The sequence below is a fragment of the Asterias rubens genome, chromosome 5 (genome assembly GCF_902459465.1).
Source record: "Asterias rubens chromosome 5, eAstRub1.3, whole genome shotgun sequence".
In the NCBI taxonomy this organism is placed as follows: domain Eukaryota; kingdom Metazoa; phylum Echinodermata; class Asteroidea; order Forcipulatida; family Asteriidae; genus Asterias; species Asterias rubens.
Window position 1 is genome coordinate 3,669,835 of NC_047066.1, and position 72,089 is coordinate 3,741,923.

Consider the following 72,089-nt stretch of genomic DNA (forward strand, 5'->3'; position numbering starts at 1 on the left):
ACAGAAACCAGGAAAGGAAACAAATATACAGTCATGCAAACAAAAGGACAGACGAACATAATACATGAATAAGCTACTTTGACACAAGATAGATCAGTGATTACAACGAGTTCATAATTAGCGAAAAGATGGCAGAACAAGTTAAGCAGAAGCCAGATAAAACAAAATATGTAACAAGGATTGAGTAGTGGATGTGATTGAATTGTATGATCTTTTGCGTGGGGCCAGTGTTTAGTAAAGATATAAATTTCAGAGAACGTGGTACCGTGTTAATTCTCAGATTGTTTGCATGGACTTTGGTTAGAAAAAAATAAACGCGTCCAGGTCTGATAATTTACGGAGGCAACGGATTGCCCCCTGGTCATTGCCTTGGTGCCCTTCGAATTCTACAGTAGAAATTTACCATTTCCTCATAGGGTGCCCTTTACCAAGGAGAAAATGTCTTGTTAAAAAACGATGCATACAGGCCTGCGTGTCCTTTTGGGTTCCACATTTTAGGTATGTAAAAAAAGAGAATTAAATTACTCGTCAAACAAAATGCACCCATCCTATACCCACTCCATCTCAAGACTGCCCCATGGGCGTTTGTACATGATCTTGGATTTCACATGTTGCAACAGTATCCTTACAAACGTCATCGAGGTGATTTTTCTTCAAACATTTTCCACGAAATATTGTAACCGAGTCGCCTCAAGTCGTTTTTCGATGAGTTATGTACAATGACCCGCTAGAGACACAGTTTCTCTCTTCGCCATGACTGTGTGGCATTAATAACATGCACTCACACGTATAATGTTCAACCATGACTGGGACCTTGCAGTCAACGGTGGACACATTAAGAGGTAAGGCACTGTACACGTTTGGTAACAATGTCAAAGACCAGTATTCTCACTTGGTGTATCCCAACACATGCATTGAATGATAAACCTGTGAAAATTTGGGCTTAATTGGTCATCGAAGTTGCAAGAAAATAATGAAAGAATAACACCTTTGTTGCACAATTATTGTGTGTGCTTTCAGATGCAAAAAAAAAAAAAACTACATCCGAAGTATTTTATTATTTGAGTGAGAAATTACCTCTTTCTTAAAAACTACATTGTTGTACGTCACTTCAGAGGGAGCCAACAATAATTATGTTATACTATAAATAGCTCTCCATTGCTCGTTACCAAGTAAGTTTTTATGCTAACATTTATTTTGAGTAATTACCAGTAGTGTCCGCTGCCTTTAATTACACGTATAACGTTCAACCATGACTGCGACATGACAGTCAATGGTCAAACACATCAGCCTGCAAGAAGAAACAAAACCCATGTGGCATTTTGCTTCACACTTTCCGTCGTTTTCATAGAAGTCTGCGTGTTATTTTCGCGCCAGAATGCTTTCTTTAACTCTCTTCCGTGGTAGTCACAATTATAAAAGATGATGCAATAAAAACTTGTCTGCCGTGACGTCGTGGCGTCTGGCAGGTTTCGGCTGGTCCAGTTTCCGGACGCATAACTCGCCCTTGAACTGGTGAATAATTTTGAAGGTTTAATAGATGGAAATTTGCATCGGGGATAAAGAATATTAGATTTAGATTTATCCATATACACCGATGTGTGTTAGCACTGTATTATACTCGCTACTCTCTAAATGTAAAAGAGTGAAAAACACCACTCTTTACATTTCGAGTTGTCCCTCATTTGGCTCTTTAAAAAAAGTGGTGGTCATTTCACTCTTTTAGAGGGGTTTAACTCCATGACAGAGTGAAAAATCACTCAAAAAGATGCAAACTTCAATCTAAAAGAGTGGAAGCCCACTCGAAAAAGAGTTGTCCTTCATATGGCTCTTCAAAGAGTGCTTTTTCACTCTTTTACATTAAGAGAGTACTTTCTGAACTATGTGAAACAAATCACAGGCACCTCCCTTGGGTGGGATTCGAACCCACGACCTCTCTTATTCTATGAGCAGTGCCTTTCCAATAGGTGTCCTACCAATCTTAAAGGTGTCATCCCGTATGGATATCTCCAGACAATATGCGCATCGATTATTGAACCGCACGCCGCTGGAATAGTTGCAGCCAAAACTTGTCACGGGCCTGCATTTTCTATAAGCGCAAATGAAATAGTAACTTTACCATTCACGATAATTTTGTTTGGAAAAAATAGTTAATGGCGTGACGTTTCGACCCTAGCAGAGACGTTCGCAAAGGCTAAGAGCAAGTTCGAGCGAGGGACTTTAGTTGACTATTGTCGACCTTTGGGGGATTAGGCCTGGTGAGCCAGGGTGTGTAACCATTGAACATTGACTAGTGGTCAACAAATGGTCGCTGCTAGAACTTGCCCAAGAATGATAACACACAACCTCGCTACCATGGGCAGCGCGCCGTATCACCCGCTAGCTCTGACCGAGCAAGGCATGTTGGGAAAGAAATGGCGCGGCGAGATCGATCACCCCTGGGAACGAGCATACATGCATACACGTTAAAGGCAGTGTACACTATTGGTAATTACTTACTTGGTAACGAGTAATGGGGAGCTGTTGATAGTATAACACATTGTGAGAAACGGCTCACTCTGAAGTGACGTAGTTTTCGAGAAAGAAGTAATTTTCCACGAATTTGATTTCGAGACATCATAATTAGATTTTGAGTACTCGAAATCAAGCATCTGAAAGCACACAACTTCGTGTGACACGGGCGTTTTTTCTTTCATTATTATCTCCGACTTCGACGACCAATTGTGTTCAAATTTCCACAAATTTTTAAATGTTAAATTTTAACAACAATAATAATAATGGCCATTAGTAACGCGCCATATCTGTCCAACTTGACACTCCTGGCGCAGGTTATGAGAAAATGATGTTGTTACTACAGAAAAGTCATGACATAAATAAAACAAGATGCAAATTAGAGTTATCTAAACAGAGTTAATCGTGGACAAAAAGACAAGTCTTTAGTTATAATTTGAAGTTGGTGAGGGAGCTTTCCGCATGGAATACGTCCAGAAAATCGGGGACGCGACTGCACCTTTAACATGGACTTTAGCTTCATCATAGTTCCTATTTGATGTAACCGGCTTCTTTTTGCAGAAAATGTAGCTACACTTCTTTTGAAAATGGCAGATAGGGACGTTTTTCAAAGTGCAGCCATCATGTCTCCTTTTCAAACCAATCCAGCTGAGTTGTGAATGGATAGGAAAATAATATAGTCTGGCTCCGTGTTTGGTATAATTCGAATCAGTGTTTGTTATAACTGTAGCCCAAAGGGTACACGACAGAGGTGGTGACACTAAGTCCAGCGTACGATTTTGAAATGTTGTGATAAGGATATATTTGTTACAGATATACGGACAATAAAATGAATTTGCTTTTAAAAATGTCCAGGTCATCAAAAACTTTAAAAAATCCTGGAATTATCTTTCTTCCTTCAGCCACGTAGAAACAATTCTGGATGTAACAGTGCATTTTCCGTAATGCAAAGTTGTGTCTGCCATGCGTTTGGAAACAGCACCATCTGTCAGAACTCGTTCAGAGAGAAAAAAGAGAGAAAAAACCCCCAATCCGTGCAAGTTGGGCTGTGCAACTTTTTCGAGTTCCTTTATCATGCCCTCCCTTTAAAGCACAAAATGTGTAATTTCAAAGATCAGTTAGTAACTGTACTATATATCACATAACATGTAGGCCTATTTTAAATAACAGACCTCTGAAAGTTTAAGCTTAATAGGTCATCGGAGTCATGAGAAAACATTAAAAATCCACATTAAGTGTTGGCACTGTTTTCAAACATCGGGTTTTGTCCGTACGCGCGCGATAAAGAACAACTGTTTTACTCATTTTCCTAAAAACTTAAGCATTTTAAACAAAACTATTTCAATGAAGGTTTCCCACTATGACCATCTCTGTTCATGTCCAAATCTGTGATCATTTATATGCTCAATCTTACCAATGTTGTACACACCCTTTAACACCCAGTGTACATTCATCCACTCTCTCTCCATCCTCTTCATTCTCATCTTTCCAAGGCAATTTTTTTTTCCATCAACACACACCCTCCTCCTGCAGCCCTCTCATGTATCCTTCCAACTTCTCTCCTTTCCACCCCTCTGGGTTCCCTCCGAATGCCCACAACCATCACCTCTGTCTGACCCCAACTGGCTGTCAGAAACATCGACTCTTTCTTCTCCTAACTCTATAACTTCACTTCTTCCCCTCCATCTTCCCCTTCTTTGTAATTTATTAAGGCGCAGCCAATTTGGTTCCTTTCCATTTAAATCAATGTTACACCCTAAAGGCTGGAAGATGAAACAGTATGGACCCTCTTTTTAGGTGGACAATTAGTATTCATTTACTGTGATTAGATAGAGGGGATGTGACGAAGATGCATGGAGACTGCGTTTGTGAATGTTCTCTTGACATTCCTCGCAGACCTTTCTAATAGCCGTTTTGAGGTAATGGCGGACACTATAGGAGCGCACTGTTTGGTTTGGGTGTATAGACCTTTCTTTTGTTGATAAACAAACCGCCTTGGTTGGCATGGTCGGCCGAATTTTAGTAAAACACTTAATCGTAAAAACAGATGTTTTAAACAAAATTCAACATTTTCTGCAAATTTTCAATAAAATAAAATACCTCTCATAATTGGTTGTTTTGTTTTAAACAAAATGAACAAATTGGGATGCATTGTTACCAAAAATAGCGATCTTTTCTTGTTTTGCACTTATATCTAGGTTGGCAAAACTCGGGCTGTGACGTTGCAAAAGAAATGTCTATACAGGAAAATTTACCAAAAACCGAATAAAGACTGTTGCCATGTCTAGTACCCCGGCTTAATTCATAGTTAATGTTATATACCTTTCGATTGCAACGTCACAGCCCGAGTTTATGCCAACCGAGATTTGAAAACTATGGAAAGCCATAAATGCAAAACAAAAGCTTCCGTTTATAACAATGTTACACATTTACATTCAAAACTTAGTGTTGAATTTGTTGGCAACAAAACAACAATTCTTGAGAGGTATTTTATTTAATTGTCAGTTTGCAGAAAATGTTGAATTTGGTTGAAACATCTGTTAAAACGATTGAGTGCTTTACTAAAATTCGTCCATGCCAACAAGCTCGGTTGTTTAGTCAATACAGACAGTGAACCAAATTAATGGTTTCAGCATCTGGAGATACCCCCAAAAAAGACCGGTGTTAGATGTGTTGTCAAAAGGAAGAGATGTTTTAATGAGTTTGTTTTACTAAATTGTTTTTAATCGTTGTGTATTTTTAAAACCATATTGCTATTTTTGCTCATGTTTTTTATCCTCCATTTTAATGTTTTTCTTGACTGTACAGCGCTTTGAAACAGTGTTAAAGTGCTTTATAAATGCATTTAAGTTAGGTTAAGTTAAGTTATGATTTGTTTGTCTTATAACTATCCGGAAATTAACCGATCCCATTAAAATATTAATTAACATCGTTAGTTTATTTCAATTGTTAAAATGTTGATGCTTTTGCAAGAAAGCCAAACCTCCAAGTTTTAATTATTATATGCAATACATTAACTCTAACTAAACGGGAACTAACCTTTCCCAATGATGTAATGTACATTGTTTGTTTATTTCAATTATAAAGATGTTGATGTTTTGCCTAAAAACAAAACCCTCAAAGTTTGAAGTGTTAAATACAATACATTAACTCGAAAAGAAGATTGACAGAAATAATATGTCTGTAGGAGTCGAAACTTTGCATGGTGGAAGAAAGGTTTGCGGTATAACACCATATGAATATATCTTTTTTCTATTAAAACAGAGATATTCTTATGGTGTTACCGCGAACCCTTAGAAATAAGTTAGCTCCATCCCAAAAATAACATTGACTCATACGACATCTTTTCAAACATTTGCACCATCTTCTCAAGTATACAACAGCGGCACTAATTCTCAATTTTCATAGAAGGGAAATTGAGTTTGAGTGTTTAACCTTCGCCATTCATTCCTCTACCGACCCAGCCTCTTCTGTTTGCGGCGGTCTTTAATTTGTAAGGATGTGTGCCCTCGCATTCACCGTCTGTCCGAACTTGTATCTCTACTACCTCAAACAACTGTTAAATAAATAGCTGGAGTTTGTAATCAAACCCCGAGATGAGATGGTTTGTCCCTGGCAGACACGTCTGAGCTTTCAACAAAATGTTAGAATGTCAGGGACGAATGTTTGAAAGTGTTCTTTGTTATTTGAGATATGTACTTGTGTTTGGATTTAGCAGCTGGTTGGACGTGGATGTATAACTTGGAGATATCATTATAGTGTTTGCGCTCCTAACTTTGCTACGATCACTGTCTTTGTTTAGCGTTTCATTTTGTTGAAGTTAACCTCGTTCTTGATGGTGTTTTATTCATGACGCATCCAAATCAAAGCAGCGTCAATGAAAGGGTGGTATTTTAGGAAATGAGTAAAGGAGATAATGTTCGGTTTTGTAGGCGAGAGGAAATTCACAAAGGTAGGGGGAAACCCCATGGATGGGCGTGTCTCCCAAAGATCCTTGGCAGTTTTAGAACAAGGTTATGTTATGTTATTCGCAGTTTTACTCGTTTAAAGGTGTGTCTCCCGAAGGGTCGTTGTAGTTTGTGCGGGTGTGTTTTCCAAAAGGTCTGTCGATAGTGTTTGAACAAGTTTATAGTTTGTGAACAAGTTTAAGGGTGTGTCCCGGGGGCCCCTTCAGTTTGTGAACTCATTTATGGGTGTGTCTCAAAAAAGCCCCCGGCAGTTTGTAAACTCGTTTAAGGGCGTGAACTCATTTATGGGTGTGTCTCCTAAAGGAACATTGTAGTTTGTGAACTCATTATGGGCGTGTCTCCCAAAGATTATTGGCAGTTGGTGCACAAGTTTATGGGTGTGTCTCCTAAAGGCCCCTTGCAGTTTGTGAGCTCATTTATGGGTGTGTCTCCCAAAGATCATTGGCAGTTTGTGCACAAGTTTATGGGTGTGTCTCTAATAATATGGCAGTTTGATCATTGCTTATTGATGTGTCTGCAAAAGATCTCGTTGTGAACAACTTTATGGGTGTGTCACCCAAATTTCACAGACAGTGCGGCCCTTGTAATCCCCCGTTCTCAAATAATTATATTTCGCAAACTTTCAAATAATGGTGATAAAGAGAAACCTCACCATGCAATGCCTCAAAACCCACATAATTATGTTTCTGATTGTTGTCATTTAAAATGTGGCCACGCAAATTTGGTGAAAATTTTACAGCTTGATTAGACATTGTGTTCAAAACAGAAGCCTGCAGGATGGGACTGATTTACTGCTCCAAAACTAAATGATGTATCAATTAGTTACTATTTTAGGAAGGGTCACAACTTGAGAGTGATAAAGCATTGGCTGCTCTCTTAATATAAAAGAGTGAAAAAGCACTCCTTCAAGAACCATGTTATGAAGGACAACTCTTTTTCTAGTTTAGATTGAAGTTTTGCATCTTTTTGAGTGATTTTTCACTCTGTCCTGGAGTGAAACCCCTCTAAAAGAGTGAAATAACCACCACTCTTTTTGAAGAGCCATATGAAGGACAGCTCGAAATGTAAAGAGTGGTGTTTTTTCACGTTTAGAGAGTGGGTACCATGCCTTGTGTCTGCTAAGCGAGACTTTACATGTGCTAAGCGTTTTCTTGTGATTGCCTCTTTTATAAAAAAAAATACGAAAACCTCCCCCTTCATTACTCTCTACAAAAGCTATTGCACAACTGTCAGCTATAAATCTTTCACTGGTCGACTGGAAAATCAGAATCCATCCGCACCTCCATACACCGAGGAGATTTTCCCATGCGAAATCTATTTCCTCATTTTGCCAAATCTACGTCTCAATTCCCTCGCTGGATGTCATCACCATCTTATTGATGAACACACCCCAACGTCTCAAGACTTAAAGGCAGTGGACACTATTGGTAATTACTCCAAATAATTGTTAGCATCAAAACATACTTGGTAACGAGCAATGGAGAGTTGTTGATAGTATAAAATATTGTGAGAAACGGTTCCCTTTAGAAGTAATGTAGTTTTTGAGAAAGAGGTTATTTCTCACTCAAATAATAAAAGGCTTCAGCTGAAGCATTTTGTTATTCATCTGAAAGCACACATAGTTGATAACAAGGGTGTTTTTTCTTTCTTTATTCTCATGGAACTTCGATGACCAATTGAGCCCAAATTTTCAAAGGTTTTATATTTTATGCTTATGTTGAGATACACCAAGTGAGAATACATGGTCTTTGACAATATTACCAAAGGTGTCCAGTGCCTTTAAAACAGAGCATCCTTCATTCTAGGATGAGTGACTGTTTGTGTTTCAAGCTTATCGGTTCTGCCCTCTACTCATCTCGCCTCTTCGAAAATCACTTGGCTTTTGGGAAGCCGGTCGGCGCCAGGATTTTCATTGGTTCTTTCAATGCATCCGCAGTAACTCCTAATCCATGGAATAATTTGCAATCGCATAATTATTCGTAAACTGAACTCACAAAGTCTTTTTAAATCACAGTTCAAAACTGTCATTTTTTTATGAGAGCATTTGGTGATGTGCAGTGAGTTTTGTATCTGTCAGTTTTTATGGCTTATATTTTGTTGTGACCTTTGTAAGTGCTTTGCTGTACCGAAGTTGCATTGTTTTACAGTTTTATGGTGTTCATGCACCTTTTTTGTCAATAAGGCTTTAAATTATATTTTGCTTATTTTTACTGGTGTACTTTTTTGTAAACTGTTTCTGTGTTATTTTTGTATGGCATATGTTAATGTTTATGCGCCCTCGAACAGGCTGGTCATGAAGAGAGCGCAATATAAATTAAATAAATTATTATTACTATTTTTAACTCCGAAAAAAATAATCCCGGAAAGGTTTTAGCTATTCCTTTTTTCTTGCGAAAGAAAAAAGGGAAATTTCCACTGGCATATTTTGACTGTGTGTCACTGACGGTCCTTCCAACAACGCTCCGAGCATCAGACTGAGATAGGGGAAAACCATACGAAGATTGGAATAAAACACCTTAATTACATTATTAAATTATCAGCAAGCGGAGTGAAGGGGGCTTTTTTGAAGCATTAATGTTTTTTTTAACCTTCTTTCATTCGCCGACAAGGGGAGGATTTTTTGTATGGTTATTGAGTTACATGAATAACGAGCATTGCTGAGGCTTTAGTGGTAATTCAATACACAGACTCGCGGAGTCGGCTTCATTTAGAGCTAATTTGGTTGATATTGGCTCTCCTTTCAGAGTAATTACATTTCGGAGTTTTTAAATGTCTTTTCTTTTGTTTCTTTTCGTTTTTGACATAATTAGTGAATGTTTTACGATTCTGAAGATCACCTTCGTTGAAATAGTGTGTAATTCCAGGTAATATCTAAACGCCATGATAAAGTTTTAATATAATTTATCTGTTTTAAAAGCGCATTCCTTTTTTTCAAGAGAGATTGTATAGTTGACTTATTTTGACTGACTGCAATAAACACTCATCATAGATTGCCGTGTAATGTGCGGACAAGACTCTAAAATGTATCAGAGAGCGTTCTTTTCACAAATCACATGCCGTTCATAGAACAATTCATAAATTAAAATAAAATCACTTAAAGGCAGTGGACACTATTGGTTATTGTCAAAGACTAGCCTTCACAGTTGGTGTATCTCAACATATGCATAAAATAACAAACATGAGAACATTTGAGCTCAATCGGTCATCGAATTTGCGAGATAATAATGAAAAAAAACACACCCTTGTCACACGAAGTTGTGTGTGTTTAGATGGTTGATTTCGAGACCTCAAGTTCTAAACTTGAGGTCTCGAAATCAAATTCGTGGAAAATTACTTCTTTCTCAAAAACTATGGCACTTCAGAGGGAGCCGTTTCTCACAATGTTTTATACCATCAACCTCTCCCCATTACTCGTCACCAAGAAAGGTTTTATGCTAATAATTATTTTGAGTAATTACCAATAGTGTCCACTGCCTTTAAATCACATACCCACCAATTCCACTGTCCAAATAAGCCTGTATAATAAAATAAGACTACAGCATAACGGACAAGTATTAATCAAAAACTCAAGAAATTAATACCCAAATCCGTTAAGCATGCTTGAGGGAGACACGAACAAAAAAACAATTTCCTATACATTAATTCGTTGATCCGCGGCACCTTGTAAGTGGCAACTCCGACCGGTGAAATCCGATGTATACCCGCGGTACGATATTTTCCTCGGTGGACTGGTCTACCACTAATTCCATGTCCAAAACTCGGGCGGTACACATTCGCTTTAAAGGCACTGGACACTATTGGTATTTACTGAAAATATTTGTTAGCATAACAAAAACTGACTTGGTAACGAGCCATGAAGAGCTGTTGATAGTATAAAATATTGTGAGAAACGACTCCCTCTGAAGTAACGTAGTTTTTGAGAAAGAGGTAATTGCTCACTCAAACAATAAAATACTTCAGCTGAAAATCATACAATATGCGTCTGAAAACACACACAGTAGTGCAACAAGGGTGTTTTTATAATGATTATAAGGGTGTTTTTCTTTCTTTCATTATTCTCTTGCAACTTCGATGACCAATCGAGCACAAATTTCCAAAGGTTGGTTATTTTATGCATACGTTGAGATACACCAAGTGAGAACACGGTCTTTGACAGTTACCAAAGGTGTCCAGTGCCTTTAACTTTCAGGACCGTAGTTTGTGGCTCGCAATCAAGACGGTGTAGGATTAGGGGACTATCGGGAGAGGAGTAGAGGAGGCCGCTGGGGGCCCGGGGAAAGGAAGACCATCTTAGGGAGAGGAGGCGAGGGGGGTTAGTGGAGAGAAGATGAAGATGTATGAAATCAGGTTGTATTTTTACCTCAAGGCGAAAGCGAGATTGAACATAAATACCCGCAACGGGGCGGCGAGATAAATATCAATAGTTTGGGAAGAAAATTTAATGTCGACAGAAATGTAGACTTATACGATTTGTATGGTGGGAAGAGATAGGCCTATATTATAGTTCTTGCTTTGTATGATGGAAAGAGAAATGCCTACCTATAGCTGTTGTGTTTCCCCGAGCCGCTCAAGAGCGTTGTGGCGCAACGAGAGGTATGTCAAAGCTTTCACCAACTTCTCCTTGTCAGAAACAGCAATAGACAACAACAACATTAACAACAACAAACATTTTTGGGTGGGGCCTGCCCCTTAACTATGAATAGCTAGGCTTACTCATGATAAGATTGAAGACCCGGTCTTATTTCAAACAGCAAATAGCCGTCGCTTCTTTCATTCGACCATTAAACTTACAACAAATACATAGCCCCGCCCGCCCCCAGAATAACAACAATATAACAGCAACAACGACAACAATAACAACAACAAATATAAACAGTTTAGGAACTATGAGACACATTTTACAGGAACAGTCATTGCAATATGATTAATTTAATTCGATCATTAGCGAGTTTTCCAACATCCGCCCCACAAATAATAACAAAATAGTAATAACAATAACAAAATAATAATAGAATAGTAATTATATAAAACTTGAACCATGAGACACATTTCAGGACAATCTCTCATTTTCCACAATGAATTTGTAAAACCCTAGAATAAATCTTGTAAAACTCTAGCAGTCATTGCAATATAATGTAATCACAGGCATTTTGACTCATCGACATGATACATGTACATATCCTGATTTGCATGCACGATACATTTACACACGACCCAACTGGGAAATAAACTTGTAAAGTACACTTAATAACAATTGCTCAGTGTTGCGTGGTTATACAACCTACATCCCAAATGGAGATATTGGTTATAATGCATAATCCAATAAGGCAGTTAGCATAAACCTCCAGCACGACTCGTTACAAGAAGCTACAATGTAGTTTACTAGTCTGAAGTCTGAGAAGAGTCATTATCCCATTATAACTAAGGATGTGGATGTGAGCTACTACTTGTTAAAGGGCAAGGGAGCTTAGGGATTGTGGTTATTATTTATTTATCAGCAACCTTTAAAGCACGCCTAAATGTAGCCTGATATCTAATGCAGCCTGGCCTTAAAAGAAGTCGCAAATGCTCAGACCATCTAACGGTGTCCGGAACTTTACCTAAAACGTGTATAGCCCGTACCCCACGTGGTCAGAATTTTCTGCCTTAAGGTAGAGCACGGTCCTACATGTAGCCAAATACACTGAACCTAAATGTTGCTCAGACCTAATTGTTTTCCCAATGTTGTACATATGTAGCAAGGCCTCGCAATGTGACCCAAATGTTGTCCATTAATGTAACTCTAATCATGTGCCTAAATATTTCGATTAAGGGATACATTTAGTTCAGGGCTACATTAAAGGGACACGTTGCCTTGGATCGGACGAGTTGGCAGATATAACAAGCATTTTGTAACCGTTGTTTATAAAATGCATATGGTTGGAAAGATGTTTTAAAAGTAGAATAAAATGATCCACACAAATTTGCCTCGGAATTGCGTGATTTTCCTTTTGCTTTGCGAACTAACACGTTTTGAGCTATGTCTGTCCATGTCATATGTCTGTCCATGTCCTATGGTCAGGCTGACCTGGAATCTGTGTCAAACTTACACAGAAATCTGGTTTAAACAACTAGTTTTCTTATTATAGGATTTGAGGTATTGCATGGTGGGGAATTGCCAGGTAGAGTTTTTTCTTAGAGAACTGTCTTTCTTTATTCTACTACCGCGGAGTAGATTGTTCGGGTGTTCGGGAGACTTCTCAGCTCTGAAAAGAACTGTCCTGCTTTTTAACTATTACCCGGGCGGATGATAAAGAAATAGGCTGGGACTACTACTTTAGCTTAAAGGATCGTAATTACATTACCGCGGAGTCAGTTCTTAAATTGGTCTCAACGTTTCGACTAGCTTACTCTATAGTCATCGTCAGGAGACTTTTTTGAAATCTAAACTAGTTTCCAGTTGAGCCTCCCTTAGGGTCTGGTATCCCGGTCATTCCTGACATGTCATTACGCTCGTTGAGGTGTTGCTTTATGGGGCAAATCGCTGTCGGATTCTCCGCCACACACTGACGGACAAGATTATTACAAAGATTTGATAAACTCAATAAAACATCTGCTTTTGACGTTGAGTCCGACTCACACGAGTACATGTCCTTATAACAACCGTTATGCATTCTGAATCATTTCATAAACAGTTATAAATCATAATAAGGTAATTCAGGCATTGCATTTTGTTGGAGCAACGATGCATATTCGGTTTGCTTTAAAGGCGCTGGACACTATTGGTAATTACTCAAAATAGTTTTTTAGCATCAAAACTTACTTGGTAACAAGCAATGGAGAGCTTTTTGAATAATAAAATACTTCATGCCTGACGCCTTATTTAGGCATCTGAAAGCACACAAAATAATGTAGTTTTCTTTTGCAACTTCGATGACTAATTGAGTCCAAATTTTCACAGATTTGTTATTAATATGTTTGGATATACCAAGTGAGAATACTGGTCTTTAACAATTACCAAATGTGTCCAGTGCCTTTAAAGACCCTGGACACTATCAAAGACCAGTCTACCCACTTGGTGTATCTCAACATCATGCATAAAATAACAAACCTGTGTAAATTTTAGCTCAATTGGTCGTCGAAGTAGCGAGTAAATAATGAAATAAAAAACACCGTGTCACACGAAGTTGTGTGCTTTCAGATGCTTGATTTCGATACCTCAAATTCTAAGTCTGAGGTCTCGAAATCAAATTCGCGGAAAGTTACTTCTTTCTCGAAAACTACGTCACTTCAGAGGGAGCCGTTTTTTACAATATTTTTTACTATCAACCTCTCCCCATTACTCGTTACCAAGTAAAGTTTGTGCTACTAATTATTTGAGTAATTACCAATAGTGTCCAGTGCCTTTATTAAGCAACATCACGAGATGCTATCTTCTTTGCTGTGTAGAAGTAAGAGCTTGTCCTACTCCTTATGTGTTGCTACGGAGTTCAGACATGCGTCGGTAGATACCAATTTCAAATAAAAAGCTTGTCCAGCTGTAGACTGAATACCAGGGCGAGTTATTTTATAATCAGAAGAGCCTGTAAAGTCTTTAGATATATCATCGCATGATGCTATTTTTTTTTCTATTTTTTATTCAGCAGTAAAAATACACAGAAACAGCATACATTCACAGAGAATTTGTACTAAAAACAAATATTATTTCAAAAAGCCAGATGCATATGCTCGGAGCTGAAACATCCCTGGTTTCGAGAAGGCAATTGTGCTTAAAAGCTGGAGCAAAAAACCCCAAGCCATGTTTTCGAAAACGCCTTGTGTGTCTTTCAAGATTCAATGATGGCATACCATTCCTTTAAGTCGAACCCGGGTTAAATTACCGCATTCAGCACAGCTTCGAATCCATACTTAGGCCCCAGTGTCATAATATGATTAATGTTGAACGTATCTGGTTTTATAACGTCGATGTGAATCTGTCTGCACTAATAGCCAATCTAGGCAGTGACGAATTGCACTCGTGGCCTACTATATACTCTGGTCTGGAGTCACGACGTTAGAGTTGTAATACACTCATAGCTTTTGGAAGAGTAAAGCAATTCATGAAATAACAAATCTGTTAAAAGTTTTACTTATAAATAATTTTGTTTTTGGTCATCGAAGTTGCAAAAGAATAATGACAGAAAAACACCATTGTTGCCTAGTAAAAGGCTTCAGGCCTGAAGTATTTTAATTTTTGAGTGAGAATTACCCTTGAATAGAAACTACCATACAACAAACCTTCGCAAAATTAGTAATAAAGTTTTAGTGAATTAGTGATAAAAAACTACCTTTTTTTAACAGCGGTAAATTTGCTTATGTTTCGACAGTGATTTTGTGCAGATTCTTATAATACTTCTTTATTCTCAGTGAGATAGGTATTCATGTCATGGCCAAAAACTTGATCTACAAACCTGACTTGGTGAATTTAAATTTATTTTAAAGACAGTGGACACTATTGGTAATTGTCAAAGACCAGTCTTCTCACTTGGTGTTATGCACAACATAACAAACCTGTGAAAATTTGAACTCAATATTGGTCGTCGAAGTTGCGAGATAATAATGCAAGAAAAAACACCCTTGTCACACGAAGTTGTGTGCTCTCAAAATCTAATTCTGAGGTCTCGAAATAAGATTCGTGGAAAATTATTTATTTATTATTAAAGTTCCTCTAATACACTCACTTTTTTAAGACTCTTTTTATATTTGTTATTCTGTTATTCTTCGTTTTTTTTATTTTATTGTTCTATGATTTTTAAATGATCATTGTGGTTTTTTTTGTCTATGCCCGTCTTGCCTTAATCCTATAGATCTTCTGGGTTCTCGGAGACATACGCCTTTTGGCAACAGTTAAATTGATAACCTTTACGCTCTTCTAAATATATTTTGAAAAGTCGTACAATTACTTGTGGATTCTTTGCCCGAATAAATATAATTATTATAGCTTTTGGAAGAGTAAATCAATTTGAATCCTCTTTCCAATAGAAACACCATCATATAGTACAAAAAAAGCTTCGACAAGTTATTTCATAAAGTTTTAGTATAATGGGCGAGTTTCGAGATTGTAACTTGTCATTTTTATGCGGTGACTAATTTCGGAATCTACCTTTAAAGTGAAACACAGTGTTTGAAGTACCGATGTGGAATGTTATTAAATCAGTATTCAAAATATCCGTTGATATTAGTACATGTACGGGTCACCCTATGTAATGCTTCTGCTTGAAGTGAATCCCATCTAGGCAGTGGACACTCTTGGTAATTACTCAAAATAATTATTAGCATAAAAAATTACTTGGTAACGAGTGGGGGAGAGGTTGATAGTATAAAACATTGTGAGAAACGGCTCCCTCTGAAGTGACATAGTTTGCGATAAAAAGAATTTGAATTTGATTTCAGAATTAGATTTTTGAGGTCTAGAAATCAAGCTTCTGAAAGCACACAACTTCGTGTAACAAGGGTGTTTTTTCTTTCATAGTTATCTCGCAACTTCGACGACAAATTGAGCTAAACTTTTCACAGGTTTGTTATTTTATGCATATGTTGAGATACACCAAGTGAGAAGACTGGTCTTTGACAATTACCAATAATGTCCAGGGTCTTTAATGACTGTCCACTAAGTCTAATCTTCCAATAGTATCAATACCTTTCCCAGTCTCCCAATTCAAACTATTCTACACATTAATTGATCCTTTTTCTGAAACTTAAGTTTCCTTTTTCAAAAACTATTCCTAGAAATCGAGTGTGACGTAATCATGACGTCATGCTTACCAAGTAAGTTCCACAAAAGTTAGACACATTTCTCCCATTGCCTTACATATCCTTATAAGGAGTTGTCATTGATGGTTATTAACGCAGTAATCGTTTCAATCGTCGCGCCGTCATAAAAAAAACACTATATTTGGGGAGTATTCAATTACCACCGTTTTCCTTAAGGTTTGCTTCGGGTATCTCTGTGTATATTTAACGAGGACAGATAAAGATCTGTGGGCGAAGAAATTGACGATGGTTGATTTAATTACAACTGAAAGATAATACTTTCACGATCAAGTATATTGGTCGTTAAGTCTGGACAGGAGAGACGAAGCTTGCATCATGATGTGGAGTTCTTTCTATTTATAGCTTGATGGTTTTACTTTGTGGGTATAAGGAAGCGTTACATACGAAGTGTGGACAAAAGAGGTTCACATGGTTTTAAAACACTATGTGGACTTATACACGTCCACACAGTGTTTTTACAAGTGTTGAAGAATGGCATGTAATGTCCACAGAGTGGCTGAAACACAATGCTGATTTCATATTCACTACCTGCTCGAGGCCGAGAACAAAACAGAAAAGGAACACAAAGGAGAATTCTAAAAACTGTGGGTGCTCCACTTTACATAAATCTGATTATAACTACTCTTCCCTTATTGTAGTCCATTGCTCCACAAACCGGCCCCATGTAGCAAATGATCTTCCACCCTTTTCCCTAAAACGAATCTGATTATTTCTCTTCCCTTATTGCATTCCATTAATCCACAAACTGAACTCAGTGCAAATGTTCTTCCACCCTTTCCTTTACCTGAATCTGATTATATATACTCTTCCCTTATTGCAGTCCATTGCTCCACAAACCAGCCTTGGCTATAATAATCTTCCATCCTTTTCTTTTAACACGAATCTTATATCTACTCTTCCTAAATGTCCATTGCTCCACAAACTGACCTCAGTAGATTGTTCTTCCACCGTTTCCTTTACACGAATCTGATTATCTACTCTTCCCTTTTGCGGTCCATTGCTCCAGAAACTGGCCCTGGTTTCAATGACCTTTCGTCCTCTTTGGTCTTGACTTTCTCTTCTCTTCTCTTATTGCAGCCCATTGCTACATAAACTGGCCTCATCTAGACATCTACCCTTTCCTATACACGAATCTGATTATATCTACTCTTCCCTTATTGCTCCAGAATTCGGCCTTTGGTTTCAGTGATCTGCCCACCCTTGCCCTCTTTGGTCTTGACTGTCTCTTTACTCTTCCCTATAGTGCAGTCCATTGCTACACAAACTGACCTCAGTAGATTGTTCTCACACCCCTTTCCTGTACACGAATTTGATAATCTCTACTCTCCCTTCTCAAGAATTCGGCCCTGGTTTCAATGATCTTTCCCCCATGTACTCTATGGTCTTGACTGTCCTTGCTCTTCTCTAATATTGTAGTCCTCAATAGCTCCACAAATTTACCTCAGTAGATTGTTCTTCCACCCTTTCATTTACACGAATCTGATTAATTATCTACTCTTCCCTTATTGCAGCCCGTTGCTACATAAACTGGCCTCATCTAGACATCTACCCTTTCCTATACACGAATCTGATTATATCTACTCTTCTTATTGCTCCAGAATTCGGCCCTGGTTTCAGTGATCTGTCCACCCTTGCCCTCTTTTGGTCTTGGCTGTCTCTTTATACCCTACCCTATAGTGCCGTCCATCTACACACACACTGACCTCAGTAGATTGTTCTCACACCTCTTTCCTGTACACGAATTTGATTATCTCTATATACTCTCCCTTCTCAAGAATTCGGCCTTTGGTTTCAATGGTCTGTCCACCCTTGCCCTCTTTGGTCTTGACTGTCTCTTTACTCTTCCCTATATAGTGCAGTCCATTGCTACACAAACTGACCCCAGTAGATTGTTCTCACACCCCTTTCCTCCACACGAATTTGATTATCTCTACGTTCCCTTCTTCGGCCCTTTGTTTCAATGATCTTTCCACCCTTGTCCTCTATGGTCTTGAGACTGTCTCTGCTCATTCCCTTATTGCAGTCCTCCATTGCTCCACAAACAGACGACCCAGAGGTCCAGGCTTCTCTTATTGTAGTCCATTGCTCCAGAAACCGACACTGGTTGCAAATGATCTTCCATTATATCTACTACTCCCTTCTTGCAGTCCATTGCTCCACAAACTGACCTCAGTAGAAATGATCTTCCACCCTTTTTTTTTTTACCTCAATTTGATTATCTTCCCTTATTCCTACATAAACTGGCCCTGATTGCAAGCTTCCACCCTCGTTATAATTGACTGCTCTTTTCTTATTGCCGTCCTCCATTTGCTCTACAACCTGACCCTGGTTGCAAATAAACGTCCACCCTTTTCCTTTACACGAATCTTATTACAATATTTTTTCCCCTTATTGCTCCAGAATTCGGCCATGGTTTCAATTTTCAATGATCTTTCCACCCTTGTCCTCTATGGCCCTGACTGCCAAGCTCTTCTCTTCTCTTCTTATTGCAGTCCTCAACTGCTCCACAAACAGATGACCCCAAGGTCCATGCAGCCTGTTTTCACCACCTGCGTGATACGTATTGAACGCTCACGCCTGTGTGTAATACACAGTGTGTGAACCTGCCCCCCACTGTGACAGCACTCAAGTACACAATAGAACTGAGCAAAACTGTACACATAGAAGTTGTGACGTCACACGTGGTAAAAATATATCCAACTGTTCCCAATTGGTTAAAGGTTACAAGGCACAAAGACACTAGTAAAAAAAACGCGTTAGTCTGATAAAACAAGGAAGGCTGGGACAGCACTTAAAGGAACACGTTGCCTTGGATCGGTCGAGTTGGTCTTTGAAAAGCGTTTGTAACCGTTTGTTATAAAATGCATATTATGGTTAGAAAGATACTTTAAAAGTATAACATAATAATCCACACAAGTATCACTCGAAATTGCGTGGTTTACCTTTTACCTCGTCGACTAATACGGTCGGCCATTTATGGGAGTCAGATTTTTGACTCCCATAAATGGCCGACCGTGTACTGTTAGTTCGCAAAGTAAAAGGAAAACCACGCAATTTCGAGGCAAATTAATTGTGTGGATCATTGTATCCTACTTTTAAATCATCTTTCTAACATATGCATTTTATAACTAACGGTAACAAACGCTTTTCAAAAACCAACTCGTCCGATCCAAGGCAACGTGTTCCTTTAAGACTAAAGTCTGGTTCATACTTCCTGCGAAAGCGAATGCGATAAGAATTTTGACGTCACATGGCCGTTTTCGCAGCTCGTGTTTCGCAGGAGTAGAACACATGTGAACGGATGCGAATTATTTGTTGCAAATTTTGTGACGTCAACATTTGTATCGCGTTCGTATTCGCAGGAAGTAGAACCGGGTTTTAGACGACGACAATGGTATACATGTTGTGTCGTCACTCGTGTGTGCGGCACCATACATTTAGGTCCGGGCTTCATTTAGGGCATGTTTGGGGCTACATTTAGGTCCGGGCTACATTTAGGGCTCGGGCTACATTATGGTGCCACACACTCGTGTATAAAATAATATATCAAACTGGTTAAAGGTTACAATGCACACAGTATACAATAATACAAACGCAGTCGCGTTAGTCTGATAGATATTACAACGAAGGCAGTGATAGCACATTAAAGACTAACTTATTACACAAACAACTGCATAAGCTTGCGTAGCAACAATAACTTCATCAGATGCAATGTGAATGGGACAAGCCAAGAACCATTTACAAGGTACAAAAGTATACACAATTCTAATGGAGAACGTTGGAATAGATGTTAAATTTGCATCGGCGATAACACGTAAATATTTCGGTTTTTACTTTTAGTGTTTGTTGGCACTGTATACTCAGTACTTTCCCGAGGGTTTGTGAAAAAAACAAAGACATATTATTCTGGTGGGATTAGAACCCCCGACCTTGGCAATTATAGAGCAGATTCTACGGCATTGGGGAACGTGATATACAAAAGCCGTTTACGATGTTGCCACACGTTTGTGTCTTTAACAAGATTAATAAGACTATGAAATAAGAACCTTGCTTCGTGAATAGACATTACCGTACTACATCAAATTGCACTGCCTAAAATGCCAACATGGTATTATTAGGTCAGATGGCACAAAGTGGGCACGACAATTTTGGAAAGCCAAGCAATCGCGCGCTTAAAGGCACTGGACATCTTTGATATTTATCAAAGATCAGTGTTCCCACTAGGTGTATCCAAACATAATTCATAGCATAACACACCTGTGAAACTGTTTACTCAATGTCATCGAAATTGCAAGAGAATATAAAAAACAAACAAAAAAACACCCTTGTTGCATTACTTTGTGTGCTTTGATAAAAGGCTTCATCAGGCCTGAAGTTTTTTATTATTTGAGTGAGAAACTTCCTCTTTCTCGAAAACTATGTTACTTCAGAGGGAGTCGTTTCTTACAATGTTGTATACTATCAACAGCTCCCCATTGCTAATTACCAGGTAAGATTTTGTGCTAACAATTATTTTGAGTAATTACCAATAGTGTCCAGTGCCTTTAAAATTGAAATAGTTGCGTCTCTTGGAGATGAACCAAGACAACAAAGACTGATAGTGATCGATTGAACATAAACAGCTGCTTATTATGTCCTTTGTGTAGAAGTGCAACAGATTTAATTAGAGATGTAATTACTGAGCTTACAATTCAATAAACGCAATAGGCTTAAAGAGCGTCTGTTAATTGGTCATTAGTGGAGAGATAATGTAATGTTGATATAACGATAATTCAGCGTAGAGGGCGAGAGAGAGAGAGCTCAGCTGTGTATCCATGTATTTTGCATGCAAGTGTTGACAACAGAACAAAAGATCCACACAGTGTCAATGTGTGGACTTGTTCATGTCCTCACATGGTTTTCACAAGATAATTATATTATTTCGGGGTTGAATAAAGAAAAACATATTATAAAGTGGAACTCGAACCAACGACCTCCGGAGTAAATGGGGCGGCGCCCTACCAACTGAGCTATCTAGCCCTATGTTTGCGGTCTCCCTATTTTGCCAATATCTTTGTTTAAGTATTTTTTTCTTTGTTCAACCCCAAATTAGTTTTTCTTGTGGTTTATAAAGATATAACATAACGAAAATGCGCACTGCACTGTGTAATACACGGGGACATTGACACCCTAAAGGCGGCGCACAACACACGGAGTCACGCATTCTCAAAATTAATGCATTATTGTGGAGCATTCCATGGTTGTTTCCTTTTTCCCAACAGTTGTCCATAGACGTTGTACACAACTTTCCTTGTGGAGCACCCGGGGCCCAATTTCATAGAGCTGCTTAGCACAAAAATTTGCTTAGCATGAAATTGTTGCCTTGATAAAAACAGGATTACCAAACAAGTTTCCACATGATTTTCAGGATAAGCAAACAATAGCTGAACACTAATAATGAGCAATATGCAAGAAATGGAAATTTGGTTGGTAATCCTGTTTTTTTCAAGGAACAAATTTCGTGCTAAGCAAATTTTCGTGCTTAGCAGCACTATGAAATTGGGCCCTGGTCTTTCGAATTCTCCTATTGTCTCAAATTGTTTTCCCTTTTTCTTTTGTCCGAAAGTACGCTCAAAGTGGCGCAACTAAGATTTGCAACTAAGATTTTTGTGACGTCACCATCATGTGTTGCGTTTTGCTGCGATCCAAAATAATTATTTGCTGAAATCTTCCCTCGCTTCAAAACCACGCTACCAACAAAAACAATCACCACAGTCAGTCTTTCCTTGAATACAGTTAAGTTGAACACGCGATTTCAATAATGCTTTTCGAACTAAACATTCTTGTCCATCGCCAAATTTTGCTGTTAGAATTATTTGCGAGTCTCGCGGTTATAGCATGCCAGATGTGTCTCTCTGTGAACTGACGGAGAAACTTGTCAGAAAATTGCTAAGGGTCTCTCATCATAGAGGAAGGAGGTTTCATCTTCCCTTGTGTCTGACAACAGATTGTGAATTCATTAGCCCCGATCTGGTATTATTGGTGATTGTTGGATGTGGGGATAAATAGAGCAGTTGTATCGTAGGGGTAATGTCCTACAGTTAATCAGTATTAATCATGCGCGCCACAATGCACAATTTCATGTACATGTGAAGAACTTGGTATTTAAACAATCATCATACAATCAGTTTAAACTGTGCTGGAATGTATAATAAGCCTTCATTGAATATGGTGAATAAGTTGTTGCTATCGAAAGCATGTGGATAATTTCCCCAGATAGTCACCAAAGTTTGTACATTTCTGTCACCAAATAGTAACCAAAGTGTTAGATAGTCACCAAAGTGTGTACATTTCTGTCCTTTTAATCTGTGTATTGTTGTAATTGTTTTCAACTAACAATCGTTTTATTCTTGTATTTGCCAATGGAAACCAAATTTCTGTGTATTTATTATGCGGAAAAATATTATAAATCAAGGAGTGCGGTTAGCCTTTTTGAGGTATGACGGCCATATGAGTGCACTGTGTTGTTTGGATATACAGACAGATTTACCAAAACCTTACAGTGTTTTATAGTATTGTGTCCACCATATCTCAAAATGGTTTATTAATTTCCCTTTAAAGCAATATCAGCGCAATTTATCAATCGTACAATATTATCAGTTTAGACCGGGCTGGACTGTATTTCTAAACCTTGTTGAAGTTGTGTTTTTCCCATTGCATTTAATGAAGTATAGTTGTTGCAACGAAAGCTTATACGCAGATATCCTACCTTGTTTGTGCTGCAGTTTATTTGCATGCACAGCAATATCAGCTCAATTTGTGAGCACTGGTGAAGTTTAATTTAGCTGTGTTAATTAAATGTTTGTTTTAGGGGAATGTCATTATGTGACTGTTTGCATATACTGTTGTCCATAAGTATGTGGCTGCCATGGTGTCATGTGACATGTAAGCAATTTATAACACCAATTTATCATGATACCAAACAAATTTGGAGTGGATGACTATTGGGATTGGGGGTGGGGCGGTATTAATAGTCCACAAATGAACTGGTCTAAAACGGAAAAACTTAAACGGTAAACTCCAAGGCACATTTGAATATCTCACAACAACCTCTACCCCAGGGGCAACACCACACAAGGTCATCCAACACTTGTACTCGATCTAGATGGATCCGAGGGAGGAGAGTTGAAGGGAAAGGCAGTCATTGACCACTTTCACACGTCGACACATGTATGAGAATGGCTATTTATGCATGAGAGATTGTAACGCACTATGTAAGACATGATGTAACACACATGTCTTTCGCAGGCAATGACCTCGCTCCCAACGTTAATGCATCGCCAAGGAGGAGGCGATGTGGGAAAATGTTATTAAATTTTCCAGTACATTTCTTGTTCGAGGTCTTGGGGAGGTTATGAAGGTGCCAATATGACGCACGTTTATTGACGATTGTGAGCAGCGTTTGTTTCTGATGGAATATCCATCAGTTTGTTGCTGCTGCTTGGCTCACTTCATTATTAATAAAAGAATATTTTTACAGGATATACCTACATATAGCTTAAAAACATTTAAACATGTTCAGACAAAAGTTTTTACAAAACTAGCAAATAAAGCAAGTTATACACGGGAAACGTCTACACAATGCATAGAAGAACATGTCACAATTTCACAAAGCTACTTAACCACAAAAAATTGATGTAAGCATAACAAAATTACGCCTACCCAAATAAGGGGTGTCTCTAGGCAAACTACCATGCCACAAGTTCTATTTTTTGTTTAGTATCCTGGTAATTTCTGCTTAGCTGAAAAATGTTAAACACTATTCTGTGCTTGACCAACCTTAGTGTCCCCCTTTTTTAACCAGTGTATTCGGGCTAATGCCCCTTTAAAGACACTGGACACTATTGGTAATTGTCAAAGACCAGTCTTCTCACTTGGTGTATCTCAACATATACATAAAATAACAAACCTGTGAAAATTTCATCTCAATTGGTCGGTGAAGTTGCGAGATAACTATGAAGAAAAAAACACCCTTGTCACACGAAGTTGTGTGCTTTTAGATGCTTGATTTCGAGACCTCAGATTCTAAATCTGAGGTCTCGAAATCCAATTCGTGGAAAATTACTTCTTTCTCGAAAACTACGTCATTTCAGAGGGAGCTGTTTCTCACAATGTTTTATACTATCAACCTCTCCCCATTACTCGTCACCAAGAAAGGTTTTATGATAATAATTATTTTGAGTAATTACCAATAGTGTCCACTGCCTTTAATGTGTATCTGGGTCGAGTTGGATTTAATTGAATTGAATTTTCCACGAGACTCAATTGTGATGCTTTCATTCGAACGAAGACAGAAGAAACCCAAGACATTTGGTTTTGCTTTTCCCAAATTGTACATCTGAATTATCTATAAGTGATTCTAAATCAACGGCATGTGTGCAAATAGTCCCACGCTTCGGAACGAGATGTTTTTACAAAATATACATCTTGCAAATTCTTGCCAGTCACTTTCCTTCAAACTCACAATTTAAAGTTACTTGACACAATTGGTTTTTACTCAAAATAATTGTTAGCACGAAAACTTACTTGGTAATGAGCAATGGAGAGATGTTGATAGTATAAAACCTAGTGAGAAACGGCAACCTCTGAAGTAACTTTTTTTTTTTTAGAAAGAGTTAATTTCCTCCTCAATCAAATAATAACAATCTTCAGCTGCAGCCTTTATAATGTATCTGAAAACAGTCAAAGTATTATGCAACAATGGTGTTTTTCTGGCAATATTCTCTTGCAACTTCGATGACCAATTGAGTAAAAATGTTCACAGACTTCTTATTTTATGCATATGTTGGAATGCACCAAGTGAGAATACTGGTAATAGACAATTTCCAAAGGTGCCCAGTGCCTTTAATGCCAAACCAATTACGAGGACTTCCTCCCACACCCAGAAGACGTTGTCATTTCAGTATTTTTAATTTGTGTACCGTGATCTTACCCCTGCTTCATGTTTGTGTCCTGCCGTCGATTCACAAAACTCTTCCTAACTTAAGACTAATCTTAGGACTTAGGACGAGTCCCAACCCCTGAACTGTAGTATGCAGACCTCAAGAGTAATCCTAAGTTAGGACGAGTTACTCGTCGTAACTCAAGATAAGACGAGTCCTAACTCTTTGTGAAATCGTGGCCAGTGCTATTAAGAAAGCCCCCCCCCAAAAAAAAAAACTTTCATCTTGCCTTTCTTCTGGAGTGAGACCAGCCAACTTCTTCCCCAGCTCTCCATACACGCAGATGGTTTCCATCTCGTAGAGCTTCAACCCCCCTCCCTCCCAATGAGGGTGTCTATGTCTGTTAGGATCATAATATTTTGCCTCCCGCTCCGGGACAAACAATAATTTCGGTCTGTAACAAGATAATGACGTCTCGGTTGCCATCAACCATTGGTATTTTTGGGGAGAGTTTTTTTTCTGACCGCGATTCGCTGTTGCTCTCAGAAGGATAATATTTTGACAACATACATGATAGGGGGGGGGGGGAATTATGTCACTTTTTGTTTTACTGTAGATAGAGCCTTACCATTATTCAGTGTTGGTAAACCAATTTGAGACACGGGTGGGTTGAGGGACCCCTTTATGGTTTAATCGGAATCGTATCGCACTAATGTGACTGAAGACAGGGAACAGGACCAAGATTGTGGCAGCATTATATATAGGTCATAAGTATTAAGTAAGGTTTGCAGTGACACTATGTCAAAATCAAAGATTATAGAGCGCCGCAAGGCCCAAGATGCGGAACTCAGGCTGAAATGTGAAATCCCACTGGATGCCATTTCGGCAAGTAACTCTTTCGATACAACAGTAGATCAGTGCAGATCAGTGCAGACAATGACCATTCCTCTTAATGGGAAACAAAACATCCACTTGCTTAAATGGCGCCCATGCGTATTTCACGTTCCAACAATAGATAAAGCTTCAGTTCCGCATCTTGCGGCGCTCTATAATCTTTGGTCAAAATCTCTTTAGTGTTGGCTTCGAGAAGAGCCGGTTTTTACCTGCTATAGGTTACTTGTTTGAAGCTTTGCATGGTGTGGATATATAAGAAGAAACTATAAATAAATAATAAACTTGCGGGTACAACCATGTGTAAATCTCGAATAGGGTGAGTGTTGGCTCTGCTGAAAAGAGCCGGTTGGGTCTCGACGTTTCGAACAGTATACTATGCTCGTCTGTTCGAAACGTCGAGACCAAACCGGTTCTTTTCAGAGCCAACACTCACCCTAAGAGGTGTACACATGGTTGTACCCGCAGGTTTACTATGTATATATAGTTTCCCCTTAAATGTTTTCTTTGTCAGTCTTTTGGTGCATGCTCAATAATGGTGCATGGTGACCCAATTCACTGTGTACTTGGAATCTCAAGAATTCTTGGCAGAATTATAGGAGTATTTTGTTTGTACAACAAGAAACCAGTTTGTGGAGGTATGTGAGCATTTGGGTGGGGCACCTTCTGCCCCTCCCCCATAGCGGGCATGGTATTCGACTGTAGGCTTAGTGCTGAGAAACACCACTTCATCAAAGCAACCGCGGAAAGAATAGCGGAAGAGTTACCAAATTAACAACAGCTCCATCCACATTTCAAAATCCTAATCATCATTCTAGCTCACACACTTAGTTCAGAAACCCTAGTGGATGAATGGGGGGGGGGGGATAAACCACACTGCTGTTCAAATGAGCAGTTCGGATGAGCCGGTCTTTTGCTGTTTGTGTAATTTGCGCATCTCTTGAAGGATTTACGCTTTTATAGGCTTTTACACGCAGGTGATGTGACATTGCTTTTCATTGTCAAATTGCCCACGGGCATTCTTAGAAACATGACGAAGACCCACCATGCACAAAACAATGCTCCTAGCAAAGTCATTTACTTTGTGCAAATTTGCAGACAAGCCCCCCCCCCCCCCCCCACCCCCCCCAAAAAAAAAAAGCTGGTATAACCTGGTTCACTGCAAGCAGATACCAAGCAGAAAATACTGATTTAATAGTAAATTTCTTTGCTAAGCAAGGGCACAAGTTGCATAAATGTAAATTTTATTTAGTTTTGGCTGTTAACCAGTTTCTGGTAAGCAATTTTCGTTTTCTGTGCTTAGCAAATTTTTATGCCTACAGGCTCTTTGACATTGGGCCCCGGGGCCAATTTCATAGAGCTGCTTAATCACAAAAACTATAGGTAAGCACAACAAAATTTTGCTTACCCGAAAAAGTTACCCGCTAAAATTTCATTTCACATGTACAAAATATGGCTGGTATCCTGCTTATTGTTGCTTAGCAGATATTTTTTGAGCAACATTTTCTACTTAAACATCTCTATAGAGTTGAGGCCAGTTGCCTCTATGAGCTGTTTATGGAAACATGCCTCGGGGTAGAACCCATTAGACTAGCTGGAATGAGTGTATACTAAATAGTATACGCCTCATCAACAAAAAACTGACTATCGAAAGGGACAGGTTGAGGAAACGGGGCGCGGGGGGGGGGTTGCTCTTGCTTCTAGTACGACCTCAAGACAAAACCCTGGGGGAAGATACACTTCGGGATGAAATCTTACCAAGGGAAAACCATTGTCCTTCGTTGAATAGAGTACATACAATTTCTTTACACCTATGCAAGTGTGGTTGTGTTAATGGACTCTGGGAGTCACGTGGCACGAGTTGGTCATCATGCACGTACTACAGTTGTTTAAAGGCACTGGCCACATTTTTTTTTTTTTTTCCCAAAAAAACAGTTTTCTATCCCAACATTATGCCTATAATAACAAACCTGTAAAAACTTGGACTCAAATTGGTCATCGAAGTTGCAAGAGAACAGTGAAAGGAAAAACACCCTTGTTGAAAATGCTTCTTGTCTGAAGTTTTCGTACATTCAATTATTTGAGTGAGAAGTTACCATACGTTACTTCAGATGGAGCCGTTTCTCACAATGTTTTGTACGTTCAATAGCTGTTCATTGATCATTTTCAAATAAGTTTTTATGCTAAAAAATATTTTACAAAACAGTGTTATGAGTTATGAATTTATACTTAGAAGCGTCTCAAGGCACAATATTATTGGTTCATCTAAAAACATTACGTTCATTCAAATGCTTTAGCTTTCACATGACACATCTTAAGGGGCAAGGCAAATTAAGTCCATGGTTAATTTGGCAAGCACATTAATTTCAATACTGTATATTAATTTTCAATAAATAAACCTCTCATATCGTTATTAAACGGACTTAAAAAAAGGTACCCATTGGTTGGTTGGAGACAGAACTTCAAAGTAGACCAAATAATCTTGTTTTCGATAAAACAAAATCCGTTCATCTGCAGGTTCTGAAGTGTAGAATTAGAATAAAATGCTTCTTCTGATCATCTTATCTATTTGCATTCTCGCTCACAAATTGAAAAGGGTACCATTAGTCGACTGTCCGTCCTCATTACAAATAATAATCTGGCCATTTTGAAGTGTGCGTGTCACCTGGCTTGTGTTATTAATCTCGACACAAGCCAAGTAGTAAATATACTTTATCACACGAAGCGGGTTCTGTGTCACTGTATTATCCTTCTGTATAATAATTAGCATGCCCACACCATCGTGTTTGTTTTATCAATTGTAGTGGCCGTAGATATTGGAACTTAAACAAACCCTAGTCCCTCTTGAGTCAACATTGGGCTGGGTTGGTTAATTATTATACATCTTGAAGATGCCAGCTTGAAAAACTGTCTCCATTGCAATAAAAGAATGGATAAGGCATCAAAACGACTCTAGATTAAAATGTGCCTAAACGAGATGTGTGTGAGTAGGATTTGATGTGTGTGATTGGTGTTGTTTTCATTGAAAGAAATCTAAAGTGGAATGGAAAACACTCTACATAAATTGTGGTGAAACTGCCGGAAAACACCCTTTTACTAATTTGAAAACCAAATTGTTGGTTGATTGTCCCTTTAAAAAAAGTTGTTCATGTACTATAGGTTTTCTCGGTCAAATTCGGCAAATGAGCAGTCAATTTCATTTTCATGCGTTCCAATTAAAACTGTTTTGCCTTTCCAGTTGTTACTGCGTTTCAAATTCAGAATTCGGCCGTTCAATTTCGTTTTGAGTCGAGTCAAATTCCTTTAGCACTCTGTTCAATTTAGCGTATCGTCATTCTTTTTAGTAACACACACGTCTCAAGAAGCGTCTGTGAATATGAACGCTGCTTTGATGAATTGTTAAATTGAATGATTATTTTGTTAAATCGAATAACGTAAAAGTACATTTTGAATAGTCTTAAAACGAAATCGAATGACCCTTAAAACGAAATCGAATGATTCAATTTCGTACCAAATATAATAAGCTGTTGGTTAAATTGGCTGCTCATTTTCCGAAATTGAGAAAGAAAACCTATATTAAACACCAACAGTGTGTACTGATTACCAAACATAAATATGCCTCTGAAACTTCAACCTGTGGAACAATAACGATTCGCCATTTTGTCTCCGCCAAAAATGGCGGTGTTCTGTCATGAAACTACACATTCAGGTTCCATTGTCGTAATTTTCTTGATTATAGTTCGAATTCGCTTGTTCAGACGTTCAATATACCATTTTGTTAATTAAGTTGCTGATGGAACTTGAGCTTAGCAATTAATTCTTTCGAAGACTATACGCACGTACAGTATTTAGTGGTCATTTGGGGATATACCAAGGTCAAAGGTGATAGTTTATTACATATAATCTTTTCAAGGGGCACGTCAGAAGGAAAACCAAACAGTTTAGTAAACAATTAAATTCTACATATAAAATATTCCTACAACCATATTCATTTCATAACAAATGCTTGTACCCAAAGCGGCACATCCGAAGGCAAGTTGCCCCTTTAAGCGCGACGAGGTTGCGGCTTTAACCTCGAACGTGCCCAATGCGTTATTATTCATAATCGTTTAATAACGCAATTAAAAAAGAACTGACTTAAAAACTCAATTGCTTTCTTCAGCTCCAGCGTTCTTACGATTAAGAATTAATTCCATCATAATTTCACCCTGACCACTCGACACACAAATCAGGCTGGACTGTTTACCAAGAGATGTCTCCAGATTTGTACTTGTTTTAGTCGCTAGACACACATGGCCCGAAGGCCATTTATGTGGGCTGCAATCAACTATTTTTCCAGAGGTCCATTGCCACCTACTCCTGGGGCTGAAACAGGGTTACCCCCTTTAAATTACAGTCCATACGGATGTAGGCTTGGGTATCATCCATCAGAAGCCTGGCTGGTAGGAGCAGAAAGCACCACCTCTTCAACTTTACAAGATGCTATTCATTGATTTATAGCATTTTTAATACAAGGGCTGATCATTGCACCTGCCTGGCGTTCAATCATCTTTCCCCCTTTTCTATTTCTATAATTCTTTCTTGTTTTGAGCTCCGTAAATACATGGCATGTTGATTTATGTGAGACCTCATTCTTCTGCCCAGGCTGCAGTTGATTTTTTTTTAGAGAGTCGTCGTAGAGCACTAGATTGTTTGGAGCTTGTGATCGTTAAAACATCCACGGATGGTGGATTATTTCTTCCTCTTCGGTCGTGATTAATTTCTAATTCCACGGCCTAGCGCGGACACCAATTTCCAAACATTCTAAACAATTTCCGGGTCAAAATGTATTTGGATCCAGGTCACGTGGGGCCTAACCCATCTTGGGGGATGAGTATGACCCCAAAATCTGAGTCAGAAAGACCCATTGGGTCAACTTAACGCAAAATCCGGGTCGGAAGGTTTTGTTGATCAGTTCCCGGATCAGACTGGCTAAGATATGGGTTAGCTTGACCCGCAGGAATGGGTCAGTGTCAGGCTCATCGGACCCGGAATCTGTTTAGAGTGTGTTATTGTTCAACATTTCGTAAATGGCGGGCTGTTCTTCCTCCATAATCGCAAGTTCCATTCACGGCTTAGCTAATTGCGACCGTTATAATACAGCGGAGAAAAGGGCCCACCGCTTCAAAGACACGGACACTATTGAGAATTGTCAAAGACCAGTATTCTCACTTGGTGTTTCTCAACATATGCATAAAATAACAAACCTATTAAATTTGAGCTCAATTGGTCGTCGAAGTTGCGAGATAATAATGACAGAGAAAACACCCTTGTCACACGAAGTTGTGTGCTTTCAGATGCTTAATTTTGAGACCTCAAAGTCTAATTCTGAGATCTCGAAATCAAATGCGTGGAAAATTACTCCTTTCTCGAAAACTACGTCACTTCAGAGGGAGCCGTTTCTCACAATGTTTTATACCATCAACAGCTCTCCATTACTCGTTACCAAGTGAGGTTTTATGCTCATAATTATTTTGAGTAATTACCAATAGTGTCCACTGCCTTTTAACACAATGTCATGTGCATGTATCTGTTTGCAAATTAGCGCAGATAAGTCCACAATCACGGGACATGTTGGCTGCTGCTTGGTCTGTTTCGTCAATATGGTCTGCACAAACAGAGTGTCATGCAAACTTTGTTGGCAGACTTTCTTCATATAAACACCGGACTCAACAATGCAAATAATTCTCTCAATGTGACAGTTGTTCAGACGAAATTATTTGGCAGGACTGTTGGTGCCAGCGTAAATTTTATTATAGGTCTTAAGATAAGCTTCCGGCTGTATGTATTGATATTAGCCAAACACTAGAACCATTCAGATACGTGACAGAGTTGAACTCAATCGGTTTCAACTGCGACCGGTTTTAAAATGAGTTAAAGCCATTTTACATTTTCGGTAAACAATATTGTCCAAGTCCCACACTTCGTGTACCACAACTTATATATAAAATAACAAACCTGTGAAAATTTAGGCTCAATCTGTCATCGGAGTCGGGAGAAATTAACGGGAAAACCCACCCTTGTTTCCGCGCGTTTCGCCGTGTCATGACATGTGTTTACTATAAATCCGTTATTCTCGCTATCGAGAATTGATATTGTTTTAATGTTTTCCCAAAAAGTAAAGCATTTCATGGAACAATATTTCAAGAGAAGTCTTTCACCATAACCTTCTGTAAACCCTGTAAATTATTTGTAAATCTGTGAACTTTTATTTTGTTTTCTGTACCGAAAGTGTATAATGGCTTTAATGCGGCACAAATATGTTCACTGTATATTGACGTAGTTCTAGACTTTTATTTCAGTTATTAAAGAAGTAGAACCATTTGAATAATTACTCTTTCGACGTTAGAGGTGGGAGTCTCGTTAAATAAAACATTCATTTTAAATAATAACTTACAGGTCACCGATACTATTTTACAATTACTTAGAATTTTCAAGAAATAAAAAAAGCGGCGGGAGTGTTGTTTTCTCCATACCCAGAAACCATGCATTTAAGAACAAACAAATTATTCGTTTGGTGTGATGTACAACAGGGGGTGCCATCGAAAAATTGTGAGCGAAACACGGTTGAACATGTTTTTGTTTTGCTTTAAAAAATAAATAAATCTGTGCACCAAAGGGTTAAATAAACCATGTTTACTTGGATAAAGATTATCTGAAAATAAATGATTTGCCATAGATTGCAACCGGATGGCAAAATTAAAAGTATAAATTAAGGCAAACAAAATAATCTTGTTTAAAGTTCCCGCCAAAAGTTAAACCGACTTTATAGACCTTAATCACGGTGCAGCCATCTTGAGTTTCTCCCATTGATATCAATGTTAAGTCGTGTCCGAATTGGCGACTTTGGCTACAGCTACGGCTAGATCAGCGCGTCTGTCATTGTTGAAGAATAGCAGACGCGCACGCCCTATAGCCGTAGCTGTAGCCGAAGTCGCCAATTCGGACACGGCCTTACCAAGCCGAGGCTGCAAGAACACAATAGTCTGGTTCCTAATTGCAAAATGGTTATCAGCATTCATTATTGTTATTCGATATACAAGGAACATGACCAAGATGGCGGCAGCATGATAACGGTCTATTAGAACTGTGTCTCACAATACCACATGTCGTTGTCTTTTAGTGTGTTTTGGTTGATGTATTGCTTTTGTTTACTCTTTTTAACTTGAAACAAACAAATAAATATATACTCTTTTGTTTGAGTTTTACTCTTGCACCGATGTGTGACAAATGCCCATCATCGGTTACTAGAGGCCAACGTGTATTCTGTAACTAGCACGTAGGAGCGTGTACTGCAACAATTTAATAAATGTAAGAAATTAAAATTATAGTTCTTCCCCCCCCCCCCCCCCCCCCCCCCCGAAGCACATGTCACTGACCCTCTCACCCTTAAGGGCAAGGCTTAGAGATGACAACACTTGTCAAAACCAATCCAAACTGTTACAGGTGCCAGAAAATTAAAAAATTACATCTTGCAGAGCCAAGGCCAAACTTAGCATTAGTCCCCAACTGCACAGATTTGGTGGGTGTAGAATGTCGTACTTCGGGGCGCATTTGGAAGGCGTGCTCAGAAAGATATCATCACTGGAAAAACATATTTAAGGTCCAACGTATAAGCCGCATTAAAACGAATAAACAAAAAGCAAAACATCCAAGGTGCTGTGGCACATTCAGCAGCCACTGCCGGTTGCACAACACACCGGCCCTATACGGCTTCCCGAGTGGCCATCCAAAGGCCATACCATTAATAGGTTACTTAACACACCAGCCGTCGTTTTCACCAAACTCTTCCTAACTTAGAATTAATCTTAGGACTTAGGACGAGTTAAGTTCCGTATCCGAAGACGCATTGAACCCGTCCTACGTTAGGACGGGTTACTCTTCTTAACTCGAGATAGGATTAATCCTAGCGTTTCGTGAAATCGGCTCCAGGATTCGAACCCACACTCTGAGTGCGGAGTCCGGTGCCCGCTCGGCAACGATACGTCACAATTTCGCTTTTATAAAATACCCACTCGGACTCACTCCGCGGTAAAGTCGATCCACTAAAGTTTATTACTCCTGGCTGACTTTCCAGCGCCCGCCCAGGTAGAGCAGGACAATAGTTCAGAACTGAGAAGTCTCCCGATTTCCGAAACTTCTACTCTGCGGTAGTAGAACATAAAGCAGGACAAGTTCACAAAAGAACACAATGTACGGCAAGACACACTTGGTGTTACCACAAACCAAATATACATGATATTGATACCTCACCATGCATTGCTTCAAATCCCATAAGTTCTATTATCGCCATGACTTCAAACCTTCTTGCCGGGGAGGAGGGGTAGGGGGGAGGCAAAGTACAACACTAAAACACGGAAATAGTCAACAGTATATCTAATCTTAAATACAAATGAAGAACTATCTATAGATAGACGCTCTCTCTGTGTTTATGAGTTAGCAGTGACGACATGGGCCACATGACAATATGTCTCACTTTTCCGGGATTGTTTTCGTTCGGGACAATGTTTTCGTTATCGTCTCCATTGATGTCCGGCGGCATCGGAAACTTGGGAAGCAATATCGGAAATTGTATCTTCTTCTAAGAGAAGGCCCTCGTCCTCACTGGAGGCAAGGTAGTGATTGGAGAGAATACTAGGCATCTATCCTTATCTCTACCCCCCCCCCCCTCTCTGAAAAATGGTACATCTTCCTTCTCATCTCACGTCTTATCTACCGCTATGATTTAGATGATTGCTGTTTATGATTTTGATGATTGCTATTTATGTGAGCATGTTTTTGGAATCATAAAGAGCTCTTAAAGGCGTTGGACACCATTGGTAGCTACTCAAAATATTTGTTGGCATAAAAATTGTTTGGTAGCGAGCAATGATGGGGATAAGTTGATAGTATAAAACATCATGAGAAACGGCTCCCTCCGAAAAAAAAATGTGGTTTTTGAGAAGGAGGCAATTTCTCACTCAAAAATTAAAATACTTAAAGCCTGAAGCCTTTAATTTGATTGCTGCTTATGATTTCGATGATTGCTGTTTATGTGAGCGTGTTGACCACTACAGAAAGCTTTTAAAGGAGCCATATTCCCTTCAAATCTCACACATCTCTGCAGACCGCCATAACATTGCTTGTAAAAAGATAAATGTAATCACGGAAAAATACACAATAGTCATGTCCGTCCAGACCGGGAGTCGAACCCACATTAAGTTTATCTGTTCTATAACAGCATTTCACAAACTTCAGGTATCTGATTCCGAATCGTGGTTGTCCACTCTATTCAATAATATCATACGAGCCTCCCCCCTTCGCCCCGCCCCACTCCTCCGGGTTCCAACGTACGAGTCGGACTAAAACCGCAAACGGTTCTTAAATAATTTTGCCAATTTAATGAATTGAAATATTGAGACGCTTTGCCCCCCACGGGGTTGTTGCCGGCCCAAGACCCCGGCTTCCTCAAGACACAACTCTTACGAGATGACCGCCTCGTCACTTTGATCATCTCCTGCTTATAGCTACCGGCTAAAGGTATCACCCGACCGCAAGGAGGTCAAGCCGAGACGGGGAGGAAAAGGCCCTAGACGGAGGGAGGCAGCAATAGAGCACGCAACCACAAACCGTTGAATTGCGGTGTTGTGTCACATATCACACCCAGTGAAAAACAGAGTAAATATACACAAATCAATCCTATATAGCCTCGCCGCCGGCCCGGTCCCTTTTCCCTCATGCCTTCATCTAATTGTCTGTCCGTACGTTCTTGTTCCTGTTTATGTTAAGTTTGTCTGTCCGTCAGGCATCTCATCACAAGCCTCGATTTCTAGATAAATACCACCATACTTTATTAATATATTCTCTGCCTTTTAAAAAAGCTAACTGTTTATTTGTTACTTTTTTATAAATTTATTGTTATGGCTTTGTAAAGTTTTCATGAAGTATGGAAATAAATCTGATTTTGAATTGAGTTGAAATTGAATTAAATACGTTCACGGTGTGCATGAGTACATGTATGGACGCAACGCACGATTCGATCTCGATGTATTCTGTTACATGTTCGGCCATTGACGGGTGTTGTTTGTTCCTTGACCAGGATTGTCCTTCTTTTGGAGATTAGGCTTTTGATGTCACAATATCCAGGGGTGTATCCCACCAAATATACTCCAATAGCATACATGGCAAAATGCTAAATACTAAAAAAATACTGCACTCTAAAAACTCCCGGGTCAGAGTTGACCCGGATTTGGATCCATTTCCAGACCCATTTCTGGGTCTGTTTGACCCGGAATCCGTGTCATTGTGACCAGAAATTTGGTTAAAAGCGGGGACTTTGATCCGGATTCCGGGACATATTGACACGGATTCCGGGTTAAACTGACTCAGAAATGGGTCTGGTCCCGCCCTGGGACCCTAGTCTGGGTCAATTCTGACCCGGGAGTTTTTAGAGTGTATATACTTATAAGTCTCACAGCTTTTTACAGTAAATGGAGAATTATCCATTGACTCTTGAACTTTAATCCTCTGCTCAATTCAGGATGGGCAGCAGTCCGAGTGCCCGTCAAGTTCCCCCTCCAAGCCAAAAAAACCCTACAACAACAGTGTACTATTTTCAAAACGTCCGAACATCAATCATGAAAAATGTCCCTACACCTCTCGACAAATAGGACCATTTTTAGGGCCCGTCATCCAAAATACCTCAAGTTGGAAGTCAACAACCCCAAGGTCAAAGTTGGGCACATTTGTTACACTGGAACCCTTTTTTTTTTGGGGGGGGGGGGCTCTCAAATCTGTCTAATATAGAATTCTTTCAGGGCCTATACAAACAAAATCAACCTAATCGCTCGTTCAAGTGGCGTTTATTTAATAAAGTACAGTGAGTTGCTCTGGTTATTCAAAAACTGATACATTTTTCGAGGTGAGCCTATTGCACCTTTAACCATCATCTTATAGTTGAATATGCACCTCTCAACACACCCCCCCCCCCCCCCCCCACCCCCACCGCCGATGCCAGAGTGAACTTTTATCGTCCGACGTTTCCGGCTGTTTCCCTTCAATAAAAAAAAAGAAGGCATCATGAATTAACATCGCTTTCCTCCTCATGTCAAATTACTTACAAGGTGATGTGGCACCCCCCCCCCCCCCTGTCGTCCCGTTTCCAAATCAATAATACTCACTAAGTCGTCATGACAACGGAGTGAAATAATTGGGACAACATCGAAGCGGGAAGTGACTTCTTCTTTTTCAGGGAACATTGTCCCAAATAATGAACGCCGCCTGAATAAATATACTTAAGGGTGATTCAGATTCACTATAGATTTACATCAAGCCGAGACGATAACTCGGTGTAATTGAGTCGTCCTAACAATAGATTAATAGGTTTGATATTTTGATTATTTGGATTTGAGATGTTGAAGTACGGCACTGTGGGTTTATGTTCACAATGAGAAGATGGGAAATGGCTGCTGCGTTTGAAAGGAGGGAGAGGATGTAACCTAATCATTTGTTTGCTTGTGTTAAAAATGTCAAAATGTATCAAAGAAAGTTCTTTGATATACTTGTTTAAAGGATTCTGGTACTGATTCTGATTCAAAATGTCCACATATTTACATTAAACTTACAGGGTTTGAAGATAATGATAGTGGAAAGCTTCCCTTCAAATATTACTAACTAAGGTTGTGTAGTTTTTGAGAAATGAGTAAAACAAGTCACAAAATAATTTTGGTCTCATGAGACAAAAATTATTTTAGCATGTAAAATCCCCTTAACCAGTTATGATATTATACCAAAACCATAGCATAACTGGTTAATACGTTTTTACATGCTAAAAATGAGACGAAAATTTTTACTTTTACTTTTAAGGGAAGCTTTCTACTATCATAATCTTCAAACTGTGTAAGTTTAATGTAAATCTGTGGACATTGTGTTTTTTGTTAGAAAAAAGTACATATACCATTTAATACGTGATCGCACACTAATCAAATTATTGTAAATAGACGCGATTTGTTACTATATTACCCCCAAAACAAAACCACCATCACTGCCACCACGAAACCAAGACTGACACCAACAACGACAATTACAGCAAGCAACAACGACGAAGACAACGACGACGATGACGACGTAATATAATCATAAATCATTTTGATGTGTCATCCCTAAATCAATTTTCTTGAAAACAAATCCGAGTTTTCTTGCGAACTTTTTGCAAGAAAATGTGCGTAAAAGCGTTCATAGAGTCAATGAATCTAATCTTAAATGATTGTTCTCTTTATATTATAAAAGATAAAAACTCTTTCTATACGCAAACAGTGAACCATCTCTTCAGTAATGGAGAGAAGGAAGCTATGTTTAAACTAAACACAACGGGTGTTGCGTATAAACGCCAGATAAACACACTTACCAAGCCAATCACTTTGCTTGTAAACAAAAACATCCTTTATAAAAAATAAGTCTTCTCGGGGCCGCCTTACCATTAAACATTCACGGTAGCAGGGCAGGATAGTTATGCAGAATACATAGGAATGAAGGCAATTTAGATGATAGTAGGAGGATAAATAAACATGATGAAAATCACAGCGTATTAGTATCTTAAAGGCAGTGGACACTATTGGTAATTGTCAAAGACTAGCCTTCACAGTTGGTGTATCTCAACTTATGCATAAAATAACAAACCTGTGAAAATTTGAGCTCATCCGGTCATCGAAGTTGCGAGATAACAATGAAAGAAAAAACACCCTTGTCACACGAAGTTGTTTGCGTTTAGATGGTTGATTTCGAGACCTCAAATTCTAAATCTGAGGTCTCGAAATCAAATTCGTGGAAAATTACTTCTTTCTCGAAAACTATGGCATTTCAGAGGGAGCCGTTTCTCGCAATGTTTTATACCATCAACCTCTCCCCATTACTCGTCGCCAAGAAAGGTTTTATGCTAACAATTAGTTTGAGTAATTACCAATAGTGTCCACTGTCTTTAACGAAAGATAAATCCTCATGGAGTACATGTTTTTATAAGTATGTAAACCTGGAGTCAAGAGGTTCATTTACTAATGCCATTACGCGGTGCAACTGTAAGGTGAATTCATGGAGTCAATACAATACTACTAAAGGCACTGGACACTGTTGGTAATTACTCAAAATATTTGTTAGCATAAAACTTAATACTTGGTATTATACGAGAGCAATGGAGGGTGGTTGTTTTTGATAGAATAAAACAGTGGGAGAAACGGCTCCCTATGAAGCAAAACGTAGTTTTTGAGAAAGAGGTAATTGTGGAGTCAATTGAACTTGCAAGAGAACAAGGAAAGAAGAAACACCATTGTTGCACACACTTTTTTGTTTTTGTGAAAAATTACCCCTTTTTTCAAAAACTAAGTTACTTCAGAGGGAGCCGTTTTTCACATTGTTTTATCAACCTCTCCCCATTACTCGTTACCAAGTAGGTTTTTATGCTAAAAACAAGTATTATTATTTTGAGTACTTACCAATAGTGTCCAGTGCCTTTAAGGTGGATCATTTGAGACGCTCTAACAATTATTACGTGCCAAGTCAATGAGCCAACATTATGCAGAAGAGGTGACAACCCGCCATGTTTGTTCTCCACAATTTTATGTATATCACTCGCGAGAACCTCGTTCACCTCCCAGCTATTTAAAGATAAAGTTCCACTCATTCCAACCCTATACGAGAATCACCCTCTCATCCCGAGTCCAATCAAACCCGGACCTTCAGCAGTTTGCTCAATAATTTCCCAAAACCAAAAGACTCTCTGATATCCCTGCGTATACAGTAACCACACACCTAATTTGATCGTGAGTTACACACGGTCCTTTCAAGGTACCAGACACTATGGGTAATTACTCAAAATAATTGAATGTTAGCATAACAACTGACTTGTTAATGAGCAATGGGGAGCTGCTGATAGTATACAACATTGTCAGAAATGTCTCCCTCTGAAAGAATGTAGTTTTTGAGAAAGAGGTAATTTCTCACTGACATGTTAAAATACTTCAGCCCTGATGCCTTTTATTAGGCATCTGAAAGCACACAAATTTCTGCAACAATGGTGTTTTTCTTCTTTCATTATTCTCTTGCAGCTGATGACCGCAATTGAGTCCAAATTTCCACATATTTTTCTTTTATGCATAATAATGTGGGGTTTCACCAAGTGAGAATACTGGTCTTTGACAATATTACCAAAGGAGTCCAGGGGTCGATTTCACAAAGAATTAGGACCAGTCCTAACTTAGGACTAGTCCTAGGAGATATACAAATTGCATGGATAGTCCCAAGTTAGGACGAGAAACTGGTCCTAACTCGAGATAAGACTAGTCCTAACTCTTCGTGAAATCCACCCCAGTGCCTTTAACTCATGACATTTTACACAGCGGTCCAGAGCGATCGTAAATATTTCTCTTACAACACACTCCGACTTTTATTGGCGTTCCATCACCGAGGTTTTACCTCGCACCTCCCGCCTTATTAATGCAGAGGCTTCTCGCTGCTTCAAAGTGAAAAGCCTGGCTAGCTTTTTTTTAATGGAGGATGTTCTTTGAGACTAGAATTACTTGGTTGGGGCAAATCTGGAGGTATTACGAGTTTGTCATCGCCATTTGCGACTTTGTATGTCGTCACATTTATTCGTCCGTAACAATTTGAGCCGTTCGAAGCGTGTGTGTGTTAAGGAGCCGGTTAGTCATCGAGGAGTGAACATGCTTATCTCTAGGCCACTGCAAAGAAGAAGTAAGTCGGGTCAGTTCTCTACTGGACATAGTGTTATCATGGAGATAGAAATTTCTACCTCCATGGTGTAATACACCACGATTTGCTAATGATATGCGTACTGTATTTGAATCAAGACCAGGTACAATATTATAAGTGTCAATGTTGAGTACCCTCTTCGCATCAAATAGATTTGCTAATGATATGCGTGCTTTATTTGGACCAAGACAACATTATTAGTGATGTGTCACATGTTGAGTACATGCACTCTTCGCATGATTATAAAGGTACAATCTGCAGTTGGATTTTATTTAAAAAACTTGTCACATGTTTATAAATTTGACCTAATTCTTGAAAAATGAACGCATTGAAGTTGGCTTCCCGTAAGGTTTTGACTCATCAATCTAAAAAAAGAAAAAGAAAATACATTACCTCTTACCCCCTCCTCATCAGCCTAATGAGATTGCAGCACGCAGTAAGTGGTCCGTGGAAACAACCTAAACCCTTACCAAGGTACTGACCGTTGCTGATGAGTAACCAGAATTAATTGAATTTTCCTAAAAATCCCACGACTGACAAAAAAACATCCCAAGGAACTGATTGGGGGGGGGGGGGGTGGGGGGGGGGGAATGGATTAGCGAATTAAAAATTAGTGCTAAATAGAGGACAAAATATCGTTTCCTCGCAACGTTTCGCCGTTCGAGATAAAACACAATTTTACGTTTTTTCTCTTATTTTTTTCATACAAATTTACAAATTGAAATAACTAATATCATCTCAATACTCAATCATCTCTGTTCTTCATAACTAGTAGCTGAAGTAAAAATCACAACTTGGCCAACGTCGCCATCTTGTAAAAGCCACCATCTTGCTAAAGCCGCCATCTTGCAAAATCCGGGATCAGATCAAGGAATACGACGTGTCAGTAACTACCCCCCCCCCACCCCCCAAAAAAAAAAAAAAAAAAAAAAAAAAAAAAAAAAGAGAAACAAAAAAAGAGACAGCTCGTGATAAGCTTAACTCGTAAATTAATGACCTCACTGTTGTCTAATGATACAATTAACGTGATTTCTAAACGACCTACAGAAAAACCCCAACTCCCAACTTGAAAGGAAGGCAGTTACCCCTTTCTCACTTCGGTGGACACGGAAGCTTCCACGTTCAGTAATCACCATTTTGAGTTATTAATTGTTTGTCTCTTGACAATGACGAGAGCAAGCTAGTTGAAACGTTGAAGACAAGCCCCACAGTATTTTTGTGAACTTATCTCCACTAAGCACAGCAGTCGTGCTCTACTGTCTGCTGGATCTCACTTGCTGGTAGAGCCAAGGTCTAGAACAATTCGTTACGGAGACCGGGCGTTCGCCAAAGCTGCTCCTGCCCTATGGAATAAGCTCCCTGTCTCACTTCGCCAAAAAACATCACTCAACAACTTCAAGAGGGAACTAAAAACACACTTGTTCACTTAGACTTTCATTGGGTTTCATTATGTTTTGTTTATTCTTCATTTTCTATTGTATAATGTTTTCATTTTGTGTAGGCGCCTTAAAAGGTTTTCTGGAAAAGTGCGCATTATAAATTTATATTATTATTATTATTATTATTATTATTAAGAACTCACTCCGCGGTAGTTAATAACGCTCCAGTAAAAGCTTAAGAAGTAGTGCTGACCGATTTGTCTACCTTCCGCCTAGGTAGCAGTTACAAAGCGGGACATTTCTTTTCCTGAATTTCGAAAAACTACTCCACGGCAAAAGAGCCCAGTGCACTTATCAAAAAGAGACACATTGTTGGATGTTACAGCGCCAGGAGCGTCACTGAGTGACGGATAATATGCGCGTTATATTATAAGAAGACACTATTACATCTACTTGCCATCCCAGGTAAAATGTGTTCTTTTGAGCACTTGTCTTGATTTACACAACGCACGGGACCAACGGCTTGTTCGTCCCATCCGCAGGACGAAGCATTACGGTTAAGTGTATTGCTTAAGGACACAGGTGTCACGAACACACACTCTGCTGATCAGAAACACTAGAGCTGAATCCGGTGCTCTTAAACCGCTAGGCCACAACGCGCCACACATGGTGTGGTGTTACCACAAACCAAATACATGTTGCTAATTTTTCTCCTGTCTGTTTTTGTCTTTTTGTACCAGGTTGCCTGGCATCGGAAGCGGCTGACAGACTATTCTACAAGCTCGTAAAGACAGAAAGCCTCAAGTCCCAGTATGCCAGTCTAATCAGACCCGTGATTAATGAATCCGAAACGGTTATGGTCACCTTTGGCTTATCGCTGTCTCAGTTAATTGACATAGTAAGTAACCAAGTCAATTTGCTTTAGATTCTAAATTTCGTATTAAAGGCACTGGGCACCTTTAATGTCAACGACCAGTTCTCACTTGGTGTATCCCAACATATGCATACAATAAACCTGTGAACATTTGGATTCAATATTTGTCATCGAAGTTGCAATAGAAAAAAGAAAAAGAAAAAAAAAAACCATTTGTGCCTTCAGGCCTGAAATCTTTAATCAAATTCAAATATTTGAGTGAGAAATTACCTCTTTCTCAATGCGTTACTTCAGGGGGAGCCGTTGCTCACAATGTTTTATACTGTCAACAACTCTTCATTGCTCGTTACCAAGGCAGTTTAGTTTTTATGCTTACAATTAATTTGAGTAGTAGTGCCTCAAGGTAGATGGTGTAAATCATTACGTCTTCTAAATACATATTCAACCCTAGCAATTCAGCATTATTCCCCTCATCGGACTTTACGTTCATCTCTAACAGCCATTGCTCACCTTTATTTTGTTTATGGTCCAAGATCCCTTTCTTACGCTGCGCTATTTCTTTGAAATAGTCTTCCCTGTGCATATTCACCAGGCTAGTTCTTAACACTGTTTTAGGTCTTTGTAGTAACAAAACTCACTTGTTTGAAGCTGCTTATCTGTATTCTGCTTACTTGCGATTGTATTTTTCACTCATTTCAATTATTTAATTATTTATTTATTATTAAGAAATTACTGTTTTTGTTTGATGATAGGACGAGAAGAACCAGATCATGACGACGAGTGTCTGGGTCAGACACGTGAGTATTTTTTTTTTAATTGCAACAATAATTTCATTTTTATAAAATGACATTGGCCCTCGAGGGTTTGGGTACTCTTGTACGACGCAAAACATAAACGTACACAGATTTACATTAAACTTACACAGTTTAAAGATAATAATGATAGACAGCTTCCCTTTAAATAGTACTTGCTGAGGTGCTGTAGCTTTTGAGAAAGATAATTTTGCGAAAATAATGTGACAAATACCCCCTTCACTTGAAAATAAGAAGGCAAACAAAGAAATCATACATTGAAAACAAAAAAATCATATTGTGAATCTCCCACAATAGAAGGAATAAATGTTGATATCTTTCTATAGCTGTACCATCTGAACTGATGTAAAAAATAATTTTTAACCCACCTGCTAAAATTATACAAACTTAATGACGTATCTGCAACTGACTTTTCCCGCCCTCTAGAAATGGGTAGATCGCTACCTCACGTGGGATCCAGAAGACTACGATGGGATTACGTCACTACACATACCTTCATCTCAAATATGGAGACCGGATATACTTTTATATAATAAGTAAGTATTGAGTTATCCGCAGGGACCAATTCAATGAAACATGTAAGCACAAAAACTTGCTAAGCACAGACAAATATTACTTAGCCTTCGAGAAAGACTCTGCTAGTGTCGAAACGTCAGAACATTATGTTTTTTTTGCAAAGATATTACTTTACCAGAAGCCGGTTACCAACCAAAAGTCCATAAAGTTTACATTGTTGACTAGTGTCCGACCCATTTTTTGCTAGAACGGAAGTTTGCTAAGCAGTATTTTCTTCTTAATAGCTTTATGACATTTGGTCAAGGATGGGTGCAGTACAGTACACTGCACAAACTGGGATATTAACATTTTAAATCATGGGTGATGTCACATTAAAGATACAAAACAGAAGATCAAAATGTACAGCATATGGGTGTTCAAATGAAACTGATTTTTGCAAAAAAACAAAAACAAAAAACCACATTAACATTGGTGTTATTGTAACACACTGAGATGTTATTTTGTTATTCCATAACTCCTTCCTCGACAGTGAATAAAACATTTTTTCTCATGCGCCTACCTTTTGTCGAATACACCTGTAAAGGGAAAACATGTTAACAATACAGACCTGTATTTGGGGAGCACTGATCTTGAGGCCATGCCCGGAGTGGACCACTGTCCCCTTCTTAGGGGGTACCGATCTAGGGGTCGGCCGAGCCCGGAGTGCCAAAACTGCTGGAAGAAGCGAAAACGAGTCCATGGTGGATGGACTCGTTTACATGAAATGTGCCATTACACGGCACTGCCAGTAGAAAACTTCGCTAGCTACTCACGACAAGGGCAGAATAAAGATTCATAAATTAGAATCTTGCCAACACTCTATTATCACAATCAGGAATGTGCACACTAAATATCACCTTGTCTATTCAACTGTGCAACAAACTTGGCTGAGCTGAAAATGCTGTACAATCTACTATTTATTAAGATGGATGGCGTTAAAGTCGGCTTGTTTTTGGCATGTCCGTATGCTTGTGTGTCAATACAGTGGTCTTCCACACACCTTTTTCTGTAGCACATACATGCCTGAGTGCACATCAAAATCACCAAATTCCTCTTTATTGTATTCTTAACTCCGGCAGACTTCCCATGAGAAGAAACCTTTGCAATGTACCTAATGTAAAGAGAGTAGACTCGCATGGATTGCTAAATACTTGTTTTTGACTCTAAAGGGTTGACCCGGTTCAAATGAAGTCATCATCACAGTTATCTTGATTGCGCCATTTTGGGAGTCAATGTCTCCCCAACTGGTCTCCCAGTATATAGACCTTTCTATTGTTGAGGAACTAACCGTGCTGGTTGGCATGGACGGCCAAATGTTTATAGTAAAACACTCTAATAATTGTTTTTTTTCCCGTTAATGTTCTGTCTTGTGCTATTGTAACTTGTTTGTTGTACCTTGTTTAGGTCGAATAAATAATAATAATAATAATATATAAAATACCTCCATCATTGTTTGCTTTGTTTCCAACAAATTCAACACAACGTTTGAATACTTGTGTAACATTGTTTACAAACAGTTACTAGCTTTCTGTTTTTGATTTGCATTTATGGCTTTCCATAACAATTTCAATCTCGCTTGGCAAAAACTCGGGCTGTGATGTTGCAATACCTTAGAATCATCTTTCCAACCATATTAATTTCATGACAATCGCTTTTATAACCCCAACCGCACGATCCGAAGGCAATGTTAAACATGTTACTTCGATTTTATTTAACGATCTATGCGTTTGTTTTTCAGCGCTGACGGTTACTACGACGTTAAATTTCTAGTCAACGCCATCGTCTTTTACAACGGTTCCGTCACATGGCTTCCACCCGCAATCTACAAGAGCTCCTGCAAGATCAACATCGAGTTTTTCCCTTTCGACGAGCAGCACTGCCTGATGAAGTTCGGCCCGTGGACCCACGAGAGCAGGAAGGTCGACATGGTACTCGAGACGAACATCGTAGACCAGGAGGACTACTCCGAGAATGGCGAGTGGAGGATCGTGGAGTCACCCGCCAAGAGGAACGTTAAGGAGTACCCGTGTTGCGACGAGGCGTACGTGGATGCGACTTTTAAGTTCGTGCTGCACAGGAAGCCCTTGTTCTACGTAGTCACCTTGGTTATTCCTTGTATCCTAATCTCGTTCATGACGATCTTAGTCTTCTATCTTCCAGCAGATGCCCAGGAGAAGATCACCTTATCCATCTCCATCCTCCTCGCCTTGATTGTGTTCCTTCTCCTCATCCCGTCCATCATTCCGCCGACCTCTACCACACTGCCTCTCATCGGTCGATACATGCTCTTCACAATGGTGCTAGTTACTTTGTCCATCACGGTCACTGTCGTGGTGATTAATATCCACTTCCGGAGCAGCAGAACTCACGTCATGCCCGATTGGGCCCGGACGGTTTTCCTCTACTACCTGCCGAAGATGCTGAACATTTCACGGCCTGGTGGTGTGGAGCTCCCGCCCGGAAAGAATTACAAAGCCATGAAGAAACATACAAACTATACGCCGTCGAACTACGCCCCGCTCCGAGGGAAGTACTTCTACGACCGGAAGTTCATGAGGTCCGGAGCGAAGTATATGGTGAACACAATCACGCCTTCGTTGCTCGAGGAGATCCGGTATCGAGATCGCCAATATTCGGATTCGACAGATTCCATACCATTATCGAAGGAATGTTCCGAACTAATCGATCATGTGGAAACAATTGCAAAACATTTCCAAATGGAGGATGAACATTACAAAGTGAGTATCTCGTTGTCCTTGAGAATCTGCCATTATTCTGCTTGTTGCATTGGGCGTATGCAGTTCCATGTGGTATTTAACGCGTGTAGTACCATGCCATTGGAATAGCGCACGTGTTGTGCGCCAATAGGTTCCATTTTAGTGAGCCTTGCATTGGCCGCCATCTTTGACGAATCTTGCACACGTGGCAGCGTGTACACGCGTGCACTTTTCCATTGTTTTACGTCAAAGATGGTGGTCGACGTCATGTGCAATCCATCTACACAACATTCTGGTGGAGCCAACTTGCAATCCTTGACCTGGTATGTTGCTGATCAGTCGTCGACTAAATGTCCGCACTTGATCTTGCTCTAAGTTTTATTTACTCTCTTATGTAGTAGGCCTAATTTTTTGTTGTTGATAATTTGCAGGTCACTGAAGACTGGAAGTTCATTGCCATGGTAATCGATCGCGTCTTTATCTGGGTGTTTGCCATTGCGTGTCTGTGCGGGTCTCTGGGCATCATCCTACGGTCCCCGGTCTTCTGGGAAGGAGATGACTACCACGAGATGGCCAATTTCACCAGACGCATAACGGTCAACACAACGCTGTATGGACGGCCGTCCACCTGATGCATCGTCCCCATGGACGGCCGCCCATCTGATGTCTCGACCCCTTGTATGGACGGCCACTCATCTGATGCATCGTTTCAATGTATGGACGGCCGCCCATCTGATGCATCGTTCCCTATAAATGGATGGCCGCCCATCTGATGCATCGTCCCCATGTATGGACGGCCGCCCATCTGATGCATCGTTCCCTATAAATGAATGGCCGCCCATCTGATGCATCGTCCCCATGTATGGACGGCCGCCCATCTGATGCATCGTTTCAATGTATGACGGCCGCCCATCTGATGTATCGTCCCCATGTATGGACAACAGCCCAGTTGATGCATCCCCATGTATGGACGGCCGCCCATCTGATGCATCGTTCCCCATAAATGGATGGCCGCCCATCTGATGCATCGTCCCAATGATGGACGGCCGCGCCCATCTGATGCATCGTCCCAATGATGGACGGCCGCGCCCATCTGATGCATCGTGCCCATGAACGAACGCTCCCTCATCGGTGACAGACATCGGTCGCCATTTTGTATGGCTGGCCCACGAAAAGTCAACACTGTTTGGCAACAAACAGTAATGCGTCCATGTGACACTTTAAAGTTTAAGCAATTATTTCGTACTTTTTTTATTTCGTCCAATTATACATTTTGGTCTGTCTATGATAATGTTTGGGAAAGTGGGAGTGATGGAGTTTGGAATTCCGTTCAGTGTAGTAGCTTTAACGACAGTCATTAAAGACGGCTTTTGATTCTTGAAAGCATCGGTCTTGTTTGTCATTAATCCGGGACTTTTCTGTGGTCAAATCCGGGTCAGATTGACCCTTCACAATTGTACAGACCCTGCATATGAATTGCGGATCGAGAAAAAAAATAAAAATAAACCGGATCAGGTCAGTTCCGGTGTACAAACACAATGCAAGATCCTCAAGAAGTATTTGACCCGGAACAAACTGTCAGTTTAATACCACTGACTCAAAAACAATAACCGGACCGGGTCACCGGGCCAGGTCAGTTCCGGTATACAAACACAATGCAAGATCCCGTCAGTTCAAGGAGTATTTGACCCGGAACAAACTATCAGTTTAATATCACTGATTCGTGTAAAATCAAGGTCAAAACCAGACCAGATTCCGAGATTGGAAATGGTGTTAGAAATTCTAACCGCCCCGCCCCATGACATTGCATTTCCAGATAATTAAGCGAGCCTCCCAGAACAGTTCGGTAGTAATTCCGATAATCAATAAACCGCCAACGAAACATTGTGTCGTCGCCCCCCCCCCCCCCCAACATGTTACAGTGCACGTAAAACCATTTCAAACAAACCAATTGCTATGGTTTCAGGGGTTGTATTGGTGAAAAGAAAGGTTTTCCATTTAACAACAAAGACAAGTCAATTATGATCAAACTCTTTGAGACTGTAATTTCCTTTTTAAAGTTTAGAACTCCTGAGAAAAGAATCTGTGCTGAACTGTGGAAGGTCTCCAGTGTACATCAGTCACTGACTAGAAACATACATTCTGACTAGAAATTTGTCAAAGAAAATCCAACAGTACATTGTTCCATTAGAAGCGGGATACGTACTGTACATTATAATAACCTTACATTATAAAAACTCATGGTCAGAGTTACCCCGGGTTCCGAAAACCGGACCCATTTTTGGTCACAATGACCCGGAACCAGTCAAACTGACCCCAAAACTGTATCAAAACTGGCACAAAATTCGAGATAAAACGTTCACATTCTGAACCTCCTTCTAGTTCAGAATTAACCCGTTTTTAAGGAACCTGACCCATTCCTGGATCACCATGAATTAGTCAAATTTACCCAAATCTGCTTCAAACTCGCGCAAAATTCGAGTTTAAAAAGTCCTCATTCCTAGCCAGTTTCAAGGTCAGCATTAACACGGGTTCCGGAAACCTGACCCACTTCGGGTCACAAAGAACCGGAACCAGTCAAACTGACCTGAAACTGTATTACATTGGCGCAAAATTTGAGTTTAAAAAGTCCACATTCTTAACCAGTTTCCGGGTCAGACTGACCCAGATATAGGATCAGACCTCTCCTGGACGTGGAATCCGGGTGAATTCCGACCCGAGAGTTTAAAACGAGTATACCTTTCATTAATTTATTAACTCACTGTACAAACTCACATAGATCTTCCAATTTTGAAAACTTTATACGACAGTTTGATTAATGTTTTGATCCTCTCTTTTTTCCCACAGGCGAAGATATTAATTAAGAAAAATATTAATTAAAATGCATGCTTTCTTTTTTTAAAACTCAATACAATAAATACAAGATCGGGTACTTTGGGATTCTTGAGAGGCTTAATCAAACAAAATGCATTGGATCGGTGGATTTCATTATAGACAAATCCTAACGCATTAGATATTTTTGTTTAGTTGAAGACTTTAATGTCTTCTTTTAATACCGTGGTTTTCCGCTGGCTCGGTCCGTAGCTTGTCTCTAGTTACTAATTGCACGTCTGTCTTCCAATGGGAATCACTGTACAGTTTACAATCAATTTGAATGTACAAGGTTGTACTTTAACTTGACTCTTCACTTTGAGCGAGGACTTCGGCCGGAACTGATCCCATTCTTTCTCCTTATTGTTTTTTTTCCAAACAAACTCACACAGGCAAAAACAATTAAAGGCAACCTTACGGGGTTTTGTTTCTCATTGATTATTTGAACCCCATCCACACGACAGATGTACCTTTAAGTCACACCTACTAACGGTACTCTTCATCTCCAGCCGATCAAACCATAGTACTTAAATGGTTCTTTATAATACTTGCTAAAATTACACGTGTGTTACCAACCTTCAACTCAATTTCATTTCAATCAACGTTTATTTCCATATTGGTGAAAAAGGGAAAATCATATACAAATAAAGTACAAATTGTTACGTTACTTCTTTCTTCAGCATGTTTGAGCCACACCATAAAATAATGTAATAAAAAATATAGATACGAACAGCCGAACAAAGTTACCTTAACAAGTCATTAAAAAAATATACTCAGTTTAGGGTAGCTAGGAAAGGCCATGCTAAAAACAAAAAAAAGCCTCCTGCTTAAATTGAATGCTAGACTCGAAGTGTTGTTCAAAATTATATCAACCTCTTTAATACATGGAAATTTGCATCGGGGATAAAGAATATTAAGTTTGATTTTACCCATATACACCGATGTGTTAGAATATTAAGTTTGATTTTACCCATATACACCGATGTGTTTTAGCACAGTACTTTCCCGAGCTCTGTGCATTCAAACCAAGGCATATTGTCGGTTGGTATACGAACCTATGACCTTTGCAACTCAAGAGCAGTGTCTCACCAACTAGACTATATCAACCTAGTTTCATTTTGTTTCAGAAGGTGTCATGCGTGCACATTGCGTGGGTTTTGCATCGTAATTCTGACATCACACTCGCTACAAATAATGCTACATGTGGGTTGGGATTTTTCCGTAGCTCGGTTTATTTCGGATTAAAATCACGTGTTTTTTTAATTTATTATTTCTTCCATTTGTATTCATGATTATTCGGAGTTCGGATTAAGTCGGAGTTGGATAACTTAACGGGTGTGACTGTATTGGGAAAATTGGAATTACTAAAAAACACTGTATCAGCGTAGAATAATACGGGCTTTCTTTGTAACTTAATTCAATAACGTTGTTATTATTATATTTATACTCAAAAGAACTTCTACTGTTGTACAAAATATCATATATGGGATTGTTTTTTGGTTTTCTTTTTTAACATTATTCATGCATAAACAAAATAATGTAATAAAATCATTTCAATAACAAAACAATGCATCAAATAGCTTTTTTGTTTGTTATGATACATCATGAGTTATGTGAGAGGGCGTGTATACATCCCAATACATCTTTTTAAAATGTATGTAACTAAAAGAAATTTTGTTTTATTTATAAAGACAAATATTTTGTATTGTACATAAAACGTTGGCTATTCACCTCCACACGGTATAATGAATTTGATTAAGTATATAAAGGACAAAATTGAAGTATTATTATGAATAATTGTGAATGTGAGTTCAGGGGCGCGTTTTGTGTGTAGTCACGAATCGTAGTGGTTCGCGTGACGGATAGTTCATTCGGCGAATTAAAAAACAAAAACTTATCGGAGATACCACGATGTTTGGGTATACTTCAGCTGTGTTGCCCCCGCCCGCGCAGGCGCGTCTAGCCTGGCACGGTTGTGGGGCCTCATCGCACCGCAAGCCCCCTTTGGCGGAAGGCACGCCGTGTATTCCTCCCTCTTCCCCCGTCGCCAACAGCTGCGCGCGGCTCCCCTTTTCATTCGCAATATTTAAAGGCATCAGACACTATTGCTAATCATCAAAATAAATGCTAGGATAACAACTTTTTTGGTACCGAGCAATGTAGAGCTGTTAATAGTATAAAACATTGTGAGAAACGGCTCCCTCTGAAGTAACGCAGTTTTTGAGAAAGAGGTAAAGTACTTCAGCTGAAGCCTTTTCGTATGCACATCTGAAAGCACAAGACGTAATGCAACAAGGGTGTGTTTAATTTCTCACTTAAATTAATAAAATACTTCAGCTGAAGCTTGTTAGTATGCACATCACACAAAGTAATGCAAAAGGGGTGTTTTTTCTTTCATTATTCTCTTGCAACTTCGATGACTAATTTGAGCCCAAATTTTCACAGGTTTGTTATGTTATGCATGGATGTTGGGATACATCAGCCGTCGATTTCACCAAACTCTTCCTAACTTAGGATTATTCTTAGGACTTAGGACGGGTTCAGTGCCGTATCTATAAAACACGTAGGACGCATTGAGCCCATTTTAAGTTAGGACGGGTTACTCGTCCTAACTCGAGTTAGGATTAATCCTAGGGTTTCGTGAAATCGGCTGCTGGTGACTTTAACTTGCCCTTTAGCTATTCAGCATTATCGGGTTTGGGATGTTACACCAATATTGCTCTCTGGTGGTGAATACTGAAGGGAAAAAGGCGGGTGGCAAAGACTGTCTGACAGTGCGCTGAAGGTTTTAGAGTTTGTCTCTCTCTGTCTCCTGTTGTTTTTTTCTTTGCCGGTTGGTTGAGCGAATTGATTGGGGGAAACTTATGTTCGAAACAAATGCCATTGATTTGTATTTAAACATGTTAAAGACCCACTCTGTGTCTAGTTGATGTAAATTGCGGTTGTTGGGAATTCCTTACGGGATGAAAAAAGACAACTCGGAATACCATCATGAAAAATTCCAAACGAAATATGTGACATGATTGTCGTATGACTATAGTGGAAAACCGGAGCTTGCGTGATATGCAGACTCTCAATGACAGTAAACACTTTCCATTGAGGTTTTTTTCCAGAAAAAAGAAAGAAGAAAAAAAAGTTTATAACTTATGACTGGTATTCTAAAATGATTACTGGCTAATGTTATACCAAAATGAGGTCAGTGTTCAAAGCCTCGGTTAGGAAACATTGGTTTGCGAGGGTAAAAAACAAAATGCTGCGATTGCATGGCCGTATCCAAATTGGTGTATACCTCGACGCATGATGATGAGGAGAGCTAGCCGTAGCCGTAGCTGTAGCCGCTAATTCGGACACGGCCTTAGCCATAATACAAGGTCTTTAGCCCCCGGTCTCAACCCACTCGAAGAGTATCATAAACGTCGTGGTTTAACGCAAGCCCGCACCGCGCACAGCAGTTGCTATAAAACATGCCCCGCGTCTTCCGTGTTCTGCTGAGACGTTTATGAAGCTTTAGAGGGAGATTGTAATGACAGTGAGTGACAAGCTAGCTACAGCTGACGGCCTCCACGCGATCACACGAGAGCACTTTAGCAAGGGTCCCTTGTTCAATTTTAGAATGGTTGTAAAACTTTACAAAATGAACCTCGTGTGAAAGGAAAAACAACTGGTGTGTCCAAGTTCTCTTGCAAAATCTTGTCAAACATTGGTACATTTTACAACCATGCTAAAACTAGACAAGGGACCCCTGCCAGTTAAATTTTATTCATCTCAATTAATCAAAGATGATTACACTCCACGGCTGCATTGATGTGTTGTCTTAAGCGCGAGGGGGGAATCAAGATCAGGCTTGTCAAACATGCTGTGAGATGTTGTCGGCCCTTTTCGAAACAACGACTTCGGCTCATCCAGATTCGGCTCAGGCTAGCTTGGCGATCGCAGCTGTTATGGCAATTGCGCGTGTTTTGCGTACGTGCTCTTGGCTGCAGACAACAGAACGGAGCCTGAAGCCGAAGCCGAGGATTCGTAAAGGGCCATCATTATGGCTGTTTATATTGAGCTCAGATGCGTGTACGTGACACAGACATCAAGCCATCTCTGTGTTTTAACCTGTTCAAATCAATGTATTTGTCATGGTCGCTTCCGGGCAAACACGCCAGTCATGCATGTGAGTGTGAAGCTGTCCTCCAAATAGCTGCCCACATCACCAGTGACTGCATTTTCCACAGTTGCCCTGGCGAGCAGTCCCTGAAGGAGCTAAACAAACTGGCGCACACAATGGTTACTTGACACCAATATTGTATCCTCTCATCGTAGCTTAATCTAAGATATACGCATATTGTAACCAAAACGAGGTTGAAAGGTGATAGTCTGGTCCCTTGAACACTATGAGAATCATCGATCACGATCGTTTCTCAATGCCGGATTGAAGACGAACCCGTGAAAATGTTATACTTAGAATCTTCAGTCTTAGGTGCAAAACTCTTTGTACATTTAGGCTACGTGGGATGTGGTGCGATCTGACGTATCAAAGAACTGAGGGTGTGTTAAAACATTACCGCTGAAGTTAATCAATAATTATCATTGAGGTGAAAAAAATACAACTAAAGTTACAAGATTATCACTGTAGTTCAAAGATTATCATTGTAGTTTCTGTTCAGTTTTTAGTAAAAGTTTTAAGGAAAAACAGCTGTAGCCGTAGTTGTAGCCGCCGCCAATTCGGATACGGCCTAATGTTGTTATGTTTTGATGTTTTAAAGTAACGCTTTTTCTGGCACTTTTTGGCGGCAAGTGTTTTACAGGATGACTTAGGCTCTTTTCGAATCCACAGCTTCGGCTTTAGATGAAGCTTCAGGCTCCGTCCTCTCGTCTGAAGCCCTGAGTATGTAACACAAAGCACGCGCAATATTGTCAAAACAACCGCGGGACCAAGCTAGAATACGAATCTGGAGCCGAAGTCGTGTTTTCGAAAAGGGTCTTAATGTGGGAACAGTGTCATCTTGATACAGTGACTTTCCGCATGAAACATTCCTGGTTCGTAATGCAGGAAATTACGCAAAGGTGTTTAAATATTTCTACCTGTTTCTTCTATAGCTTTTTAAAGGCAGTGGACACTATTGGTAATTACTCAAAATAATATTTAGCATAAAACCTTACTTGGTAACGAGTAATGTTGATAGTAATGTTGATAGGGGAGAGGTTGATAGTATAAAACATTGCGAGAAACAGCTCCCTCTGAAGTGACGTAGTTTCCGAGAAAGAAGTATTTTTTCACGAATTTGATTTCGAGACCTCAGAATTAGACTTTGAGGTCTCGAAATCAAGGATCTGAAAGCAAACAAAGGTTTTTTTCTTTCATTATTATCTCGCAACTTCGACGACCACTTAAGCTCAAATTGTCACAGGCTTGTTATTTTATGCATATGTTGAGAAACACCAAGTGAGAAGACTAGTCTTTGACATTACCACTAGTGTCCAGTGTCTTTAACCTAAAATTTAATTCGGTTCAGTCGGTTTAACTGCTTCCTATTACGAATTAATAATTCGACTTCAGAAAAAACACCTTATCTGAATTCCTTTATCATATAAACCTGTATTGTATTATGTTTTACTATGCAAATAATGAACAGTATTTTAATTTTATGTTGCTGTACGAAAGAGAGATTGCGGAAAGGTTGTTTTTTGTTAATAAACTATGGGCTTGTTTCTTGGCAGTCCAAAATCAAAACCACAACAATGATGAATGAAAGAGGATCTTACAAGTGTACACCGAGTAATAATAATACTACCAATAATATCTGCTCTTATTTAGAGCAATTTCAAAGATTGATAATTGCGCATCAAACTTTATTACCCTCTGGCCACTGGGCCATTTTGATTCATTCCTTAAACCATCTCAGCTTCAAGGGGAGTAAACAGCCTATGCAACAAATATGTAGCGCACCAAACTAAGTCAATCACAAGAACCATCTGCCCTCACTGGTACCTATTTACCACTGGGTGATGGGAAACAGTTATAGTTAAGGACACCAGTGTCATGGGCTGGATTCGAACCCAACCCTTGACTCAGTAACCTGGGTGGATTTCACAAAGAGTTAGGACTAGTCTTATCTCGAGTTAGGACGAGTTACTAGTCCTAACTTAGGACTAGCTGTACGTTTTTCTTAAAGTCCGATGCACTGAACCGCGCGGCCACGACACGTATACTGAGTTGCCCTTATCGGTCATTGAAAAAACCCAATAGCCAAACCTAAGCTAGAAGTAAACTTGCTTTGCAACCGAGATCATGACAATATAATGGTAGTTAATTCAAAGTAGGTAGGCATAACCGACTGATTGGATGGAGTAAGATTTATGAACAAGATATCTGGTATTTCGCTCAATTTTGCTTTGAATTGGTAACAAGTTGTGTGTGTGTCAATAGGCCCTTTTCGATAACACGGCCTCGGCTCCGGATTCGGCGGTTGTTTTGATAACTGCGAATGCTTCGCGTACACGCTCAGGGCTTCAGACGAAAAAGGAGACTGAAGCCGAACCCAAAGCTGAAGCCGTGGTTTCGAAAATGGCATTAGACTGATTTTCAAAGCATGCATCCCTTTCAGTCTGTGTCGTCATCTGTTACAAGATCCCTTAAGTGAACCTTTCTTTGTATCTCTGAATAACAACTTTACATCGAGTAAACTGTCGAATACCGAAGTTTGACACAATCCTTTTGGTATCAAAAGGAATAACTAATCTGTTGAGCTGAGTGGACTTGAATCTGATCTTGATAAGGGCCAGGGCCTTACCAGATTGAGGTTACCAGCCAAAGTAACATTCGAAATGTACGATTTGTGACTGGTACCCTACTAATTTATGCTTAGCAGTAATTTGTTAAGCATAATTATTTGCTGCTTAAGCATGCTCTATGAAATCGGGTCCTGGATGTCCTAAGCTTGCTGGCCAGATGTATTCAATATTGTTTAAATCAAAAGCAAAGAATAACAATGAATAGCAATAAAGGCAACAATTATGTTTTGTTAAATATTTTTTGTATGGATCTGTATAAATATCTAATGATTTTTTTTAAACATAGCTATTGTGTACGTTAGCTTTAGAAAACAATCCTGTTTTTGTATTGAGAGATGTGTATGATATATTATGCGAATGCTTCAGTTTACATTGGGCTTTCCTTTGTCATCAGTATTTGGTCTGAAATTATTGTTTTGTTTTGTTTGATAAAGCCTCCTAATTCAAACCCTCCCTATACATAATATAAAAACCGTGCCTATATGAATAATAACAGATATAACAGAGATCATTATTAGATGTAGAAGATTTCAATAAAGGTGTTTCGTTGAGCGAAACGTGACCATTCCTGTATTGTCGCAAAAAGTTGTTTTGTTTGGAATCGTTGAATGTAATTGCACCAGAGATACAAACAATAATTTCCAAAGCTTTTAAAGACACTGGACACCTTTGGTATTTGTCAAAGACCAGGGCCCAATTTCATAGAGCTGCTAAGCACAAAAATTTGCTTAGCATGAAATTTCTTTTTTGTTAAAAACAGGATTACCAGCAAAATTTATATTTGTTGCGTATTGCTTGTTACTAGTGATCAGCTGTTGTTTGCTAATTCTGAAAGTCACATGGAAATTTGGCTGGTAATCCTGTTGTTATCAAGGAAGAAATTTCATGCTAAGCAAATTTTCATGCTTAGCAGCTCTAAAATTGGGCCCAGTACTATCACTAGGTGTATCCCTATGTACAAAACAACAAGTCTTCGAAAATTGGACGAAAGTTGCAAGATAATAATGAAAGTTGTGTGCTTTCAGATGCTTGAATGCGAGACCTCAGCTGAAGTCTCGAATTCAATTCAAATATTTTCAAATTAAAACACCACGTTACTTCAGAGGGAACCGTTTTTCTCACATCGTTTATACTATCAACAATAAAGTTGTTATGTTAAAGACACTGGACACTATTGTTAATTGTCAAAGACCAGTCTTCTCACTTGGTTCTTCTCAAAATATGGATAAAATAACATACCTGTAAAAATTTGAGCTCAATCTCAATTCTCACTTGGTGTTTCTCAACATATGCATAAAATAACAAACCTATTAAATTTGAGCTCAATCTGTCATCGAAGTTGCGAGATAATAATGAAAGAAAAAACCCTCTTGTCACACGCAGTTGTGTGCTTTCAGATGCTTGATTTCGAGACCTCAAATTCTTAATCTGATGTCTCGAAAGCAAATTCGTGGAAAATTACTTCTTTCTCGAAATCTACGTTACTTCAGAGAGAGTCGTTTCTCTCAATGTTTTACACTTTCAACAGCTCCCCATTACTCGTTACCAAGTTAGGTTTTATGCTAATAATTATTTTGAGTGATTACCAATAGTGTCCACTGCCTTTAACAATTATTATGAGTGATTACCAATAGTGTCCACAGTTCCTTTATCCCACGAAGCCATGCATTCTAGAAGCAGATGCCTTTATTTAAACCGCTAAACCACCGAGCGTGCCCGTTGATAAGAGACTCTTTCAAATCATGTCATTACCAGCGGGTATCCCAACAATGATTTAAAGGCAATGGACACTACTCATAATTACTCAAAATAATGTTTAGCATAAAACCTTACTTGGTAACGAGTAATGGGGAGCTGTTGGTAGTATAAAACACTGTGATAAATCGAGAAAGAAGTAATTTTCAACGAAATTGATTGCGATACCTCAGATTTAGAATTTGAGGTTTCGAAGTCAAGCATCTGAAAGCACACAACTTCGTGTGACAAGGTTGTTTTTTCTTTCATTATTAGCTCACAACTTCGACGACCTATTGAGCTCAAATTTTCACAGGTTTGTTATTTTATGTATATGTTGAGATACGTGAGAAGACTGGTCTTTGACAATTACCAATAGTGTCCACTGTCTTTAAAACATATTGCAAATTATATGGGATTTGAGACATTTTATTGCGAGGTATCAACTACTCGGTTTGCGGTAACACCATTATCTACTTGCCTTGCTTTATGTTCTACTACAGCGATTACACTGTCCTGCTTTTAAACTACCTGGACAAAAGGTAGGAAATCGGCAGGGGGACTCATTTAACTTAAGTGGATCGAGGTGGAATTCTCGTTATTCATGGTGGAAAACTTCGATTGAAACAAAACAAATTATTTGTAAGAAACTCTAGAAATATAAGCAATGGGAAACTTTTGATTTCACGAGAGCTAACGTAGAGTGTTGAACTATTGACGGAAATTTGTGTTGTTTTCTCATGACTCTGATGACCGATTGAGCTTATAAAGTGCTTTGACATTTACTAATGTCGGCTGCAATACAGAGTTCCTTGGTCTTATCATATGTCACACAGTTTCCAGTGATAAACCCCAATCACAACAACAACAAAAACAACAACAACAACAACAACAACAACAACAACAATAACAACAACAACAACCCATGTTTTTGTTCAACAGTCATAAACCCTTTGCTTCATCGATGTACACAATGATCCACTCTTGACTAAAAGTGATCTCGCAAATGAACATCGATCCCCTACCTTGACATTCCCGAGTCTCCAAATTGACATCGTCATTGATTCCCTCATCTCTCTCACTGCAGACTCTTCGATCGATTCCTCCAGTCGCAGAGTCTCGGAAAAATAGAATCGATTCCATTTTATCTCATCTCAAACGACACTGAGGCCGTACGAGAATTGGCGACTACAGCTACGGCTACGACTGTTGCTAAGGACGCATGATGACGCGGAAATCTTGCCGTATGTAGACGTAGCGGTTGGCCGGCAATTCGGTTACGACCTAATCATCTCCCATGTCCGCGAGAGCATTGCACATTCATCGACTTCCCACAATCTCGCATACACTTTTAGTCAATTACATTTCGTAAACTTCAGATGAATATTTAGTTTCAATTGGTAGAGAGGCTATAACGCTACACATATTATATAACTCCCTTATCCTTCGGCCATATTCTATTATAACACCCTTACTGCCTTTTCATTGGTTTAGAGCGCGTCACATGACATGTCTTGTTTTTACTGGACGACGGCCGTGTGATAGTGCATCGTTTGCCGTGTGATAGTAGTCCGACGGCTATCACACGGCGTGCAGTACCCAGAGGTCTTTTTACCCACCTCGAACCCAATCAGTTGTGCAACTGTGTATCTAAAACGCGCGTACGGTTGTTACGTGTACGAAGATGATAAATAGTCTGTTGGGGTGTTATAAAACACATATTGAGGCAAAATAGAACGCTCCGGGATCACCTCGGGAGTCGTAGTTTTAACCATAACGCTCGAAGCAGTCAATATTTGTATAATATTCCCGCCTTCTGGGTCAGGTTCAAGCATTCTTGAACAAGAATATCTAAGAGTTTCTTAGCCTTTATCCTCTCATCGGGCTCTCGCACGCATGCTGTACACTCTTCTCCTAAATTAGTTCATTCTAAGAGCCTGTGCCTAAGCATTTTGTGCATACAGTCCTATCCCACACTGTCAAACTAAGTATGATTAAAACTCTTGAAACGAATTTTCAGTAGTTTGTGTTTCCTTTTCGTTATGTCGTCCTTTAAATTGTGAAATTGTTTTTCATGCGGGCAGCGAAGTATCATGAAAAAAAAAAACATTATTCGCGTGTTTCCTCTTCTCCTTAATCGATACCAAGCCTCTTATGGTCACCGGATACACATAATCGACCCAGGTAATCTTCAATGTTCACGGTGTCACATGTGCCCGTCGTTCCTTTAACCATGGAGGCTACCTCCACACTTTAACCGAATATCTTCAATCGCTACCTCTAAGTCACCGAATACAGCTAATCGACACTCTTAAAGTTCAAGCGAGACCAATTCTTATTCCATGTTCTTATGATTCTCCCCGCTCAGCCTGGCCCCGTGACCCCCATATTGATATTGAAAGAGCAATCGTGTAATACAATGAAGTTGGGTAACTGCGCGAGTTTATGGCGGTAATTTCATTTCGCGCGTTCCGATGGGGGAGAAAGTGCCTGTGTTTTCCCGCGCAAAATCTAATTAGTGAAATTGACACGCGGGAGAGACACGAGTATCGCGTGGCTATGGGGATCGTATTATATACGGCGTCTCGTGTCATACATATCTCTTCCTTTTGAAAAAATTCCAACTTGTCTTATTAAAATGCCTGCATATGTTTAGTCTCACTCGTTCCAAGTTGGGCGGAATTCCCAGACTTGCAAATGAGGCTGTCCAATGTTGAGTTTGCAAGGACTTTTTCAAAATTCCCAGTTGGACGTAACTTCTCAAGTGGCAGATTGCATCTGGTACCGAGACCATAAGCTGTGTGAATGGCAAATTTGGCGTCTTAAGAATAAACACACGACACTCTATTCTGTGACATTATTTGTAAAATATTTGTCTTTCTTTTCTTTTGCATTATTATTCACCACCATTACCAACAAACAGACAAAATAATATAAATTTCACAAAATTAAAGTCCACAAATATTGCTATTCTAAGATATTTTTTAATGACGTCAGTGTTGACACAGTTTCGGGTAAGTGTGACACCACTAATTCCGGGTCAAAGTGATCCAGAAAGGCCTAGAATCAGGTTCAAGTCTGACCTCTAGAGTGTCTCATCCGTGCCCTCTTACAGACGACCAAAGCCGCCTGAGGTCGATTTCACAAAGATACTCCTAACTTGGGACTATATAGGTAACTCGTCCTAATTCGAGATAAGACTAGTCTTAACTCTTTGTAAAATCCACCCCTGTTCACTGTGATCATTGACTAAAGACATATACAGAAAAGGTCACATCAAACCGAACCAGAATTTGAAAATTAATGGTTTGTTTACATAAATCAAAATATCATGATTCGATAACTCTCATTCCACAGCCACCCCCCCCCCCCCGTCCTAGTTTATAAACTCCAAACATCAACATTAAGGTACGCCACACGCATCCCACCTTCCCGGCACAACTGCCCTCCATTTTTAAATAAAACAAACAGTCACTTTTAAAAAATCTATTCCCTCCGATCCCTTGGGCCTTACGTCAACATTTGTATTTATCCCAGTCGCAGCGTGAAAGCTAAATCTAGCATACTTGGGTCCTATTTGGAAAATACCCTGACCCTGTTTTTTCCCTGTATGAAATTTGATTCTGTGCTCGCAGCGAGACCGTAATTGGGCACTTGACGAACACTCTTCTAGCTATTACACATGACTAGCAAGCGACAGTAACATCCTTGTCATGTATTGCCGCGCCACGTGCCGGCACGCAACATTAAAAAAAAAAAAAAATATCCGAGATACCAAAAACACTAACGGCCGAAATGCACGCACGAGTTTATAGCAAGACAGTTTGATAAACAAATTAGTGTCAATGACATTTCGCCATACCGGGTGTATAGAAATACATGCTTTTAAAAGGCACTGGACACTATTGGAAGTTACTAAAAATATTAATTATAGCTTTAAAACTTACTTGGTAACGAGCAATGGAGAGCTGTTGATAGTATAACACATTGTGAGAAACTGCTTCCTCTTTTTACTTAAAAGTAACACAACAAATTGAGAAAGAGGTAATTTCTCACTCAAATAATAAACGACTTCAGGCTTGAAGCCTTTTTAAGGAATCTGAGAGCACACGTTCATTTCATTTGTGCAGCAAGGTATTTTTTCTTTCGCTACTCTCTTGCAACTTCGATGACCAATTACGTCAAAAGTTCCACAGATTTGTTATTTCATGCATGTTGGGTTACACCAAGTGAGAATACTGGTCTTTGACAATTACCAAACGTGCACAGTGTCTTTAACGGCCGAAATACACGCACGATATATAGCGAGACATGTTGATAAACAAATTAGTGTCAAAGTCATTTCCCCATACCGGGTGTATAGAAAGACATGCTATAAAAGGGGAACTCATGACGTCACATTGTTCGAGAGAACCTACTGCAGGCACAAAGTGTGCACGTGGCTACCCTTTGAGTGTCAGAGAACAGCAATATTTTTAATAGGGTTATTTAGGAACAAGTTTCAAATCGTCCACATTGTTATGTGTTGTTTTTGTAATACAACGTGTCTTTGCCGAGGCTATAATAAATAATTGTCATAATATATTAAATTTTCGGGTTGGACAAAAAATTACATGAGCGGGATGTGAACCAACTGAGCTACAAAAACGTTTACAAACAGTTGTTATGTGGACATTTCAATGTTACACACAGACTGTATTTGCTTTTCACATCCACGTCAGCATTGAAAAATAGTAAAATGACACAACAGGAGGTGTGGCAGGAGCACTGAAAAAGGGGGCCTTGTTTAAAAAAAAGCAATCGAGAACAAAGTTTCAATACTGCTCCGAAGAATTGGTGTAGGCCTATCCGAAACATGTTTTCATAATGATTCATCGTTAAAACAACAATGTTCACACTCTAGTAGAAATATGATTGAGGCGTCATACCCGGGCTGGTATCTCAATTTGATATCAAGGTGTGAATGACAATTTGGTTAATTTCTTGACTCATCTGAAAACCTTTTACCCGCATTATTTACCGTTGGCATCCCTAAATAACGACCAGGTTAATTGATTTGACATGATGTTTATTTACAGGAATTTAAACTAGTTCACCAGCAGGCATTTTTTTTTAAAAGTAGAATATAATGATCCACACAAATACGCCTTGAAATTGAACGGTTTTCCATCTACGTCGTGAACTATAACACAGCACGCCATTTTGTGGAGTCCAATTTTGACTCCACACAAAATGGCCGACCGTGTTAGTTCGCAAAGTGAAAAGAAAACCACGCAATTTCGAGGCATGTTTGTGTGGATAAGTGTATACCTTTAAAACATCTCTCTAACCATAATGCATTTAAAACAAACGGTTTCAAACGTTTTCCATAGACAAACTCGCCCGATCCAAGGGCAACGTGTCCCTTTAACGTCACCGAAAACAAGGTCCTGTAACCTTACACAATAGTATGGCGAATTCTCCAACCATAAAGTTTCCTTCAGGAATTCTCTCTTACTCAGTGACTGATTGAAAGATGGTCCCATGTTGCCTCGTCATACATCTCGGCCATCACTTCAAGACATAAAATCCGCCAGAATTTATCAATGGCGTCTATTCTATTGGAGCAGACGGCTGCTGTGTATAAATTAACTCTGAAGGCTTAATATTGTGCGGCGATATTTAGACGTATATACTTTTTATAGCGTGTTTTCAGGAGGCCTCTAAATTCAGTCAATCACTTTTTATTTATTGCTTGTTTCATGCGGCGGGTTATGGCTGGATGGTTAAAGGTACTGGACACGTTTGGTAATTGTCACAGATAAGTATTCTCACTTGGTGTATCCCAACATAAAATAACAAATCTGTAAAAAAATTTGACTCAATTGGTCATCGAAGTTGCAAGAAAATAATGAAGGGAACAAAACACCCTCGTTGCATAACATTTGTGTGCTCTCAGATGCATAATAAAAGGCTTCAGGCCCTTAAGTATTTTACATTATAGTTGAGTTAGAAATTGCCTCTTTCTCAAGAACAACATCTTCAGAGGTAGCCGTTTCTCACAGTGTTTTTTACTATCAACAGCTCTCCATTTTCTATGCTAACAATTTAATTATTAAATAATAATAATTATTGCCATAAAACCTTACTTTGTAGCGAGTAATAGGGAGCTGTTGAAAGTAATAAACATTGTGCCAAAACAGCTCCTTCTGAAGTGACGTAGTTTTCGAGAAAGAAGTGATTTTTCACGAATTTGATTTCGAGACCTCAGAATTAGATTAGGTCTCGAACTTCGTGTTACAAGGGTGTTTTTTCCTCTCATTATTATCTCGCAACTTCGACGACCAATTGAGCTCAAATTTTCACAGGTTTGTTATTTTCTGCAAATGTTGAGATACACCAAGTGAGAAGACTATGGTCTTTGACAATTACCAATAGTGTCCAGTGTCTTTAAGCTGAAGTTGAGAGTAATGTTTAAGGCCGGTGAGAGCTTCCACAACAATGTAACGAATGTGGTTTATATGGAGGGAATGTGAACTCTGCCTCTTGGTCTAGAATTATTTCTCTTGTTTTATTCATAAACATTCGTGTTTAAGACCTCTGGTTTGACCTTGCGATTCGATGCTGGGTATAAAGACATCCGTACGAGGTATCGATTTTGAACCTAGTGGCGGCCATTTTGATTTAGTAATAATAAATAATAGTTGTGGCTTCTTATAAAGCGCACATGTCCGTCACCCAGTGACGCTCCTGGCGCTGTACAAGATGCTGTGGCGCAATTTGCTGCCGATCGGACCAGGAACACCGGGGCGAACCCCTTCTCTTGTCGATAAGTGCACTGGGTTCTTTTACATGCGTTTACACAACACATGGGACCAACGGCTTTACGTCCCATCCGAAGGACGAATCAATGGTTAAGTGTCTTGCTTAAGGGCACAAGTGTCACGGCTGGGGCTTCCAATCAAATCAATGTTACCAAACCGAAGCTGCTGGAAGAAATAGTCTGGTTCGTTTGATGAATAATGTATATTCGCATTGCTACTGATTAATGTATTTTAATAGTTTCATTCCCAGGGTCGAATCCGAGTCGCCCCTCCTTTTGTGTTGTTGTTGAATAGTTTTATTTGATATAATTTGTATATCCATCTATCTAGGATTAAACAATCGAACGGTCATGTTCTGTAAAAACTATTTTTTTAAAGGAGCACATTGTTATTACGACGATAAAGTTGTCACATCACGCTTGTTCTGGTTATTTGTACAACGCTGGTTTTTGTTCAGTAAATTTACGGCAGTAATTTATTTTAATCTAGTTGTCGAAACAAGCATACAGGAACAATAAATCATTGATTTGATGGTTGCAGAACATTTGTCGCAAGCTCCATTTTAGTGTTAGCGATTATTCTCTGCGTCAAAGACGAAGAAGAAACATGTCATTTGTTTTCGTCTACTTTAAAAAGTATAAAGGCCCGGTCACACAGGCCCCGATAACGAAAACGAAAACGAGGACGAGAAAAATGCACGCCCTCGATTGGTTGAAATGCTCCACGCAGAATACGCCCATGCTTAATCAACCAATCGAGGGCGTGCATTTTTATCGTTCTCGTTTTCGTTCTTTTTATCGGGGCCTGTGTGACCGGGCCTCAAAGGTCACGACAGCAGTTAAATTTTCCTCGTATCCCGCAGATGGAGAATTTGAGGACAATACGACGAGACTTTATATAAAAAGTCTGAGTGCCACAATAATGAAGGGGTATGTACATTTTGTGTTCGATACGTTGCCTTCAGCCGATTTCACGAAACGCTAGTCCTATCTCGAGTTAGGACGAGTAACCCGTCCTAACTTAGGATGGGTCCTAAATTCTAGGGTTACGGAACTAAAACTCGTCTTTAGACCTAAGATTGATCCTAAGAGTTTGGTCAAATCGACTGCTGGTGTCGTACCAAGTCCTACTGCGTCTTCACTGTGTTCCCGGAATCTCAAGAATTGTTGTGGGTATTTTTAAGGGGGAGGGGGGGGGGGGCTTACTATAAGTACACAGGTGCTAGAACATTTGGGGAGCACCCTTTGCCACATCGGGTATGGTATAATAATGTTAATTATCTTTATACTGTCATAAAACATTGGCCCAAATTGGTGTAAAATTAGTTCACACGAGGAAATGCTCTATTTGGTTAGAAAAAAGTAGTCATGTGATTGTTTCATTGATACATTTATTTTTGGGGTGTCATGTTTTGAAATGCTGTTAAAAATTGGGGTGTCATGTTTTGAAAATGCTCAAAGTTTGCACAATTTTAGGTGTTTATTTTTAAAATGACAAGATATTTTGTCTTGTTTGTATACTTTTAATTTATGGTATAATATTGATATCAACAACGATGGCATACAGTACCCCTTTAAATATTCAAGCACAGCACCTTCTTAGTCCACCACATGGTAGTATGCCATGTGGAAACAGGAGGAATTCGTCAACATGGATGTGTTTTAAAAGTAAACCCATTGGCTGTACGAGGCAAGGCGCGTTGAAGGAGTGGGCGGGAATTCAGCACTTCTGAGACCACGTGCCTGGGCTGGCGGAATTTGTAAGCACGTGGTGTCCCTTCGCTTGCGCCTCTAAGGTGTTAAAGGCACTGGACACCTTTTAGTCATTGTAAAAGACCAGAGCCCAATGTATTAGAGCTGCTTAAAGGCACTGGACACTATTGGTCAGTCCTCAAAATAAATTGTAGGTGAGCATAAAAACTTACTTGGTAACGAGCAGTGGAGAGCTATTGATAGTACAAAACATTGTGAGAAACGGCTACCTCTGAAGGCTCAATTACAATGTCACATGTACAATACTTTAATTGTGCTCTGCTTGTTTTTGCGTAACTGAGTAATGTTAAGCACCATGCTCTGCTTAAAGCCATTGGACCCTTTCGGTTCAGAAAAAAAAAAGTTTACAGATTTACAAATAACTTACAGGGTTTACAGAAGGTAGTGGTGAAAGACTTCTCTTGAAATATTATTCCATGAAATGCTTTACTTTTTGAGAAAACAGCAAAACGATATCAATTCTCGTTAACGAGAATTACGGATTTATTTTAAACACATGTCATGACACGGCGAAACGCGCGGAAACAAGGGTGGGTTTTCCCGTTATTTTCTCCCGACTCCGATGACCGATTGAGCCTAATTTTTCACATGTTTGTTATTTTATATAGAAGTTGTGGTACACGAAGTGTGGGCCTTGGACAATACTGTTTACCGAAAGGGTCCAATGCCTTAACCAGCACTATAAAATTGGGCCCAGTATTCTCACTTGGTGTATCCCAACATAAGGCATTAAATAATACAATTTTAAACGTTTCTCACAATGTTTTATACTATCAACAGCTCTCTAATGCTCGTTACCAAGTAAGTATAACACCAATTACTTTGATTAAGTCCCAGTCCAGTCTTCACAAGTAAAGTCCCCCTGACCAGTCTTCACAGTTGGTGTATCTCAACATATGCATAAAATAACAAACCTGCGAAAAAATTGAGCTCAATCGGTCGTCGAAGTTGCGAGATAATAATGAAAGAAAAAACACCCTTGTCACACGAACTTGTGCGCTTTCGGATGATTGGTTTCGAGACCTCAATTCTTAAATCTGAGGTCTCGAAATCAAACTCGTGGAAAATTACTTCTTTCTCTCGAAAACTACGTTACTTCAGAGGACGCCGTTTCTCACAATGTGTTATACTAACAACAGCTCTCCGTTACTCGTTGCCAAGTCAGTTTTTATGCAAAAAAATATTGTTAATAATTACCAATAGTGTCCACTGCCTTTAAGTCACACTTGTGTCTAGTGGCTTTAACAACATTCGCCACGTTGTGATGTAGTAACTTACCTACCTTCATGAAGTTTTTTTTTTACATTGCATTTACAAATCATTAACTCATCAATCAATTGGTGTCACCCAATTGAGTCAGATCATTGTGAGCAACAGTTTCAAGATTTGAATAAACCATGACTAATTCAGTCAATAAGTTATAAGAGAGAAAACAAATAGCCTAAATACTAAAAATAAAAAGAGAGAGACTACGGAATTGAACAGATTAATTTTTATGCAAATTGCACGTCGCGCGTGCGCAAATGACTGGCCTTTTTCTAGTGGGCTGACAATGAGACCGAGACCAGCGAGACCGACATTCAAATATTCATCTTCGAAATAACATTCGCCACAGTGGAGGGCAGCAATAAGAAACGATTCCTAAATTTCAGCGAATGTTGTGAAGACGGTAATTCACCGTCGATGTTCGTAAGCATTGGTGTTCGTAGGTTTTGGTAAGAAGAGGTCAAGGGACGCCCGAGAAAATATTCACAATTTGGGGGCGAATTAATCGCGAATTTCAAATACTCATATTCGCAAGAATACTCGCCACAGTGTTAGAGTATAAGGATGACGTATTTCCCATGTTAGCAGGAAAATTAGGCAGCCATCTTGCGCGTTCACCATGGATTTGTATTGTAACGTCATTCATTTTCGTGCAGAAAGCACCGGAAAGTTAGCATGCTATTTCGTGTGCTTACGGTTAGCAGCGCTTTGAAATGGAAATCGTACAGTAAGCACAAAATTGGCCGTTAGCAGCTCTATGAAATTGAGCCCAGAAACTTTAACCACCGTTGGATATTGTCGTTAACAGGCGTTATCATGTGTTACAACAAACAACGGTGCTACCAATTGACAACCTCTATCTGACAAACCATCCCAGACCAATCAGGTAGTGCACAGTTTTATTAATCACGCCCGCTCAAGAGAAATGGACAACCTACGGACTTTAAAGGCAGTGGACACATATTGGTAAATTACTCAAGAAATTGTTAACATAACAAACTTACTTGGTAACGAGCATTGGAGAGCTGTTAATAGTATAAAACATTGTGAGAAACGGCTCTCTCTGAAGTAACATTATAGTTTTTGAGAAAGAGGTTATTTCTCACTAAATCTTTTAAAGACTTCAGGCCTGAAGCCTTTTTTGCATCTGACGTAAAGTTGTGCAACAAGGGTGTTTGCAAGCTCTTTCATTATTATCTTGCAACTTCGATGACCAATTGAGCCCACATTTTCATAGATTGGTATTTTGTGCCTATTTTTGTTGGGATACACCAAGTGAGAAAACTGGGCCCAATTTCATGGCTCTGCTTACCGTAAGCACAGAATCGGCGCTTACGGAAGCAGAAAATTATGTGCTTACGGCAAGCGTATTTCACGGGTTAGCAGTGAATTTGGGCTTCTGCGCGTGCGTCCTCCACGTTACTAGGCATCCTACGCTTACAAGACTAGCGCAGAAATTCGGCGCTTGCACGTAAGCGGGGAATCGTGATCGTAAGCGTAGAATTCGGCAGTAAGCAGAGCCATGAAATTGGGTCCTGGTCTTTGACAACTACCAAAGGTGTCCACCTGCCAATTTCACGAAATGCAGGTTTAATCATATCTCTCTCTCGTCCTAACTTATGAAGGGTTCCATGTGTCCCAACGTCTGTGTATACGGAACTTAACTCGTCCTAAAAAAGATTAATCCAAAGTTAGGAAGAGTTTAGTGAAATCGACGGCAATGCCTTTAATCGTTTTGGCTCATCACACGCTTCCTTGTCAGCATCTTGCCTCTGTGCCGCTAAATTAGACAAGAATCGCTGTCACACACACTCCACGGAGACTTGGCATACCAAGCAAGTAGGTAATATCATATCACATGAATGCCAAGGATGCATCTCCTGTATTTCAGAAGAACCTGAAAAAAAAAAGGTTTATTTTTAGAACTTCTAAACATAACCAAAATCCCAAAGGGATGATATTTTAATCGCGCTTTTCAGCTTAAGTTGATTATTTTCTTGTCTGTATTCCTCGAAAGAGGGGCTTTAGGTATGGCGACATCCTTGACAGACTCATTCAATGTTGCGCACAGCTGCCAGTAGAAACACCAAATAATCATCTACTTTTTGATCCGTTATAGTCTGCCTTGCAAGGCCGTGGACCACCAGAAAATACATCGCCAATTAAGACCCGAGGTGTCAGCTGTTCTGGAAACCATTTTCTCGAATGAGTTGTTTTGGAACTTGATAGCCTTCCCACATTTTCTAGTCATTACTTTTGTTGTTTCTTTATTCGCGCTTTCTGCATCTGTCAGCGTCGTCACTATTGTCCCCCACCTCTCGCAAAAGAAATTTTACGGTGGAAATATTTGTCCTTTCGCGCTCACTTAAAGATAATTAGGCCTTAATAAAGGATCTTGTAAGAAAAGAGAAATGTGGACACACTGCAGCAAGATGAGGTAATCCATCTTGTGCTGTCTACTTAGCAAAGAGATATGTCATTAAGTAAATTTGTGTTCGTGTTCTCAGTCTGTAAACTTTACCAGCCTCATTTTTATTCACTCTGTTATTTGTTTCCACATTTCAGGTTTGTACACAGAATGGGCAAAGAAATGGCATGGTTGAGTGACTCGATTCTGCCTTACTCTCTTAAAGGCAGTGGACACTATTGGTAATTACTAATTACTCAAAATAATTATCAGCATAAAACCTCACTTGGAAACGAGTAATGGGGAGAGATTGATAATATAAAACATTGTGGGAAACGGCTCCCTCTGAAGTGACGTAGTTTTCGAGAAATTAGTAATTTTCCCTGAATTTGATTTCGAGACCTCAAGTTTAGAATTTGAGGTCTCGAAATAAAGCATCTGAAAGCACACATCTTCGTGAGACAAGAGTGTTTTCTTCTTTCATAGTTATCTCGCAACTTCGACGACCAATCAAGCTCAAATTTCCACAGGTTTGTTATTCTATGCATATGTTGAGATAAACCAAGTGCGAAGACTCGTCTTTGACAATTACCAATAGTGGCGAGTGTCTTTGATGTAAAATAATGGAAAAAACACTTGTTTTGTTCACAGGTCACTCTTTTTAGAGTGAGAGACTAGTACTAACACCGATTTTCACCCTAAACAAAAGAGAGAAACAGACACCACTCGGACAAGAGAGTGAATTTTTCACTTAATATTTACATTAAATTAGCTTCGCTTTAGTTCTATAGGTTGGTTTGACTAAACCAGCCTCGTTTCAACCGGCCCCATTGGATGGTTCAACTCGATTGATTTGCTGGAATCTACATTCTGTATTCATAAATGTAATAATATGAGCCCCAAGTTAACCTCGGTTCCGTTCGGCCTAGCTTGACCCGTCTCGGGTGTGTATTATTTCTGTGGCTCTGGGCTGCTTTTTTGCCTTAAAGGCACTGGACCTCTTTGGTAACTGTCAAAGACTATAGTATTCTCACTTCGTGTATCCCAACACATGCATAAAATAACAAACTTGTGAATATTTGGGCTCAATTGGTCATCGAATTTGCAAGAGAATAATGGTAGTAAAAACACCCCTGTTGAATTACTTTGTATGCTTTCAGATGCATAATTAAAGGCTTCAGCTGAAGTCTTTTATAATACATTGTATATAGTTGAGTGCGAAATTACTTCTTTCTCAAAATCTACGTTACTT

The 72,089-nt window shown here is 39.4% G+C and overlaps 1 protein-coding gene across 1 annotated transcript; it reads left to right on the forward strand.

Annotated features, from left to right (window-relative positions):
- The first annotated feature begins 802 nt into the window (after positions 1–802).
- On the forward strand, positions 803–51,014 carry LOC117290083 (neuronal acetylcholine receptor subunit alpha-4-like). The gene is made up of 6 exons (XM_033771331.1): positions 803–842; positions 42,984–43,141; positions 43,870–43,914; positions 44,356–44,465; positions 46,223–47,222; positions 47,633–51,014. The coding sequence occupies exons 1-6, from the start codon at positions 803–805 to the stop codon at positions 47,831–47,833; spliced, it is 1,554 nt and encodes a 517-aa protein (XP_033627222.1). The 3' UTR covers positions 47,834–51,014.
- Positions 51,015–72,089: the final 21,075 nt, after the last annotated feature.

Excerpts from the sequence above, each read along its gene's own strand:
- LOC117290083 (XM_033771331.1), top strand. The coding sequence starts at position 803 with ATGACTGGGACCTTGCAGTCAACGGTGGACACATTAAGAG. Across the intron at positions 843-42,983 it reads AACGGTGGACACATTAAGAG|GTTGCCTGGCATCGGAAGCG; the intron begins GTAAGGCACTGT and ends TTTTTGTACCAG. Across the intron at positions 43,915-44,355 it reads CGAGTGTCTGGGTCAGACAC|AAATGGGTAGATCGCTACCT; the intron begins GTGAGTATTTTT and ends CCCGCCCTCTAG.